At 32.0% G+C, this 64,479-nt stretch overlaps 3 protein-coding genes and 2 long non-coding RNA genes across 5 annotated transcripts; 2 read left to right on the top strand and 3 right to left on the bottom strand.

The window, feature by feature from the left end:
* The first annotated feature begins 4,894 nt into the window (after positions 1-4,894).
* On the top strand, positions 4,895-6,960 carry LOC139495882 (uncharacterized). Its single transcript, XR_011657491.1, has 2 exons — positions 4,895-5,071; positions 6,785-6,960. It is a non-coding gene; the product is annotated as an uncharacterized lncRNA (long non-coding RNA).
* Positions 6,961-38,562: 31,602 nt separating this feature from the next.
* On the bottom strand, positions 38,563-40,764 carry LOC139495880 (uncharacterized). Its single transcript, XM_071284287.1, has 3 exons — positions 40,001-40,764; positions 39,176-39,426; positions 38,563-38,778 (listed from the first exon to the last, which is right to left on the bottom strand). The coding sequence occupies exons 1-3, from the start codon at positions 40,506-40,508 to the stop codon at positions 38,584-38,586; spliced, it is 954 nt and encodes a 317-aa protein (XP_071140388.1). The 5' UTR covers positions 40,509-40,764; the 3' UTR covers positions 38,563-38,583.
* Positions 40,765-44,375: 3,611 nt separating this feature from the next.
* Positions 44,376-47,634, bottom strand: LOC139495881 (uncharacterized). The gene is made up of 3 exons (XM_071284288.1): positions 47,498-47,634; positions 46,377-46,628; positions 44,376-44,872 (listed from the first exon to the last, which is right to left on the bottom strand). Exons 1-3 carry the CDS (start codon positions 47,529-47,531, stop codon positions 44,661-44,663), a joined length of 498 nt encoding a protein of 165 aa, XP_071140389.1. The 5' UTR covers positions 47,532-47,634; the 3' UTR covers positions 44,376-44,660.
* A 1,923-nt stretch (positions 47,635-49,557) lies between these two features.
* On the bottom strand, positions 49,558-51,984 carry LOC139495879 (uncharacterized). The gene is made up of 3 exons (XR_011657490.1): positions 51,905-51,984; positions 50,580-50,845; positions 49,558-49,822 (listed from the first exon to the last, which is right to left on the bottom strand). It is a non-coding gene; the product is annotated as an uncharacterized lncRNA (long non-coding RNA).
* Positions 51,985-62,255: 10,271 nt separating this feature from the next.
* On the top strand, positions 62,256-63,368 carry LOC139494415 (uncharacterized). Its single transcript, XM_071282579.1, has 2 exons — positions 62,256-62,621; positions 62,955-63,368. The coding sequence occupies exons 1-2, from the start codon at positions 62,256-62,258 to the stop codon at positions 63,366-63,368; spliced, it is 780 nt and encodes a 259-aa protein (XP_071138680.1).
* Positions 63,369-64,479: the final 1,111 nt, after the last annotated feature.

The following is a 64,479-nucleotide window of genomic DNA, read 5'->3' as shown; positions in this document are numbered from 1 at the left end:
GACAAATATGATGTACAGCATCAAATAACATATATTGATGACTCCTATTTTTAGACAGACATGCATACTAAGCCGGGATTTAAAATCCTAGAGAACGTCTAACCTGGTACAGTGGTGCGATAGAACATACTCCAATAAAGAGTAGCAAACATTATGATAATCGCTATTTTGTGCATTTTCCCTTTGATCTTTTTTTGTGATAATTTTTCAGATCATGCTACTTGCTTGAGAGAAAAAAAATTATCACTAGAAACTAAGGAGATATGTGGCGTTGCTGATTATATTGACATGAATTTGACAACGTCGTCATAGGTAAAATAGCAATAAACAGAGTATCATTGGTCATCTCAACTCGATTGCTTACTCGCTTTCGTCTTACCGGCTCAAACGAGACAATCAATATCGTTGAGATGATCAACGATAATCTATAAATAAAGACACAAAAATGTTAATAACAACACACGACTTAATTACATACTCTTTACTTCGAGCGACATATATAGAATTTGGCGGGGTTATATTCACCCCAAGCCTTTGACAGTATTGTTATACAAAATCAATATGTACAGAACAATAAACAAATCAAAGACGTTCCATAGATTCGAACGACAAGTATTTATTTAAATACAGACTCCTGACTTGGAACAGCCACATATGGATTACTTGAATTACCAACGCATGAAACCTATAATGTTTAAGTAACTTAACTGAATGTTTCTAAAAATATCATAGAAAAAAACGTTACGTTTTCCTTTCTACTGCCGGGATAAAATATCATGTAAATCGATCGTTGTTTGCGAAAAGTCCAGTTAAAAGAATGATGAACGAAATCATATCTGCGATGCGTATATACATACGACCGTTAAGAGAAAACAAGATGTTTTTATAACTTTTTGATCCTTGCTTAACGTCAAACAATGAAAAAGACAAATCGTTTTAAGGATGTTGTAAAGCATGCGTTAAAACTTATATGAACCTTTTTGTAAACATAAACAGAAGTAATTTCAACACTCTTGTTCGTGCAAGTATAAATTCTACGTTATTAATGTATACTCTAAACATGCTAAATGTGAAAATAGAAAAAAAATGTGTAGTCAAAATTGAATGATTATTTCTGAATAAAAAAACCCCAAACAATATCAATCATTGTCTAACAAATGTTACTAAATGTGAGTGATACTGTTCAAATGAAAATTCAGTAAAGTAGTAAAAATAACAAATAAATGTTCATATATGCTTATTTTATCGGGTGTTTTTCTATGTTGTGATGTTATGCTATTGTTTCAGAATAAGGGAGGAGGTTTGGTACCATTAAAACGTTTAATCCCGCTGCAAATGTTTGCACCTGTCCTAAGTCAGGAATCTGATGTACAGTAGTTGTCGTTTGTTTTGTAATTTATACGTATTTCTCGTTTCTTGTTTTTTTTTTATATAGATTAGACCGTTGGGTTTCCCGTTTGAATGGTTTTACACTAGTAATTTTGAGGCCCTTTAAAGCTTGTTGTTTGGTGTGAGCCAAGGCTCCGTTTTGAAGGCCGTACATTGACCTATATGGTTTACTTTTTTAAATTGTTATTTGGATGGAGAGTTGTCTCATTGGCACTCACACCACATCTTCCTATATCTATTAAACTGTCCATTAACTTTTTATTTCAACTTGAGGTTCATGTCCACAGATGATTTTTTTATGGTCATGCACAACTTGTTTTGAGTGTCCCTCTCCGTGTCCAGGTTTGTTGAAAGATTTGATAAATAAACGTACGACATAAAATTATGATTAATTTTAAAATTTAAAGAACACCATTTACCGAAAGCATATTTTATTTTGTGTTTTGATTTTGCTTCAAAAGTGAATGGGGTGCTATTCTTTTGTCGATCTGTGTGACTGTTACATGTATGTGGTATGTCCGTTCGTCCATCTACTGTCAGTTAAACATTTACGGTGGGCTAGATCAATAAGTTTGATAAACATGATCTTTTTTTTTAACTTTTTGAATTACATTTTGACGATTAACAACAAATTGGAATGTTATTTTGCCTAATCATCACATTACATTGCAATTTAGTACATATGTCCATAATGCTGTTTGGAAACACATGTCCAATTTCAACCCAGTTTCACGGTTTTCCATCAAGTCGTTATCTTTAGTGCACTTGTTTATCAATATGTGTTTTATAGTGCACTTAATATAGAATGGTGAAGTTTGCTACGTTACTATAGAGCTAGCTCAAAGTACGTTGATTTTGTTGAACGAGGAATACTGCTTTCTCAAAAGTTGCTAAAACAGGGCTATGATCAAATTAAGGTCGTCACTCAAGAAATTTTACGGTCGCCATCATTACCATGAACAAATAAATAACACGACGGGTGCCGTATACGGTGCAGAAATGCTTACCCTTATGGAGCACCTGATTTCACTCCAGGTTTTTTAGTGGAGTTCGTGTTGTTTCTTATTTATTATTTACAACTGTTGATGTAAATGTCCTTTTGTTTTGTGAGATTTTGTTTACTCCTTGGTTTTGATTGTTAATGTCTCTGACCGAATAGAGTTGTGATATAATTAGTTATCCTTACCTAGGTTTTTGTTTGTATGTGTTAGTTTAAGGTGTAATACCACCATTGATATTCCCATATTAGTTTTTGTTAAATTTTCGTTTTTTAAAACATTCTGTAGAATCTTTTCGTATTGTTTTCAACTAGATAAATATTTAAACAAGACTAACACAAGCTAGAGACTCCTGACTTGGTACAAGCGCAAATGCGGCGGGGTTAAACCCCATTTTTAATATCTCAACCCTTCCCTGTACCTCTAGCCAATGTAGAAAAATCAAACACACATCATTACGTAAAATTTGGTTTGTCTTTTTATGAAATTGTGTGTTTATCGAAAATATTTCACTAAATTTGTGTAAAATTGATTTGTTTCGTATGCAGACTCGGGGCAATTTAAAGAGCGAAATAGTGTACAAAATAATGTGTTTTGCATTGAACTACATGTAGACAACTATGTATCTTTTAATGTATTGTCTAATTGTTGTAAATATACACCTACATTCAACACCTCTAATTCGTAACGATGAAACTGAGATTCGCTTCGGTTTAAAATAGTACTAATGACATGATGAAAGGTATACCCGTTTTACTTATTGTTTCATTAAAAAATTGTGGTTGTAGCACCATTATGTAAAATAAGACAATATTCAATTGAAACGTCCCGGTCAAAGGGTGGGAGTATAAATTAAAAATTGAAAAAATAATAAACATGATAGGTCACCGAGCATAACGCTATGTTGTTGTGAAAAAATGAAACATTTTCAGAGTAACCTCCCCTTGAAATGTAAATTGAAAAACCATTCAAATTCAAGCAAAAATATCTACGCTTGAAAATCTTATAAATTTGTTCTTTTGATTGAAATAAAATTTTGCAATCCTAACGGAAATGGTCAAAAATCTCGTAAGTAAAAAAAAGAAAAAGAAAACATTTTAATGTACAGATAATAATTGAATATGCGTCTATGACAGCAATAATACATATTAACAATTGAATAAACATGATAAAATAATTACAATGTAACAAATGTTTTGTTGTCTAAGGTAAAGATTAGTTATACTTATTTTCATCTTGTTACATGCTGTGTCTTGGTAATTTTCGGAATGACACAGTCCTTTATAGTTGAGAGAGTAAATATTTAGATTTGTATATTTCAAACAAGTGTGTGCAGTTCTTTGAAAACAAAAGAACACGCGGTATAATATTTTCTTTATTACTCATTCTATGATGCATATTTATACTTTTTGGGTTTTGTTATTTAAAGGCTAAAAATGTTTCTTTTAAAAAAAGCTTATACAGGAACTGGACAAGGTGGAATTAACTGTCCCAAGCTTGATATGTCCAAGTGTCCAAATAATATGTGTGTGAATCCAATCAGTGGCTGTCCAACCTGTGACTGTTATAAAGGTAAACATCAAGTCAGATATTAGTGGTATATATATATAGATAAGAAAATGTGCCAACTCTTCGCCAATGACAAACTGACATAGACGTTATCAAATAAAGATCGGTATAAGGCCTTCGACAATGAACAGTCAGCTATAAAAGGCCCCTACATGATATATGTAAACACTTCAAAGGAGAATACTACTATATGTGTAGAAGAACAAATTGGGTGTGGTATTTAAACACATTAAAGGCTAACAAGTTGTTATTGTTAGCATTTATTAAACGACACATAGAGGTTGATTCCTGATACAAAATATTGAAGATTTATCACATTGATAGGTCTCTAATCTAAATACTACGTGTTAACGTAGTCGGTTAGATAAGTTCGGTAAACAGTGTGCCTGTGACTTAAAACGATATACATGTATATATATGCTCACTTAATAGCTTTTGGGGTGTAAACGAATCTATTATTATATTCCTCTAGTATCAACAATATTACTATAACTTATGGACGATATACAAGAATGTGTTTTTTTTTAATTACAAAAACCTGAAAGTGATTTTTGGTATGATTGGACTTCAGTATGCTTTGTTTCATCTTATGCTGGTTATACATAATTATTTCTTTAATTACTCTCCATAAAGCAAAACATTTTTATTGTGGTTCCTAATTATTGTAATAACTTGAACAACACGACGGGTGCCACATGAGGAGAAGGATCTGCTTACCCTTCCGGAGCACCCCAAGTTTTAGATGGGGTTCGTGTTGCTTAATTTTTAGTTTTATATGTTGTGTCATGTGTACTATTGTTTGTCTGTTTGTCTTTTTCATTTTCAGCCATGGCGTTGTCAGTTTATTTTCTATTTATGAGTTTGACTGTCCCTCTGGTATATTTCTTCTCTCTTTCAAAGCAATACATCTAGATTGTCATCTTCTGTTGCAGCAGGTATGGGGCCATCCACACAGGCTACAATATCAACACCACTAACAACACAGGCATCAACTACACCAACAAAGGCTCAACTGACAACAACACAATCTCCATTATACTCTACAAGTGCAACACATCAGGCAGTTACATCAAGTTCATCAACCACTTCGCAGCAGCCATCTTCTTCAAGGCATCGTATGTTTTCATCATATAAACGTTATATACGTCGTAATCTATATTCAGTACAACATGTGTATTCAGAATGAATAAACTATGATATTCGAATTTCAAGTATGCACTAAGAACAATTGTTGGATCAAATACGACCCCCTTTCGTATTTTGGTCGACAAAGAAGACATTTTCTGCTAAGGAGATATTACCAACCAATGAGTTCCTTTTAAAGGCTATAATAGATAGCAAGATTTACAAACAAATAGCATGGCTGAAACAAATAAAAGTATCGTCTCTATTAGATTTCTAGCTCTTTAACAGAAAGTATGTTCAATTGTTGGTAACCAAATGTTATATTTAACCATCATTTAAGATAAAGAAAAAAGTGAACAACGAAACTGATACTAGTAATCAATACAGGACCTATAAACATGGCAAATTACCAAACTGATTTATGCACCCTGATAAAATGTGTTGCACTTAATTCATGATTTGTAGCTGTGTTAGTGTTTGACTTTCTTTCTGAAAGTTAATATCAACAGAAACTGTAAACAGCACAAATACTAAGCGAAATAAGAAATCAACATGAGGCATTAGGCTGAATGTAGGGGTATACGGTTTACAGAACTAAACAACATAAAGCATAATAAATAAATAATTCTTAACGATTGTGTCAGAAAGGGATGCTTGTACAAATTGTTACTAAATGACAAACTTCTTTTAAGTAGATATAGGAAGATGTGGTATGGGTGCCAATGAGACAACTCCTCATCTTAGTAACAATTTAAAAAAGTGAATCATTATAGGTGAAGGTACAGCCTACGACTTGGAGCCTTGACTCACACCGAACAGCAAGCTATAAAGGGCCCCAAAATATGCTTTTGAAAAGAAGAAACTGTTTTCGTAATATCAAGTTTCTTGTTGGTATTATGTTGCAAGTATGCAAAACAAGCTACAACTTCATGGTGCCACACCTTACTTTTAACTTTTTATCCAGTAGTAATGCACACTTTAATATTACCTGCAAAAGTAGAGATTAAAACAAAAATGCACTATTTTATCACATCATTACCACGAACAATCGGGAAAAAGAAAAATTGCAGCTATTACAAGCAGTCCAAAAGTTCTAGAACAATGGTTGACAACTTAATATTTAACAGAATCAACTGTTATGCAAAACACAAACTTTAAAGAATAGACTTAATAGAAAAAATGGATTGACACTTCACGTGCAACAACTGCTACAAGACAAATTTTAACATTGGTTTGTGTTTGTCATATATGATGTTACAATTTTCATAGTGTAAGTCGTTTTACAGAATTTGTTATTCATATCCACATTTTATGTGCAATCTGTAGTCTAAAATGGAAGAAATATGCATATTGTACTGTCAAATGTTAGTGAAGAATAATTGAAGTAACGCGTTTTCTGATTGGCTGCCGTTGTTTCGTTTATCAGCTCATAGACATAATTTTGTCATGTGACCGTGACTTCATCAACGTTTTTCATAGTTTACTCCTGTTTAAAATGGAAATTAGAATTAAATTATAAGAATTGACTGTACTAGCTTTTCTTGTCTATTCACAATAACATAAAAGTTTGGTGCACACTTTAAAATAACCCGTTACGCGGGTTATTCAGTGTGCACCGCATTTTTATGTAATTTTTTCATAGACAGAAAAAAATATTACAGTCATTGTTTAAATAAATAATTTCATTTGTTTTTAACTTTTAGAAACAACGAAACTTACAACAAGAACGTATAACGCACATATCGTTATCTTTACTCGCCCTGCAAAGCAAAATCATACGAAGATTGTAATGAATGTATCCTCAACAACCAGCTCTCCAATATTTCTTCAAAAATGGCATACTATCCGTCGATGAAAACAAATAAAAGTCATGAAAAAGTGTTTGTTTTATTTATACCATACTACATGAATTGTTATTTTTTTCAGATCTAAATATAAAATATCGTTAAAGGTTTTAAAACTTTGCATTGGTAATGTTAATGATGATATTTTTTTTAATCTTTTGTGAGTAAACTCATCATAGATACCAGGAATAAAATTCAATATTTACGCCAGACGTACGTTTCGTCTACAAAAGACTCATCAGTGACGCTCGAATCAAAAATGTTAAAAAAAAGGCCAAATAAAGTACGAAGTTCAAGACCATTGAGGACCAAAAATAGATTTCAAACTCTTTTTTGTTTTTTTAAAACTACTCATATCTTTTCATGGCTCATTGTGTTTTAAAGATATGTATTATTGTGAGAACTCTTATCAGACATCTAAATGCTTTTTGTTGTCTTCTTTATCGCTGTTGTCTTTATGGCGTAATAAAGTAATTATTTTATTTATAATACAGTAACATGTATGTTTTCTTTACATAAACAAAAACGCCGATATCTACACTCTCTGTAACATTTGAAAATGAAACCAACAAACGATTACCTCCCATACCAATTAAAACACAGAGAAAGCAAGTAAAATACACAACATACATTAGAATACTTTCTTGACCATGAAACAAGACTATCTGATATGAGAATCCGATAGCAAAATGTAAATTTTAACAACAGGATTTAAGGGATACCTCAATGGACACAATAGATATAAACAAAGCTTTACCCACAGATAAAAACCTCTAAAACAAATTTAGTTGAAAATATATGCCAGATGAGAACCAAGAGAAACCATATTGATATTCCCGAGTCACCCTAGGGATTAAATAGATAGTGAGAACAGCAATTTAATTGCTCACGCAGATGAATTATTTGTAACCCTGCGCAAGAGAACATTTTCAAAAACATTTTTATTTGATCTTTAAAACCTTTTTATAAATATATGTTATTGAAAATTGAGACATTTTTTAATTATAATACTTGTTTACCAAAGTTTAAAAGACATTTTTTAATTGATTTGTATTGATTATGGTATGAACGTGAAATATTGGATAAACATCGCATTCAAGGCAATTTTCATGGAAAGTACATCACGATAAGAAATAAGCATGTTCAGATATTTTACCAACGCCGACTTTCAAATGGTTTAAACATTTAAAAAAGTGAATTTAATTTTCAAAAATTAAGAAATTACAAATCTAATATAAACCTTTGATAAGTGTTCTTTTGGGAACATGAACAATGCACTTTCCATTGTAATTTGTATTTCAAAGTGTCCGTTAAGAAGATTTTAAACACGACCGAGAACAGTGATAAAAACCTTTGTAATGATTCTATAAAACTCTATTACGTATTTTTGCTTCGCATTATTTCTAGAAATTAACATCGACAATAGTAGTTATATCAGAACCAAAATTAAAGACAAATGAGACTATTTAAAATTTGAAATTATAAATGTTCTTCACATTAGCAGAATACCACGCCACCCGTGTATGGAGTATATAGTCCTCATACGAAATTCGAGAGGTTGCTACGCATACTTTGTAAAACCTCATAGGTGTCAGACTAAATATTCGTTTAGGATTTCGTAAAAGAATGTCTCTTCCTTTCGCCTAAATATTTTTTCAGGTTGTATCAAGACCTAAAAAGTAAAATAACAAAAATACCGTTCTCGAGGAAAATTTAAAACGGAAACTCAAAGTATAATCAAATGGCAAAATCAAAAGATCAAACACATCAAACGAATGTATAACATTTGTCATATTCCTGACTTTGAACAGGCATTTTCTTATGTAGAAAATGGTGGATTCATTTGGTTTCATAGTTAGCTTATCCTCTAACTTGTATGATGGGTACCATACAGGGGTACATCAGCCAACTGTATCTTATTATCTTAATCAGTATAAACACACACCTGTATGTCAACAAAGAAACACAAAAGGCATACATACAACACAAAAACGCACCAAAGGAAGACAAGAGTACAAATACTTACCATAGCTAAAATACCGATCCTCTTTAATTGGATATTACCGAAATTAGATAAATTGATTGATTGTTGGTTTCTTAACGTCTAACGGCAAGTATTTCATGCATGTGCAGGACGAGAACAAGTTAACAATAAATACAATAGGTAGGTCTTGTCATTATAAAGGCCATCTGTGTTGATTGTCGGGGAAATTTCGACTGCCACTTGAAAATGAGGATTGGATAGGGACAGATATTTTGCCTCACAATAGGCCACCTACGGACCACTCAAAGAGTTGTTTCAAGTGTTCTTAATGTGCAAAGAGCGTGGCACTCTCTTTACACGAGGCATCGGATTTAACGTCCCTATTCTGACGTGAAGTGACTGCGAAATTGATACATCACGCACAGCTAAACGGACGCTCCACTTTGGCAAGCGTTTTACTGCCGGTCTGGGGAATGCCATGTGACCATATTTTGTTTCCCCAATCACCCTTGGATGGACCGAATTACATAGCAGCAAAAGATCGACAAATAAGGTAATGGACTGTCGCTTTCATTTGGGATTTTTTGGGCTTCGGAACTCTTCAACAGAAGTCACATGCAAATAATTAACATATGTATTCAGGATCTTTCCGAGATCGTCACAACAGAGATATAATTTAATTAAATATATCGAGCAAAATTTAAAAAAATAGGTTTTTACACAAATGAGAAATAGGATTACCACTTTTGATTGTTTTTTTTTATAATTTTAATTTACGGTCGATGGAAGTGATATATAATAAAAGGTTCATACATGGGTGAATTTATGAATGAAAAAATTCTTAAGATATGTCATTTCATTATTTTAGGATGTAGGAACAGTGGTCATTGGTTAGAACTATATAACAACACTTGGGTAACTGGCGAATCATTCACGAATACTTACGATATTCCTACCGATCATATAGAGGTGAACACAAATGATACGTTCGGTCGCTTGCGCATATATAGGCAGTACAATATATTTGAAAATCAACGCTGTAGTAATAAAAAGTGTTTGTCTGTGAAATACAAGTTATTTAAATAAAAACATGTGTATTTGATTGAATTTTATCTCAACCATAATTTTAAACTTGATTACATAACGTGATTTTTTAATCTTCTCATTTTATGAACATGTTTGTGTTTGTTCAGCAATGGAGTTACAATTAATAGGTGATAAACAATGACTGATTATGTTTTTAAAATTAAATGATGCCAAAATAATGAGGTTCATGTTTTATTCAAGTTCTCACTTCGGGTGTGTTACCTTAACAGTGTATTTATATTAAATATATACTGTTTGTCATTTGAAAATGTGAATTAATACTAGTAAGATAAATATAGTTGCTCAAATTTTTTTTTATCTAAATCCAGCCGTTATTATGACAATGTACCATACTTCAAAGAAACAGCTAAAAATGCATTGAATTGGAATTTCATTACCGAAATCTTTTAAATCAGAAAGAACAAGTGAATCTGAAAGCTACAATGTACGTTTCATTGATCCTAAAATCTCAATCGATGGACAAATGTTATTTCAATATTCAGAACACTTATAATTATATTATAAGTTTTCATATTCTCGTTGCGTGGAAGGCCCATTTGTGGCATCCAGCTGATATCTGTTCTTTGGTCGGGTAGTTGTCTCCTTGACATATTCCTTATTTCCATTTTCCATTTTATATATTTTTTCTGATGCAATTTTTTTTTGTGAACGCATAAATTGGTATCCCATGAACATATATGAATCCATAGTAGGAACAATAGAAACTAAAGACATATACATGAATAATGTTTATATTCAATGACAGTATATGCAGTAAATGCACATGGTACAAAATGCCCCAAAATACAAATACAAAAACTATTAAAAATTATTAAAAATCAAAGCTTTTATTACTGATCTTCGTGTGCATACTACTAGCTATCTGGGGATCATAAGAAATGATCAAATCATGCATACATAAAAATAAAATTGAGAAAGGAAATGGTGAATATGTCAAAGCGACAACCACCCGACCATAGAGCAAACAACAGCCGAAGGCAACCAATGGGTCTTCAATGTAGCGAGAATTCCCGCACCCGTAGGTGTCCTTCAGCTGGCCCCTAAAATATGCATAATAGTACAGTGATAATGGACGTCATACTAAACTCCGAATTATACACAAGAAACTAAAAATTAAAATCATACAAGACTAACAAAGGCCAGAGGCTCCTGACTTGGGACAGGCGCAAAATTGCGGCGGGGTTAAACATGTTTATGAGATCTCAACCCTCCCCCTATACCTCTAGCCAATGAAGAAAAGTAAAAGAATAACAATACGCACATTAAAATTCAGTTCAAGAGAAGTCCGAGTCTGATGTCAAAAGATGTAACAAAAGAAAATAAATAAAATGACAATAATACATAAATAACAACAGACTACTAGCAGTTAACTGACATGCCAGCTCCAGACCTCAATTAAACTGATTGAAAGATTATGTCTTCATCATATGAATATCAGGTACAATCCCTCCCGTTAGGGGTTTAGTATCATACTATCATAAAATATATGAGAAGAACATAACCCGTGTCATGCCAACAACTGTTTTTTTAGAAATAAATGTGTTTAGTTCCGATGCAAAGACCCTATCAGTGAATCAATGTTAAAGCCAAAATATGCAATCTTTAATGACCTGACAACAGTATCGTAACTATATCCCCTTTTAATAAGTCTATTTAAAGGTTTTGTTAGTTTCTGAGGAGAATACTGACATTTTTGTGCTTTATAAAGAATATTTCCATAAAATTTTGGATGTGAAATACCTGAACGTATAAGATGTCTGCATGTTGAGTTATATTTACGAATTATTTCCTTATACCGGTGATAAAATTTAGTAAATGTTTTGACCAGTTTGTGATATCGAAAACCCTGGTGTAATAATTTTTCAGTAATACATAAATTTCTCTCGCTAAAATCTAATACATTGTTACATACACGAGCGAATCGTACAAGTTGAGATATATAAACACCATAAGATGGTGACAAGGGAACGTCACCATCTAAAAATGGATAATTAACAATAGGAAATGAAAAATCATCTCTTTTATCATAAATTTTTGTATTAAGCTTCCCGTTTATGATATAGATATCAAGATCGAGGAAAGGGCAGTGGTCATTGTTATCATTAGCTTTATTTAAAGTAAGTTCTACAGGATAAATTTCTTTAGTATACATACTGAAGTCGTCATTATTTAGAGCCAATATATCATCCAAATATCTAAAAGTATTGTTAAATTTTTGTATCAAATGTTGTTTTGATGGGTCTTTGCTAATTTTAGTCATAAATTGTAACTCATAACAGTACAAAAACAGGTCCGCAATAAGTGGTGCACAGTTAGTCCCCATTGGAATTCCAATAACTTGACGATATACGGAATCTCCAAAGCGAACAAAAATGTTATCAAGTAAAAATTCAAGTGCATAAATAGTATCAAAGCATGTCCAATTGACATAGTTCTTTTGTTTATTGCTACTAAAAAATGATCTAAAAGAGTTTGAACATATGTACTCGCATTCCGACTTTTTAAATGCCCAGTTAATTAGGGATGTGAATTTTTTCTTAATAAGAATATGAGGCAAAGTGGTATATAGGGTAGAAAAATCAAAACTTTGAACAGATTCAAAATCACCAATATATGCATGCAATTTATCAAGTACTTCCAACGAGTTTTTGACACTCCAAAAGTAATTAATTCCACTATTTTCAAAGGCCTTATTTGAACAATTTATTATCAGGTTTTTTATTGTACCAAGTGTACTAGTAAGTAAAACAGACAATTTAGTAGTTGAACAATGGCTGGAAGATGAAATAAATCTATATTTGTAAGGTTTTTTGTGCAGCTTCGGAAGCCAGTACATAGTTGGGACTTTCATTGTGTTTGGTTCTGCTTGTAAAGAAGTAGCTAAAAGTTTATGTTTGTTACAGATGTCGTTTTCTGAAAATGAAGTCAGTTGGAATGTTGGTGAATTCGTGATTTCAGAACAGCCCATAGTACTAGTGTCGACTCTTAACAAGTATATCATAATTGTTTTCTTCTATACAGGTTTAACATATAGAAGGTTTGTTCTCAACCTGTTTAAGCGGATCTATTGATAAACATGAAACGCATACAATGTACATGTATATGTTTATTTTTCATATGCTTCATGTTAAATAAAAGGGTTGAGACCACTCAAAACATGTTTAAACCAGTCGCATATTTACACAAGTCCCAATTCATGAGCCTTTTGTCAAGTTTTGACACATATTTCCCCATTTCCATTCTCAATTATTTGTTAGCTTATCTTATATTGTATGTGCGAGCGCATTACTACACTTTACCTGCTACATAAAATATACATGATGTTATCCTCAATTTTCGAAGACTGAGCGCCAGATCTCGCATTTTGGAATTCAGAGGTGATGCCACCAGAACGGCCATTGTTGTTTCTATTGAAAAAAACCCAAGGTAATATCTGAAAATCAGGCTTTAATCATAGTCAGTTGATTACACTGAAATGCGGTCTTGGTTAAAATACAAAGTTTTTGATGTTTCAAACTGTTTCTCTTTTAAAATTATATCTGACGATGAGAGTAAGGCACGTTCGATCTTAAAAAAGTTAATGCAATCTTCAAAAGAAGCCATTTTGAAATGTTATCGTTCCACTAGCAGCAAACCGTTATCTTCCAGCGAAGAAATGTTAGGCGTAGACATCTAATAGAAGGAGAGTGGCGGAATCGTCAGATGATTGTCGATTGGGCAATGCACTGCCGCCTCCATTTTGCCTTTGGAACTTTTCAAAAGAAATAACATCCAAACTGTAGATTGGTTATATTCGCAAATAAGGAGGTTGTTATACTGTTCTAACTATTACATTCACAATCATACGTGATTGTGACAACCACAAGAAATAGAAAAACAGAAAAGACAAACAATAAAAGGTCATAAAAGAAACACTTAACAGAAACTCTACTAGTTGGAATCAGATGTTACAGAATTGTAATCAGATCCTGCTCAACAAATACTATATGTTAAACCAGTCGTGATACTTCAGACCTTTAATTAATTGTCCTTTTCAAGTCGAGCGTTACTAATAGGTCTTTTATCGACGAAAAACGCGAATCCTGGTATAAAAGGTAAATGAACATTGTTTTGCAACTGTTAGATAAAACAAGAAACGAAGAATAGGGTAGGATGACAAAACAGGTCAATTTATATATATTTAGAAAAATGTGTTTTATCCATGCATTATCTTTACTGGTGATTCAATGGATCAATCGGTCTGGGAATATATATAATATTATTTGAAAAAGTAGACGTGAACTCTAAGGAAGTGCATACGTTTACTAAGTAAATGTTATCTATTGAATACTAGTATAAAAGTCTTTTTTTACCTAATGTATTTACTGATAATGGAGAAAAAATGAAACACTTTCCGTTTGTGATATTGCTGAATCTATAATGCATTTATTTTACAATAGAACAATCAATGCAATTTTGTTTTTTTACTTTACTCAATAAGTGGTAATTTAATGAGGTTAGAACATTGTCCCTCAAATGTTTTAGATATGGATTTAGTACTTTTTTCATTAAAACAAATAATTTTTGTTCAAATAGAGAACCTCGTCATTCAACAGTCATATGATTTAATCTGTCATAGGCGATGCGCAAATAAAAAATGAAAATCAATGCTAATTCTACACGCAATAAATTTGTCAATTTTAAAGCGAGACAAGCTAAGGGCTTAATTTAACAGTCTCCAAAATGATAATAAAAAAGATTATAGTTTGGGTGACCACAATCATTCTACATGGAAGCGCATTAAGAAATTTTGAAGTTACGTTCGTACCAGCGGCAACAGAAAATTATCTAGAAAACACCATTTACAATGTGATAACACCGTCTCTACTCTCTGATTGTGCTGTACAATGTCTGCAAGATGCGATCAATATATGTTCAAGATTTTTATGGGAGTCAGGCACAGAGAGATGCATGTTAAAATCAGATAATGTTACTCCTGATATTTCTACACAAATCATCGTTAAAAGACGATCCACGCTGTATTTCCAGAACCATCATGGTGAGAAAATTTTTGTGTTATTGAGTCGATTTCTGTTTTAAACTAAGCATTCACATATTTCATCGGACTTATAAGTTGAATGAAAATATCTTGTCTGATCCTTTGGCAAGATGGAGGGACTTGAATGGTGTACGTAAGTTTAAACAAGTTTACAAATGGTTAAATTATATTACTGACCAAGAGAGTAGGCGTTTCTTGATAAGCATTCAACATCCGCTATGTGAATCCTTACTCAGTCATAATGTCGGTTTAGCGAATAAGGCACAATCGGTTAAAAAACAGACCAGACAATTGTTTGTTTAAGCCAGGTCCACGCCTTCCACAAGCATGTTGGCAGAAAAAGGAAAAATATTTATTCAATCGATGTTGAATCTTATTCTCTTTCACATTCGTTACTTGTGGAGTTCATAATTAGGGGTACTTTAGGACCATTTGTATTCTTATATGTGCAAATGTGTCTATTAATATCATTTTTGATTAGTTATCATGATTTAATGAAGATGATAGCACTGTTTTATGTTCGCATTGGAACCCACAGGTAATATCTCAAATTATTTGTAAGGGACACAAGTCTTGCATTCAATGGTTTATTGGTCACACTTTACCGCTGTACTTTGCAAAAGATGTTGTATTTTGTTTGGTTCTTAAAGAAAACTTGATAAAGATGCCTTGTTTGGTCAAATGCAATAAACAATTGACTATGATAAAACATATCCACAAGAAACCAATGCAATATAATTTACTTTAGGTCACCGTACACCAAATGGTCCTGATTTGTAAAATAGTTGAGCCTAAAAAAAGGCAGATTTTGTTTGTTAGAAAATTATTGTCTAAAGTATTAGTTTTACCAAATGTTAATACAAGTCAGAAGATCATGGTTGATTGAATTAATATCTGGTCCAGTTCAACGTCATTTGATAATGTACACTAAGTAGTATTTCTGTTTGTGTAAAAATTTAATAATACATTACAAGTATTTTAAAATCCGCTTGTCGATTTGATTAAAGATTTTGAAAACAGAACTTCAGTAAAATACTCTAACTATACACTATCAAATGTGTTCTTCAGTGTGTTTAAAACGCCAATTCTTTAACACATTATAGTGAATGGGTTATGCCACGGATTCTGATTTGGAGTATATATACGACTTTGACTAGTTGAACTATAACTTTAAAAAAATCGAAAAACTAAATTTTGCAAAAAATCAAAAAATAAATATTAAACTATTTTGAAAGAATTCACTCAGTAATAATTCAATAATAAAAGAGATCAATGCATAATTTTTTTTCAGTTATAATTCTACGAGCCAAAGTTGTATGCAAAATAATACTAAAATCTGAGACATACCCGATTTACTGTCCCTTGACCTTTAATTATATTACAATTTATGTTTACCTTTTACCAAATACACGGCTTTTTAGATAAGATCAAAGATTGTATTTTTGGGGGTTTTAAACCACTTAAAAAGGGAAACAGATTTTACATATTATTATAATATCATTAACCAAAGATACCAGTCTAACTCTTATAAACATAAACGCTATATGGTTCATCTACGAAAGTTTGATTAGTTTCGTTCAAATGAAAAAATAACGGCCAATTACAGACGAAATTTGAGGAGTATGTAAGATAAACAAAGTTAAGATGACAAACCATAGTTTTTCGTTCTGAAACATTAAATTTATGAATTTTGATCCAACTTCATGCCAACAAATAACCGCTGACTACCGGACTGTCGAAACAATATGGTGGTTTGTTTGATTGACTGGTATTTTAGATTACTTTCAGCAGCCAATGATGTTTCATAACAAATTATTTAATAATCTTCCGAACGTAATGTACATGGAGCTCAATGGAAAATTTTGTAAGGATTATATGTGAAATTTAGATTTAGCGTCAACGTTGATATTATTATTTTTATGGTTTTTAAAGGTTTTCATCCATTATTCTCTGTAGTTATTTAATTAATTCAAATTGTCTTTCCATCTTTAAAACATAAAAAGGAGATGCAAGATAACAAATTTATATTCGATCTCAAGTTAAAAATAAACCACCAACAACATACCGTATAGCGGGTTATTTCCGCGAGGTGTAAATTTTCGCTTGTTTTTCGCGGATATAACTAAATCGCCAAAATAAATTCCGCCAATTTAAAAGTGCATATACAAAGTTATTGATAAAAGTTTTAAAGCCGCCAAAATATTTCGTATACCTTATTCAATGAAAACATTGAAATTTAACACCCACGAAAATAACCCGCTATACGGTAATTAAAAAGAAAAAAGTTCAACAGACAAACAACGACACATAAAACAAAACATAGAAAACTAAAGCCTGAGCAACACATGCAAAACGAAACCAACCATACACTGGAGGTGATATCAGGCACTCTGGAATAATAAACAGATCCTGCCCAACATATGACACTCGTCGTGTTGTTTATGTTAGTAAAAGATCGGTAATACGTATTTTTTCCGGTAGATCACATTCGATGAAAAGGGGACGGAATTAGGAATATATCTGCTATCGTCTGAGAGATGGATAATTCATTACATTCAACCAACTCGTGGTGCCTTTCATAAGATTTACGAAGGGATAATTTCACCTTCAAAACTAGGGACTCTTGGTTTAATAGATTCCTTCTATACAGCAACCCGCTATCAAAGAAATAATGATAGTCTACAAATATGGTGTTACAGACCTTCTAAAATTCAAACTGACCATTATTCCGTGCGTTCATCGTGTATCGTGCGTGTTGCGTGCGTGCATCGTGCGTGTATCGTGCACGTACCAATCGTGCATTCATCATTCATCATTCCGTGTATTTTCCGTGTAACGTGCGTGCATCGTGTATTCTTAATCGTGTATCGTGCGTGTATCGTGCGTGTATCGTGCGTGTATCGTGCGCTCATCAATCATTCATTCTTAACCGTGTATCGTGCGTGTATCAATCATTCATTCTTAACCGTGTATCGTGCGTTCGTCAATCGTGTATAATTGTGTATATCAGATAACGTGCATTTGTCAAACGTTCATCTCTAATTGTGTAACGTTCATACATTGCGGTTTTTATATGATAGTCGGTTATAGAGCTCACCAAAGCTTCTATTTTTTCTCACGGTTAAAGTATATGTATATATATATATATATATATATATGTATGTTCCGACTTTAGATAAAATTTACAGTCATACTTACTTTCTTGTGAACACTTAATTAACTTCATCGTACATAACATTCATACAGATTCATGACTTTTTGTGTAAATATTTTATCATCTGTAAATATTTCGTGGTTATTCAGTGAATCTTGACTGGGACTGACACATTTTGATATAATGATACATGTTGTACGTACAAACAATAACATGATATTGACATTTCTACGACAGAAGAGTTAAAATTGGAACTTCTATTCAGCTGAGTGAAAATGGACTTAAAAATATACTGTTGGCCAACTGTTATTTACGGAAGCGTATAAGCGCCACACATGTTTTTTTTCTTCCTATGTTTGCGTTACAACGCAAACCTTTGCGTTATAACGCAAACCTTTGCGTTCAACGCAAACCTTTTGCGTTATAACGCAAACCTTTGCGTTATAACGCAAATATCTTCATTAAGTTTTGTATATATGTCCGTCTGTCATTCATTTCAGATGTGATTTACTAGTAGATAAAAAAAAAAGAAACATACATACAAGGCCAAATCATTATAATAAATATGCATAGGAATAATGGAATAATTGAAGTGCAATTATACATTAATTAAGACTGATTTGTGCATCAGAAAAGTATATAATTTAACAAGAAAATAGATAAAGTTTAGTATATAGTCATATTAAAATTGAAAGATTAAAAATAATGTCAAACAATTGTGAAACCTCCAAGTCAAATAGACATTTTTAATGATCTTTCTGCTTTAAAATGAATTATTAATAAGGAAACATTTTTTTTAAATCTCAGAATTTGATTAAGATTCTTTGATAGAAAGTCATTGAATTTTAATTTCAATATAATGAAGTATTTTTAAGATGCTTGGGTAGCAATTTGAATAGAGAGAACATAATTTTATTAATAAAACATCTTCATTCTATACATTTATTGCCAAAGGGTAGCTTGTTTAAATGTAACCTACTTTACACAGTTCTCAAACGAGAGCTTACTTTGGAAGTATATTTATATTCGGTTATAGCTATATTAGCAGGGTTGATTTTTTTCTTAGGTATAACCTAAATTTACTCAATTTTCTTTGTAATATATATACTAGTAGTAACTTGGATATCGTTTTTGGGGACCTTTATAGTTTGTTGTTTAGTGTGAGCCAATGCTCCGTGTTGAAGACCGTAATTCGGCCTATGATGGTTTACTTTTACGAATAGTGACTTAGATGGAGAGTTTTCTTATTGTCACTCATACCACATCTTCTTATATTATTCTGCTCATTATTAGTCATTGATATGATCTAATTATTCAAGCAGTTTACTTTGCAATTACTACAAAGGTGATAAATTCTATTATATACAGCCTCCTCCATTAATAACTACTGTTTCCTTTGAATCTTGAATAAGAAATAAGATAAAACAAATGTTTGCGTTAAACGCAAAGGTTTGCGTTATAACGCAAAAGGTTCGCGTTAAACGCAAAGGTTTGCGTTATAACACAAAAAGGTTTGCGTTATAACGCAAGGGTTTTCGTTATAACGCAAAGGTTTGCGTTTAACGCAAACATAGGAAGAAAAATAAAAAAAAAATGTGTGGCGCTAATACGCTTCCGTAGTTATTTGTTAAAAATATTATGTCAATTAAAAACAAATGTGCTTTTGCAAAATTTAAATGTGGGGTAGCTCCACTAAAAAAAATAGAAACTGGAAAGTATGAAAGAAAAAAAGTCCACGAGATGACATGTGTTGTAGCTCTACTATTGAAGATGAACTTCATGTCATTCTATGTAGTTTTAAGACAAATATTATACATTTTAATGAGCATTTTAACCTATAATTATCAGATAGCGAAAATTTTATATTTTTATTTAATAACGGCAATGTTGCTGCTATAGTCGCCAAAAACACCAACAATATTTTATCGAAAAGAAACTATACAAATCCTTGGTTTTAAATCCTAGGTTAGATGATAATTCTTCGCTTATTTGGCAAATTCATATGCTACTAGGATATTTTCAAATATTTAAGTTTTGATAAATACCATTATAAATATCATTTTTGTCTTAGTTTCTGATGGTCACATGCACGTTATGTTATTCCGTTGAGAAAAAACAATATACAAGATTGTCGGGTAAATGTGGATTGCGGATTAAAATGTTAAATGTCAAACTTGAATTAACAAATTAAACTGAGGCGAATTAACATGAATATGTATATTCTCTTCAACAGTGTTTGAATTCTCTGTTCTGAATTTCATTTAAACAAAGCTAAAATGTTTTGTGGAAAATTGAATAAAAATAAACATTATATGTATTTGAAGGCATTATTTTAATAAAACAAATATAAGATCACGCAAATATATCCTGTATTATTTTAAATTAAGGACTTTTAAAACTTGAAATTGGATTTACAAGTTTAAGATATAATCTTGGGTTTTTTTTGTTCTTTTTGCTTTTTTTTTTTTTTATATAAAATCGTTAAATATATGGTATTATCATAACAAGTCTTTATTTGAATGGAATAAACATGGAACACTTTCACGGATTAATTTTTCATTGTGTTCATGGTTGCCTATCAATGACACCGTTTTTAATGTTTGCCTAAAAGATTATTATCCGGAAAAATAATTCACAATAGTACGTTGTTACTGACTAGGTTGGTCCTCTCCGTAAAACATTCAGTATGCCTTCGGAATATACAAATATTAAGGTATGGTCAAGAATTTCAATAACGGCCGGGAAACAGACTAGTTGTTAACCTTCTATGATTATCAAAGAATGACGGATGTTTTTTTTTCGGTACGTCTAAACACTGGTAAGGAGTCCTTAGTGCACGAAGGCTTTGACTATACAATGCCACTAAGGACTAGAAGGTTTGCTGTTTATGTATTATTTTTATATATCATGTTAGAGATTGATATTTAATGCATAAATTTCAAATTTTCAGAAAAATAATCATAATTAAACGAGATGTTCGACATTATTGAGACACGTGCCGGTTTTTCTTTGATATGCCGAAAATCAATGAACCGATTGACACGTGCCAAATAACATAGCAACTGATTAAACAATGACGATCTTTTTTTATTTTAAGTAATTTAAAACAATTGTATCGAAAAGATTTATGCTTCAAATATTTATAATTAAATGTGTTGATAAAAAGGAAAAATAATTTTGCTGTTGTTTTATTTCTTTCCCAACAAAATTGTTTGCAATAGGAGCACGACCGACTTTGATGTGCGCCAACTTATAAATAAGAGTGTGGTCAGTTTGTTAAAATGTTTATGTTAGATATACGAAGACAAAAGGAATATATATATTTATAAGTTTTTGGTTTTTATTTGAATTCCGACAAAGATACGTGTATATACAAATTGTTTCACTAAAAATTTGAGTTAAATCCGAAAACCATCATAAGAAACAACTATGTTAAGTTTCATGAAATGGGTAAGCGGTTTTCAAGTTACAGTGCGACATGCGGACGGACGGACGCCAGACATTGGTATACCATAAAACGTCCCGTCAAAATATTGACGGGTGATAAAAAAAAAGCGTAGTGCGCCCGTATGTCAGAAAGAAATATGATTTCAATTGTATGTTTTTTTTTGTCGAGTCTTCGACTTTAGTCGAAAAAGCGAGACTAAGCGATCCTACATTCCGTCGGCGTCAGTGGCGTCTACAAACATTCACTCTGTGGTTAAAGTTTTTGAAATTTTAATGAACGTTTCTTAAACTATCCTTGATTTCTATTAAACTTGGACAGAAGCTTCTTTATAATCATAAGATAGTATCAAGAATTTTTTAAACATTTATCAGATTCATAAACTGTCCTGGGTTTTTACCAAACTTGGACAGAAGCTTTTTTCAATCAAAAGCTAGTATCAACAGGAATATTTTATTGATTTATATTTCCTCATTTTTGTTGAGCATGCGATTAACAGAAAGAATAGGCGAGACACTGGGTTTCGCGGAACCTTTACGATTTTTTTTAACAAATTGTCTGTTTAACATATTGTATGAGATAATTTATGAAATAATGACTGTGGTATGTTCATTACTCACTGTTGAAGGCCGTGGAGTGACTTATGGTGAACACTTCTGTGTCATTTTATTTCTTGCGATGAGTTGTCCCATCCCTAATCATACCACATCTTTTTCTTGTTATCAAAACTTCAACACGTATGTTCAAAAACTTAAAGAAAGATTGTACGCATATGTATTAAAACCTTATAACCAGCTTCAACATGTTCATGTGTGGACAAGTATCATTTGCAAATCTATAAAACACGTATTCAAAATGGCGATTAACTGGAAACAATAAAGTATTATAATACCAGAATTTGAAAACGCTCCACGAACAAGTCAAGCTGACGACGGACGACGACGAAGTGATACCAATATACGAACGCAAAATGTGTATGCGGTCTTTTAAAAACCGAAATTAGATAAATTACTCTGTTGACAAATTTACTATTTACTTGAAATATTTACAAAATACATTTGAGAAAATACTTCTTCGTTCTGAAATTTGTTTCCAACAACTATTCATTTATCAGTATCCAACTTTACCGATCTTGTCGATTAAACGTTAAAGACATCAGATAGGGGTGCGTCTAAACACTGCTAAGGAGTCCTTAGTGCACTAAGGACTTATAACATGCCACTAAGGACTGGATGGGGTGCTGTTACATGTAGTTTCTTTTCATATTATGGTAGAGAATGACATTTAATGCATAAATTTTAATTTTTGTTGAAAAATGATCATAGAGAAATAAGATATTCAACATTATTTAGACACGTGCCCGTATTTCTTTGATGTGCCGAAAATCAATGAACCGTTTGACACGTGTCAAATTACATAACTAATTACACAGGAATCATGCTATTTGTTGTGTTTAATAGACAAGATTGGTAAAGTTGGATACTAATAAATGAATTGTTGTTGAAATACTATTAATGTGGGGTTTTTTTTTCAGAATGAAGAAGTATTTTTTCTCATGTGTATTTTGTAATTATTTTTTGTAAATATACATATATTATACAGATATTTACATTACATTTCATAGCACTGAATATAAGACATTTCAGTTAAATGTTCAAAATCGCGGCTGTGTTCGGGCAACCCTAGGTCTTTTTGTCTGGCATGGTTTCTTGGCAAGTCTTTGGGGGTAATGGCATGGTAAAGTCGTACAGAGTACTTGTCACATTTTTTTTCTTTTTCTGCAGTCAATCTTGACTTGTCCCTGTCTTTCATAAGTTTATGAAAAAGACGATCTTTTTGGTCAGCTGATTTTGTAAGCCAGCATTGATACAATAATTGGTGGCGCTTATAGTATCCAAACAGCAGGTAATTGCCTTGGCTGTACAGTGCTCGTCTTAAGTCGGCAAACTCCAGCTTCACTAGTTCGTGGAGAATTTTAACAAGTTCTGGTATGCTTTTTGGTTTCCAGTTAATCGCCGTTTTGAACACATGATTTATTGATTCACAATTGTTATTTGTCCATAAATCAACATGCTGAAGCTGATTACGTGGTTTTAATACATATTCGTACAATCGCTTTTTAAGTTTTTGAAAGTACGTGTCGAAATTCGGGTAAGAGACAGATATGTTTGCTGCTTTTTCGTTGAACTCATCATGATCTTGGGCTGTGATAAGTCCAGTAGCACCGAAAATTGAATTTAATACTTCGTAGCGTTCTTTGTCGTTGGAACCAAAATGACACAGAAATTTATAACTATAAGTTACCCTACGACCTTCAACAGTGAGTAATGCACATACGAGTAAAGCACATACCACATAGTCGTTATTTCAAAAATTATTTCTTACATTATGTTAAACAAATAATTTTGTAATAAAAAAGAATACAAATTGGATTCCCTTCTAACAAACAAGATCTTCTTAAAGAAAACTGAATTAAAGAAATATTATTTGAAAATATTTCTGTTTGTCTTTTTATTTTTTTTTATTTTCAAATCATGTGGTTAGGGCATATTTTCATGGCATTTGTACAAAGCATTCTCATTTTCTGTCAACATTATATCTTTAACTCTAAATTAACAAATGCAGGAAATTATTCGTAAATAATGTACTAAACACTGTGGAACATTTTGAAAAACGTTTATTGCTTTCATATTTATAAATTTGAAATAAAACCTAATCTGACTAAAATTCGTTAAATGATTATTTTGAACTTCTTTTACTTTTAGAAAAAAAAATGTCAAACAATTTCAAATAAATAAGTACCGTATGAAGCCTTTGTAAACTGATATCAAACTGGTTGAAAACTGGTGGTTTTGATAAACCCCAAGGACGCCACATGATTTTTTTTTTCAATTCAATCGTTATTCGTACTAGAACGTATAAAGCAGTATTAGAAAGTGGAAAAATAAAAATCATGATTTATAGTTTTTTTTCGAAATTTACTCATGTTTTAGTGAAGCCATTTGTATATACACGCATCTTTGTCGGAACTAAAATAAAAACAAAAAAGTTACAAATATATATATTCATTTTGTCTTCATGTCTCTGACATAAACATTTTACCAAGCTGACCACACTCTTACTTGGCGCACATCAAGGATAAAACCTATGGCAAATAACTTTGTCGGGAAATGAATGAAACAAAAGCAAAATTATTTGTCCTTTTAATAATTTTAATTAAAAAACAACACATTTTATTATGATAATCAAGTATTAATCTTTCGATACAATTGTTAATTACTTAAATTAAAGAATATGATTGTTTAATCAGTTGTTATATTATTTGGCACGTGTCAATCGGTTCATTGATTTTCGGTATATCAAAGAAAAATAGGCACGTGCCTAGAAAATGTTGAATATCTTTTTTTATTTATGATTATTTTTCTATAAAATTTGAAATTTATGCATTAAAAATCAATCTCTAATATAATATGTAAAAATAACACGTATAACAGTAGTCCTTCTAGTCCTTAGTGGCATTGTATAGTCCTTAGTGCACTAAGGAGTCCTTAGCAGTGTTTAGACGTACCGATCAGATAGGAGGATTCCCGTGTAATCAGTTATGTAATTTGACACGTGTAAGACGGTTCATTGATTTTCGGCATATCAAAGAAAAACAGGCACGTGTCTTGATAATGTTGAATATCTTGTTTATTTATTGTTATTTTTCTATAAAATTTTAAAATTTATGCATCAAATATCGATATATACCATAATATGAAAAGAAATTACATGTAACATAATCCCATCTAGTCCTTAGTGGCATGTTATAAGTTCTTAGTGCACTAAGGACTCCTTTAGACGCACCCGTGGTTTTTTTTTACCATGGGGTGTTTTTTGTTCTGTTACTGAGGAGATTTTTTTGTCCTTTATGAATCCATTTGACAAAGACTCCATTAAGGATAAATTTTGTTTCATAGAAAAATCGGTAGTTTTTATCCATTTTTTGTTCATTTTTATCGGATATAATAGATTGAAAAATACAAACAATTAATTGAAGTTTCGTATGCATCTATCAAGACCAAGCACTTTTTGACTAGTATAAAGATCTATAAAGGGTTGCCTTTGTTTTATAGCTCAAAACGGTATTAATACATTGGGTTGAATAATGAAATAGTAGCTCAGCACACTTCGGCGCAGACCAGTAGACTTTGGCGCAATGGAGTGCGATGGTTTATAAAACGCGGGATACCTTAATTAAAGTCTACATATGTGCAATTATTATGAGCAGTATATTTGTTTCAATGTCCGTATATAAAGCATTTACTACAGTGTTATTGCCTATGGGTGTTAAAGTTCAACTTGCTGCGTTCTTATTGAGAGATCGTCCTATTTGATGTTTTGCAAGTATAAATTATTCTTGCTTCTACATGTATCGTTACTTAATTTGTTCCTCTAATGAGATCCTCATTTACCATTATATAATCGTAAGAATAGTTTGTGGACCCGTATGTATTTAGGGAATGATACTCAATCGTACGTATAAAACCAAATCTTTGTGTATTTCCCGTTTGACAGTCCTACATGTATATTGAATTTTACTCACAACTCAGTAAGTTGATACCAGCGCGGGGTACATGTATGCTTATGTACCTCTTATTCTAGATGTCAGGTAACTTTCTTGAGTTTATGTTCATATGTTGGATTGCTGTCTGATTGACGAATACCCGTCATTTTATATATTTAGATTTTTTAAAATTTGTTTTTTAGGGATGCACCCAGTTGCACCTTTTCATTTAAGATATATTTCCGTGACGTAACCTCGAAATATAAGTCACATCACTAAAAACAACAAGGGAAATGAAACTTCTTCTCGCATGTTGCACTTTGTGTAATAGTTAGTTCTCTTCGACAAAATACTGCCTTGAACTCAATTTTGGTATAAATATAAAGAAGTCACAATTTGGTTCTGAAATGGATATTTTTGTAAACACCAAAAGCTAGGTAGCATATCCCTTAATTGATATAGGCTCTTAAATTCGGCAATGTTTAGAGACATGTACAGTGCTAGGGCTGTTAGCAAGTCAAGGTCGCTAAATTCTCATTATCCGTTTAGAGATTTTCTAAAAATACAATGGCTTTTGCCTTATTCGAAACTAAAACATTAGCAAATATAACTGGTGGCCTTCGGCTGTCAATTGTTCTTTACGGGTTTTTATCTCTTTGACATATTCTCGATTTTCATTCTTAGTTTTAAAATAACTAAAAATACTATTTACAATTGTCAGTACAAAATACATTTAAGGAGTCAGTGCGTTGATACATGTTATATTCTACTGAATTTACTATATCCGTTATTATTACGTAATATATATATTATATAAGTCCTGTGTCCAGGTGGAAATAACGGGCCGTAATAACAATATGCGATTTGTATGTCAGGTGAAAGTGACAACGGGTGGTATGTATACCAAAATGTTCATCGTCTTCCATTATACATGAGGGTGTGAATGGGGGTTTATAGAAGAAAATAGACAAAAAATAAAGAATACAAAAAATAATCAGACAAATAGAAAAGAAAATGATGAGGTACTAGAATATATGGAATAAAGAATGATCGACAAAAGGTAAAACGAATTATAAAACAAATTGCCTAAAATTATAGAATACAGAAATAATGACTCCCCATTCAGACCTCATGATCTGACATTTAAAGCTTTAGGACATTTATGGGCATGCGATACAGTTTTAGACCGACAGTGATATTTTACAAAATCAATTTGTACATGTGTATATGCGCTGAAAGATATATCTTCATGTGCTTAATTTAAAAGACAAATGGGTTTGAATTATTCGACATTTACTTAATATTTCGGTTTCTTTGACATTTCTGTCCTTTGAGCAGACACCCTTAACATTTTATGTTTCAAAATATAAAGATATGCAGATTTCGGTAAAAAGATAAGGAATATCTTTGTTACAAAATTGGGTTCTTACTACATTTGTGTAACAATTCTTTGTTAATAATTGATTTTTGTTAAAAGAAATTGATTTAGAAAAAACAGTATTTTTGTTGAATATTTATCTAGTTAAAAAAAGTCGTTAATTTCTTCATAATAGTTGGAACAAAAATCTCCATACGGTATCAAGCCAAATTTCTAAAAAGAAGGAACATATGCTCTTAAGCTAATGGTTAAATCCCGAAAAAAATGTTAAATGCTAAAAGTTTTTAGAAGAAAGAGTTTAATGCTATTTTAGATTAATTCTGCGAATTGTTTTTGTCTGCAAAAACATCAAACAGAGAGATAAAGAGAATCACAACTAATTGAATAAAATGGAGGATTGAAATGGAGAATGTGTCAAAGAGACAACAATCTAACCAAAGAGCAGAAAATGGTGCATCTAAACACGACTTAGAACTCCTAAGTGCACTAATATGTTATTAGTATGCTACTAAGGACTAAAAGAGTGATGTGCAATGTAAACCAATTTCTTATCTAGATCAAGATTGATATTTTAATGCATATATTCAAATTTAATCAATAAAAGATCACAAATAATAATTGAACAATGCCTGTGCCGGTTTTCGTTCATTTTTCCGAAAATCGCTGAACTATAAGACACGTGTCAAATTACATAACTGATAACACTATTACCTTAAAAAATGAAAAAAATAATTATTTGGAGAAGAAAATAACCCAGACATTTAGACATATTTACCATAAAAATATGTTTTTGAATTTTAAAAAAATCATTTAATATGCATCGGTTTATGATTTAATGAAAAAATATAGAAAATTGTTAAGCTGTTTTTTTTTTAAAATGAAAATACATAGATCATTCATTTATTGCAATCAATTATATCAAACATGTAGTTGAAATAATTTCTAGAACCAGTCACTCTCTGTAGATATAATGGGTCGGACATTGTATGCATAAAAATAAAATTTAGATTTTTAACTGTATGAAATAAAATTAGTAAGGGTCTCGCGGAACCGTGACAATGTCTCGCCTTCGTTTGCCGTAAACTTGAACTCTCAGGCTGAACAAAATCAAGACACTATATTTTGATTGTTAGGAGCTTCTGCCCAAGTTCACAAATATTTCCGGTGCCTATAAAATAGCCTACTTTAATTAAGTTATTTGAATCTGAGCTGGCAAAATAGCATATTATCTATTATGATGGTATCGGCAAAACAGCTACAAGTATTGCCTTTAATGAAAATGCATATCAATTTTAAATACTATTCTAAATAAAATAGCTTTGAGAATCGTGTAAAAAGCTTTCGTTGTTCAGTCGTCAATGAATCATTCAACGTGCGTGTATCGTGCGTGCGTGTATCGTGTATTTATCATTCATCGTGCATCGTGCGTGTATCGTGCGTTCATCATTCATCATTCATTTTACGTTAATCCTCCGTGTAACGCTCATCGCTCATCGTGCGTGTATCGTGTATCGTGCGTGTACCGTGCGTGTATCGTGCATTCACCGTGCGTGTATCGTGCGTGCGTGTATCGTGCGTGTGGTCAGTTTGAATTTTAGAAGGTCTGTAAATTGAAGAACAACGTCAGTTCTATGATTTGCTGTTCGTGTCATTGGCGGTATGATTATACCGTATAAAATTTTCATCTCGTTGGTTTTTACTTTCAGTGCGTTGGTTTTTACAACTCCTGAAGGGGTCAACACACCATTTTGGTCACGTTGACTAATTTGTAGATCTTTGCTGAACATTATGGCTGTTTACAGTTTATTTCTATCTATAATAATATTCAAGATAATAACCAAAAACGGCAAAATGTCCTTAAAATTACCAATTCATTGGCAGCAACCTAACCAGGGCTTGTCCGAATCTTCTGAAAATTGCAGAGCAGATAGATCTTTACCTGATAAACAATTTCACCCTCATGTCAGATTTGCTCTAAATGATTGGTTGCAGAAATATAAGCCACCATCTTTATTTTACCCATATGTTCTATTTTTAGCCATGGCGACAATTTTGGTTGATTGGCCCGGTCACTGGACACATTTTAAAACTATATACCCCAATGATGATTGTGGCCAAGTTTAGTTAAATTTGGCCTAGTAGTTTCAGGAAAATATTTTTGTAAACGGCGACGGACGCCAAGTGATGAGAAAAAATCACTTGACCCTACGGGCTAGGTGAGCTAAACAGAAGTTGTGGTTGTATTGCCAATGAGACAACTCTCCACAGGAGGCCAACTGACAAAGAAATTAACAACTATAGGTCACTGTACAGCATGTTCAGTATCAAATTGTGAAATCAAGTATTAAGTTGTGAAATCTAGTATTAAGTTGTGAAATCTAGGACTAAGTTTTGTAAGTATTTGTTTATTTTGTTTCCTAAAACATTATTTTGCCTCGCATTGTCAGTCAAATTTTTCCACAGTTTACATGTTATGTGTTGTTGTTTTATTTCAAACAATTGCATTAAACTATCAAAGTTTCAGACAGTCAACTGTACATGTGTCGACAGTTTATTTTTTTATAATAACACATTTATTTACCTAGTAATTGCTTTTGATTCATTGCTTTCACAATGGTAAGATTAATTGTTTGATACTCCGGGCTGTCCAAACACGTCAAATTGAAGGAGTACATCGTTTTGTGTTCTTTTTCCTAGATAACCCTGCTCTTGGCTGTGAGTCATGAGTTCATCTGAAGTGTTGAAATCTGAAATATCATTTACGATAAAAACAAAATTGTTTATGTATTTACTATAGTAAAGTATAATGAGTTTGAAAATATAAAATTTGTCATAAATTTTACATTATTTAATTTTAATTTTAATTTTTTAGATACAACCTCTGTCTGACTGACAAAATGTCAGACATAAAAACAATCGGTTAAACAGAAACTTTTAGATTAAGTTTCAAATATAGTAGAAAAGATCAAATTTCTATTTCGGTCAGACAAACTCTAAAACAGTTCGGAACAGACTGGTATCTAATTACATTTATCTACATTCAATGATTCACGACATTCTAACCTGTGTAAATGTACACGACTCATGACTGCATGTATAACCTATAGATGCAATCACAGGGGCCTGTCTGAAAGGGGGTCAGCCGGATCACTTGAACTTGGTTACCACAATACAGTAATACTGAAGATAACAGTTGACAAAATATAAGATAAAAAGCAAGACTTATATATCATTTCTTTTTTTAATTCAGATTTATGAACCCTTCTGTAGACCTGTGTATCAATATTATTTCAATTAAACCATACAAACACTATTTGTAAATAAACTTTATCACCATTGTAATAAACGTGAACTAGGTAGACACGTTAACTAGGTAGATACTTAATAGATCAGTCAACATTATACTTTACTGTAGTAAACACATAAAAAAATGACACCCTTTTCCCGAGGGTAACTGCACGTAAGCAGAATAACTGTTAACCAATAGGGAATATTATTCAACACCGTAAAAATTACCTCATATATCAAACGGGCAACTGACCCTAGGCAAAATAACTGCATAGGCTGAAGTTTGCAAAAATAACTAAAATTAAAGCAAATTATCAGTTCAGTTCAGTACATTTTTAATACTACAGTAACAGTCTTCATAAAAATTAACACCCAACATTATCTAATCTTACAGACTTCAATAATTCTTTTCTTGATTTAATAATTTTGGATATAAACTTTTGACAGAAAAGAGGGACGAAGGATATTAAAGGGACATTCAAACTCATACATCGAAAATAAACTGACAACGCCATGGCTAAAAATGAAAAAGACAAACAGGCAAACAATAGTACACATGAATTAACATAGAAAACTAAAGAATAAACAACACGAACCCCACCAAAAACTAGGGGTGATATCAGGTGCTCCGGAAGGGTAAGCAGACCCTGCTCCACATGTGGCACCCATCGTGTTGCTTATGTGATAATAAATCCGGTAAATAGTCTAATTCGGTAGGTCACATTCATGAAAGGGAAGGGGATTGTAGTTACTACGTAAGGAACATAATTGAATATTGTTTGGGTTTAATACAATAACAACACAAGATGATGACACTGACATATCTGACAATGTAAGTAAAGCTGTATCGAAACACTCAATATTGTATGAAAATAGTTATTTAAAACTCGTCTGACCAATTAGACAATTCCCTTTGGTACATGTTACAACACCACATCACTAAACTAATAACAGGGACGTGTATATATAAAAACAAAAGAAATATTGTTTTGACATTAATTTTGATTATCAAAAATCTTTTACCTGAAATCATCGTCATCTTGATTTTCGACAACCTGTGGACTAGCTGCTTCTGTATGTATTCTTTTTGTCCTATTAATCAACATTTGCAGACGGGCTGCGGACGATTCAGCCATATTTATACTTCACCGCCAATCTCTAGAAAAATCTGAAGGCTTTCCGAATAGTTAGATGACGAATACATATTTTTAGAAAATACTTTGTCAAATCATTTTGATTGGCAGACAATAGTACAAAAGTTACGGTATGGAATTAAAAACCGTTTGAATTACGAGTCAACGCGCTGAAAGTGAAGACCAACGCGTTGATAGTGAAAACCAAGGCATTGAAAGTAAAACACGAATTGAAAATTTCATATGGTACGTTCATACCGCCAGTGACACGAACGGCCACTCATACAGGTCCGACATATATGTAGATATTTAAAGATTTATGTAAAAGAGGTTAAACTTATATTATGATTATGACATTATTTAATTTGATACGCCAGACGCGAATAGTTAGATGACGAATACATATTTTTAGAAAATACTTTGTCACAATCATTTTGATTGGCAGACAAAAGTACAAAAGTTACGGTATGGAATTAAAAACCGTTTGAATTACGAGTCAACGCGTTGAAAGTGAAGACCAACGCGTTGATAGTGAAAACCAAGGCATTGAAAGTAAAACACGAGTTGAAAATTTCATATGGTACGTTCATACCGCCAGTGACACGAACGGCCACTCATACAGTTCCGACATATATGTAGATATGTAAAGATTTATGTAAAACAGGTTAAACTTATATTATGATTATGACATTATTTAATTTGATACGCCAGACGCGCGTTTCGTCTACATACGACTCATCAGTGACGCTCAGATTAAAAAAAATATTTAGCCAAAAATTTATAATTTTAGAAAATTAAATATGTACGATTTACTTTATAAATAAATCAGGTAATATCAGATTGGTATAAAAGTAAAAAATATTTTTTTAAGATAAAGAAAAATGGCACAAAATTAAAGAATACAGCAATGAAGAAAACCAAGTTCTTATCGAATAAACTATTAAGGTTTATTGATCTTTGTGTATGGAATTGCTACATATCAGCTATTTTTCCATATTTCTATCTTCAGGTTGCATCGTCGGATATGATTATGACAGAAACACGCAAACATGTCTAAAGATGGTCCATTATTATTTGAACTGGAATGCTGCACGGAAAAAAATGCCAGGCAGATGGCGCCGATTTGATTTCCATTTCATCCCAAGAGAAATGGCGCTTTGTTGTCAATTATTGTGGAGACAGTATGGTTCTTTTTAATCCTTCATTTTTACATTCGTATTTATCGAAACAGCGTTTGGTTGTATGTTTTGTATATAATAAATAAAAGTTTGTTAAAACTGAACTTAAGTAACGACAGTAACAAATTTCTAACATGAAGAGTAATTGATTTAAATTGTTTATTATAAGGGCCTTGTTTTTAAAACCTGAAGTGTCGGAACGATTAAAAAAACACCAAAAACGGTCATATTCCTGACTTCAGTTTATGTATTTTTCTATACGTGTTATGTCAATACTATTAGTCAATGTGTTGATATTTCTTCTATCTCAGCCGTTGGTAACATTATCGAACATCTTTGCACCGAGTAATCAACAAATAGCATGTGATTGACCTTACTGTTCTTGTTCATTTTTGTTTTTGTTTTTCGTAATCAAGAAATTTGACAACGTCAGTACGATGAGTCAATTCATATTCTGACGTTTGACCAAAGTATTGAACTTTATTATTAGCTATATGCTAATTTAATTTCTAATTATACAACCATAATGTTGTTATGCACACACATTTACATTTATACAAAAAGGCTAACAGATGGATGCAGTCTTGATATTTACTTGTTCCTTGATAACCAGTCATTAGTACTGTTCAGAGTTAACCTGTGACAGAATCTGACCAGTCCTAGGACCACAATATAATTAACTTAAAAATAGGACTTGGTCTTGTGTCTTCAGAAACGGGTCCGCTACTGATATAATAAGTTAACTTCGAACCTAGTCCTGCCATTAGTTAACAACTCCGATCGAACCAGACCTTATCGCAAGTTCATTGTTGGATAGTTCTGCTCAACGCTCCGCTAACTTGAACCAGGCCGCTCTACATCGGTTTTTAAAAAAAAAAATTTTAATGTTTGTGCTTTTTTGTATAAACTTACAAAACTAAAGTCAATTAATACCTCTGTGATATAAACATGATTATATGCATGTATTTGTAAATGAAATAAAATCTTGGCTTGTCATACAAATATATTCGTGATCTGCCTTTCCATCAATTAAAAACAATATTTATTACACTGCTAACGAGCATTGAATATATATTTTGATACAAATTCTTTAATTTTATAAACCAGATGTGCACTTTTTATGTAGATTTGTATACCTGCATAGTAAAGCATCAAATATTATGTCCGCATAAATTAATAGAGCCAGCATGTCATCTTTTTGTTAAATATATTTACAAGTTACTAAATTTCAGTAGTTAGTTTTGTTAGTTGATTTTGCCATGTGATTATGGACTTTCCGAATTGATTTTCCTCAAAGTTCAGTATTTTTGTGATTTTACTTTTTGATACATCAGGCTGACTTGTATAGTAAAAGAGGGACAATAATTTCGAGACTGTATCAACCAAAACTTACCATATTTGCACTTTATTATGTAAATCTATATAGCCGCATTGTTATTCAGTAAATTTGTTTGTCAGAATGTATTGTATAATGCTGACTTGTACAACAAAATTATTTGACCGCATTAACCTTAACCGACCATACTTGCACTTAATATCTATATATCCACATAGTAAATCAGCAATATTTTTTGTCTGGATGTATTGTATAATACAAATGACAGCACTATTGGAACAAAATGACTACACAATTTTTGTATGCATCAATTTAGATTACCAGCATGTCCTCCTACTGTGTAATATGTGACACGTAACTCATTTCAGTAGTTTTGATACATCAGACTGACTTTTATAGCAAAATTATTTAAGAATTGAATTCTCTTTTTTGTAAATTTATTGGGGTGTAAAAGCGTTGACCGAAGTACATTTTGTATGAAGCGCGGAAGCGCTTCATACTAAAAATGGGCGCTCGGTCAACGCTTTTACAACCCTATAAAGTTACAAAAAAAAAGCATTCAATACTTATAATTACATTTTTACCTATAGGATCATGAAAACACGCCTTTTATCAAGTTCTTATTTCATTTACCTGTGCACTTTATTGTGGGACCTCGTGTCATCATGAATCAAAAGTTTTATTGTGTGATACAACTGCTTAAGGAATAACACGTGATGTACAGTTAGCCAATCAGAATAACGTATTATAGTGTAACATACATTTAATGTAATTATTAAACCGTATAAACCAAAACTGACGATGTTTGCACTTTAATTGTTAAATCTATTTAGCCACAATATAAATCAGCATTGTTTTAGGTCAGGATTGAATGCATAACATAAATGACAGCTATATTGGAACACAATAACTACAGAATTTGGACCAAACAATAAAGAGGGCCAACATGCCCTCTGTTTGTTCAATATACATGATATATTAATACGTAACATGCAGATCTGTCAAGAGGTCTGCAGCAGTCATAAAAAAAAAGGAGATCGTAGGTCTGGTCCCACAACAGCGAAGTTTACTTGCTTGTCTGTTTCAAATTTCTCAAATTAACTTTGAAAGCAGGAAACAAGTCTGGTCCGAGTTAACTTTTGTAGAGGTTAGGTCTGCACTTACCTGTAAACTGATTTTGAATAATACCTTATGGAAGATGGAAGTGACATGTAATTAAGGATGTATAGATGACAAGTTTCTAAAGATATATAATTTTTATTATTTTAGGATGTATGAACAGGGGTCACTGGATAGGACTGTACAACGACACTTGGGTCACTGGTGAGTCATTCACGAATACTTACGATATTCCTAACGATCGTATAAAGGTGAACACAAATGATATGTGCGGTCGCATGCGCATGAATTTAGAGTTCATATTGGAAAGTCAAGGTTGCTACAAAGAGAACCATTTGTTTGTGAGATACAACTTACTTAAACAAACATGTGTGTTATTTTAAACATTATTTTAAACTTTTAAATGTATTTTTGAAAGTGTTCATTCACCATGTTCAATAAAAATGATTTTGTTTAACAAAAAGGTCTACAACTTTCCTGTTGAGCAAATGCGGTATGGGCTTAGCTCATTGTTGAAAGTCGTTCGGTGACCTATAGTTGTTAATTTCTGTGTCTCTTGTGAAGAGGTGTCTCATTACCAATCACACATCGTCTTCTCTTTTGTTTGTTTGTTATATCAAATCAATAACTAACACATTTCATTCTATTGCATAAGTAAGCAAATGGATTTTTCATTCTTATCGGTATGACTCGCAGACATGATTCCTTATTTCATAATTTATATCGATTTTAATTCAATAAATTCGTGATTGACAAAAAAAACTATATAATTCTTTGAAGATTTGGGTCTGTAATGACAGGCATCTCCAATCACTCTCCACTCCTCACACGGAATTTGTACAGAAAATCCGTTACTTTTCAAATAATAATTTTTTTTTAAATGCCGTCAACATGGTCAACCACACACTATATTAGATATGCATTAAAAAAAAAATTTCATCAAACTAATATTCTCGTGATTTCTTTAATACGTGTATTTTCTTGTGTTAAAACAGTAAAAAGGGAAGCCTCATTTGGCAGAGTGGTACAAACACCCCTACTTCCACCAACTATAAAAATAGACCGTCGTTAAATAGCATAATAGGCAGAACATCGAATTGAACATCAATTTATTAAAAAAATTAATGAATCATTGAAATAATTTACTGTTTATACTAGTATATCTTATCTACATGTTGTGTATTTTAATGTTATGTATACAATGTATGTTATTTATATTTGGACTCGGAACGGCGAATTTTATCTTTTTATATATGCTACTATTTTGGGGTCTCCGATTTGTATATTTCAAATGTAAAAAAAACAACTTTCAATCAATTTAGATAAGAGAGGCCTCTCTTTTCAATTTGTCGTCAATGATCTCTCGGGGTCAGCACGAACATGAATCTGTCATATTTGTGATTATTTTTATCATCAGCCTTTGATTTGTATTTTCTAAATTATCTTTTGTAAGATTTAGATTCCCACTAAGATACTTAAGGTGGTATGGGTGTCTTTCGTCATTTTGGATTGTAAAAAAACAGAGAATCTAAGGTATAGATTTTCAATCAAGTATGATGCAGGAATGAAGATTACTCATGTGAATCTATATAAAAATTGAGAAACGCGAAACACATATGAACCACATCAACAAATGACTACCATTATACAGCAGGGTCTCTAAATTGTCCAAAGACTGCTTAAAATTTATTGATAAACATTATTTGTTATTCATTATTACCATTAACAAGACATGTAATCATTACCAAGATTACAGAGCTAAACAGTGGTACAAGCATCAAAGAAACAATATAAAGTTTAGAAAACATTAAGTGTGTCTTTGAAATATAAAATTATAATATTGCGTCTTCATACACATGTACTTTATTTGACCTTTTTATATTTGATGAGTTTTATAGACAAAACATGCGTCTGGCGTACAATGTTTAAAGATTGGTATCTGAGATGACTTTATTGTAAACAAAATAGTTGTTTGTGGTACGGACTATATAAAGTACTCTTTGGTGGACACACATTTCCGGGATCTGTTTTTTTTTTACTGGCAAATATTCTTTGCTTGTCTCTTAAAGTGTGTATGCCCATTTGTTGACCAATCACCAATCTGTCTCGTTCAGTCGATCCAGCTACAAAACAAAAATGTTTAAATATGATAATAGTATTATGTCGTCAAACACGCGAAGCCATGAATGTGGTTTTTAAATTTGATAGATGCTTTTGTGCTTTTTTTCAAACATTTGTTTGCTTTGAGAGTGTGACACAGTGATGACTGCTGTACCCATGTTTCGAATATTTTACCTATTAATTATGTTTTGTTCACGCATCGTTGTAAATTTTATGGAATTTTATGCGACTGTCATACAAGTGAGAGGTTTAGTGCCATAAAACCAGGTTCAATCCATTATTTTCTACACTTGAAATATCTGTACCAAGTCAGGAATAATACAATTGTTGGCCATTCGTTTGATGTGTTTTATTATTTGATTTTGTCATTTGATTGGGGACTTTCCGTTCTGAATTTTCCTCTGAGTTAAGTTTTTTTTGTGATTTAACCTTTTAGATTAATTTAAAGTTTTTCAGTTTGATTTTAGTTAATAACAGTTTTGTTTTACACACTCTTCCATTATCATTGTAAAAAAATAAATGTTTAACAACTAATAGTTCCTGGTTAAACTAGAACGAAAACAGAGAAGTCAGATTGACATTATGAATGATTATAACGTGCGTCAAGTTGTAACATACTAACTGAAAGGAGGACTTAAACATTGAAATCATATCAACCACTGAATAACTCAATGGAACATGCAAATAAGATACAAGAGTGCATGAACATTTTATTGTATGTTAAATGTGAAACTTTCATTCAATATTGGTTAACAAAATCATGCTAAGCCAGACCATGTTTAATATATCATATATATCAAAAGTGCCAGGTAAGAAAATATTTTGGGAATACTATATTAAAAGCAAACCTTCAGGTGTGATAACAGATCCACAACAGTAATCGTACTTGGTTAGCAGTCGCTCGAATGCTCTGGATTCTCGTACAGATAGAGACTTTTTGCTGTAGACACTACGAGGTTTATGACATTCATAGCATCTTACAATTTTTCTCACATTCTGGGCTACAAGTCCTTGATTTCTGACTCCCTGGAAATAGTTAAAGAAAGGTTTAGAATATATGCATCTGACATCTTTTGAGACATTATGATTTATAACTATCAATGGAAATGTGAAACATGATAAATGTCTTATATCAATGAGTGTCAGGGGTACTTTAATTATTTCCAAGTTTGACAATGAGTAGCACATAAGTCATTAATAAATGCATATATTGTTTATTATGTTACAATATAAATGAAAAGTGTAAACAAACACATTAAACTTTCATTTGAATGAAGAGCTAAAACTCTAAAAGAATATAAAGCTAAACACTACAGCTCTCAGAGCTCTGCACTGAAGTATAATCCGACATCATTTATGCCAGGGGCAAACAGTTATTGAAATACCTGTCACTGAGACAAGATCTAAATTAAATTTGGTATACCTGGATTTCCTCAGCAACCGCTTTAGCTGTCTGTGTTTGGGACGATGGTCTATCCACCTCAGTCGTTTCTGTGTTGATGACATAATCAAATGGCTTATAGTGAGCTGGATCGTTGCTCATCATTGGGTCTGGAAGCCATGGCAATTCTGTGTCTGACATCTTGGCTACACAACATGTTCGATTATCACACTTCTTAATTTGAAACCAGTAGTGACGTTCTCTACAGTGAGTCCTAAGAAACTCATGGTAATCTACAAAAAAGATCATTGGTTGTCAGAGCGTTTATAGGGAAAGGAAAATTCACTAATTTGAAAACTATTATAAAAATCATCACGTTTGTCGTATAATATAGTGTTTAAATGTCCTCTTGTGTCTAATATGGATACAAGAATGCAATGTTTAAATCAAACAAAGGATAAATATGTCAAAGATGTTTTTTAATCTACAATGCCAGGATGGCTCAGAAAATTATTTTTAAAGTTCATTAACAATTCAACCAAAGTTTGTACAAAATGAAGAGTAATTTCCCCTTTTCAATGAATTTTCAGTGCTTACTTATGAATTTATTTCTCTTTAATCTTTCAATACAGTTAAATAAAAAACAACTTTCAAATTTGACAAACGATTAATTTCAGTGTTTATATGAAATGGATGAACAATTTTTGAAAAACAAAATTTTCCTTGTGCCATTGCACCACTGCCTGTTTTTTTTTTATTAAAGGACACCCTCTTTTAATAATAGTATTTTTATTTATATTCAATTCATTCTGCCGACCCAGATATTTTATGTTGGGAGTTCAATTTTAAATAAAAATATAGGTGTACCTAGTTTTGACTTCACATTCTGCTGTGTGTACTTTCCGAGTTCAAGATTGCCATCGACACATGTTAAGACCTGCCGCTCAAATGCATTGATATCCACCTCTTGAGCTGCATTATGGACAGTAAAGGGAACTTCTTTAAGTTTCAGTCTGGATGTTCTTTCCCCTAAAACTGTTTTCAGTGGTTTTACAGACTCCATCCATGCCTCTTTAAGATTTGGGTATTTTGTTGATTTAGTACGAATGTCATTCATTGAATTTGCAGATCGCAAAACTTGTTCCATGGCACTTGTTGACTCTTCTCTCATCAGAGATATATTCTGGATTGCAAGATTTAAAATGGACATAATCCTTTCTGCTGGATTGGTCCATGAATTTCCTGGGGCAGTGCGACCAGCTATTAATGTGTCAACCCCTAACTTTTTGAAAAGTACAATTAAAGCTAACTTCACCGAATGATAAGTTATACGATGATCAGGGCCCCCATCAGAAAATATCATCAACACTGGCATAGTTGGCTTCTCCTGTAGGATATCTTTGATTTCTACAGAATGTCTCCATGGGGTGCTTGGTTCGAATACTGAGTCTTTATATGTCACATGGACTTTACCTCTGTAGAAGGAGCCATCTTGATTTTCAGGGAGGTTAACTTCTAGACACACCGAGGGGATCAAGGAACCTTTGCTCCCCAGGTCATGATCCAACGCTGACAGTACAGAAGTAGTCGGAACAATTAACTTTTACCCCGTACACCAGTTGACATAGCTACTAGTAATAGTTGTCTTTAAAAAAAAACCTGTATAAACACGATAACAATAAAGCCGGAAGTAGTGGTGGCTAGGCCATTATTCCGAATTGATCTAATCTGGACATCTTCATATACCAAGGCCAAAGTCTGAATACTTCACAATTTTTTTTAATATTCTGGTCTAATCATTTGGCCAAATGATATAAAGGATTTAAGATATTTAGAAAGCTTTTAGAGGAAATGTACTAATCTCTTTATCACAAAACAAAAGGAGTAGACAAACTTTTTTATGACATTATTGCCATGCTTGTTATACAGTCTGTTTTCATTCTTGTGAATATACATTTGTAATTGTGATTATTGTGCTATATGCATTGATTGTTATATGAATTGATCATTTAAATGTGTGAAGGCCTTGTATGAGATTAACAATTGTATGTTAAATGAGTTAAAAAAAAAGAATTTGTTATTATTATTATTATAATCGAGCATATAATGGTCGGTGCTTTTCTCAATGTAATGTGATTATAGAATAAAGTGTATGCTTAGACGGTAGTTTATTAAATCATTCAAAAAGTTGGTGCACCTTTCACATGTTTCATCACTTAAATCACACAGGCTAGATGTGTCAGTTTAGTTTCGAATAATGAGTTGAATGTCCCTTTGGTATCTTCTACCTCTTATGTTCTTTCCTTTAAGCTTAACTATTTAGATTTACTTTAGTTTGAAAGTCTTTCTGGCATCTATCGCCCATATTGTGTTCGGTTTTTATTATTTTGAATTACTCATCTGATAATTAATTTAGCAAAAGGAAATTTAAACCATGATAAATTATTATCCGTAAAATAACACCAAATTGACTATTTAGAATTACTTATCTGATATTTTTCAAATAATAAGGCACAACATATCATAGTCAGTAAGTTCATTTTTAAATGCCGTTAAAACATACGAACAATTGACCCGCATGTACTGACATCGGTGACACTTTTTATCTGTTTCTATTGTACATTGTCAACTATAAACTTCGGAGAAAATGGTGGACAATGAAATCTTTAGTCATTTAAATTAAGGATACACATGTTTTGTTAAACTCCAATTTGATTTCTTGTAGACTAAAACTATTCGACATGTAATTTTAGAAAATATAGAATGTGAAATAAATTCATTTCTGCCAATAAAGCTTCGCAATGTCTTTAAATGGATTTCATTGTATTGCACGCACAAAGAAAAACCATTACCAAATATCAAAAAGTTCCGTTATGAAGTTAGTGAAACAGCCAGACACACAGGCATACACAAGTATAATATAAATCAGATCTTTAGGGTTAACAGTTTGTCATACACTGGACCATTATAGATCTTTTAATTGAGAATGGGAAAGGTACTGAATATATCCCAGAAAAAGAGGTAGGGTAATTTTCTCCTGACTTTTTTTCCATTTGATAAGATAAGTTAATCATGTTTTTAAAAAGTCCGATTGCTGCTTATTATAGTTCATGAATATACGTCACATCATCTATTTTCATACCTTGAACAGGTATTTCTACAATAAACAAGGTCAAGACTATTTATTTTTTGTTTTTATCAATACTAATTTTGTTTGTTAATGCCCCTTAAAAGTGTTCAAATATGATTCATTGAGTTATCAACTAAAAGATCGTTCAGTTAGCGTGTTAATGTTGGTAAGGAATTGTAGTGTACATGTATTATATAGCTTTATTTAACTTAAAACTAACAAAAAAAAATATTATTAAAACAAAACACATTTAATTTAATTTATGGACGCGGTAACGATGTCAGAACTAGTACACAGTTTTTTGTTTTGAAATATTCTGCTATGGCATTTTTTCGTTATGTGTATATTACACAAACGACGGTATGTCTTCATTGCTATACATGATCAATTCTCGTGGTATTGGTTAATATGAACAAGCACCTACTTAAGTTTGACAGCAAATTTTCCTTGCATATATATGATAAATGTAAACACAGGAATATGAACAAAGGTGAAGAGTATATATAGGAATAGAAATTAGGTAAAGAGTATGGGTAGTAATAGGAACGCACGTAATAAGCAACACTTTTCTTTTTTTCTTTAATGAAATGATATATAGTCAAAATGATGCAGAATGACTCTTTGAATTAAACAAACATCCAAAATAGATAAAAGGAACCATTAAATTTTAACATTTCAACACAAAAAATGCAAAAAATCTGCGTGAGATGTAACCCTTTCGTAAAAACAATCTATCATTTAATGTATAGTACTAAGTGCTACTGATAGAGCAACGGCGGAGACAAATTTGTTATAAATCACCTGTATACAATGTAGGTAGAATTAAGTGATGTACTACTATTTGTTAAAAAAGTTTTTTTATGTATTGTATTGATTGATTGATTGTTGGTTGCTTAACGTCCAGTGACAAATATTTCATGCATATTCAGGACGAGTACAAGTTCACAATAAAAACAATAGGTAGGTTGATACATTAGAGGCCATCTGGGATGATGGTCGGGGAAATTTGGACTGCCACTGGAAAATGAGGGTATATTGGATAGGGACAGAAATTTTGCCTTGCAACAGGCCACCTACGGACCACTCAAAGAGTTGTTGCAAGGGTTCTTAACATGCAAAGAGCGTGGCACTCTCTTTACACGAGGCATCGGAGTTAACGTCCCCCTTCTGACCGGACGTGACTGCGAACTTTATACATCCCGCACAGCCAAACGGACGCCCCACTTCGGCAAGCGTTTTACTGCCGGTCGGGAGAAGACCAAGTGACCATATTTCTATACCCCAGTCACCCTTGGGGTTTTATGTATTTTAAAAACACTGACTACGTCCATTCCATTTCTTAGGAAACAAGTTGTATTAATTACAATAAATTTAAATAACAACAAAAACCATAACTTTGTTTTGGTTTGAAATTTTCTGTGTTCCCTGCTTTCCCCCACCTCAAAACACAGTTAATTTCTCATACTTGTCTTTCATCTTTTTTTTTATTTTGGGGGGGGGGGGGGGGGGTGAATCAAATTTTTGTCAGACATATCATAATATATATATCGAGATAATGATTTTAAAAAAAAATCTTGTTTGTATGGTAAATTTTATAGTTTGCTATAATTCTAGAAACAATATCTCACTGTACAAACATAACTTAGTAAACATTTTAGAAAGATGTTCAGTTCAAGTGAGCAGTTTTAAGATGGCACACATTCATTGTCTTTTTGTATATTATATCCAAAAGATAGAAGTTCAAATTTGTCTTTTGTACCATTTTTTTGTTACGGATATCGCTATTACTCCAACAATGAAGTTGATGAAATTGACAAAAATGAAAGTTGGTATATTACAATGATTCTGTAATGCTATACTAGTCAAAAGAACACCTTACCAATGTTCGATACTTCACAATTATAATAATATTGTAAAAAGATATTCATTAATTGTTATTGTGTATTCAAAACCAATATAATTACAAAAAAAAATCCATGTAGTTTAGAAATAAGAAATCTGGTTTGCAATATAAATGTTGTCCTTTAAACACCATGTTTGTTCTAACAGCCCACAAATAATGCAGCAATTGTGTTCGCAAACATGAATCTTTGAATGAAAAAACACTATCAATAAGATGTTTCCTAATTGGTTATTAATCTTTAATCAGTCAATGTAAGAGATGAAACAAGTCAAGTGAACTTAAGTAGCTCAAGTAAATGCCTTCAATAAAGGCGAACAAACTATCTTATTAAAAAAAAAATTCTCTTTGATATATTTACTCAAACATAAAAAAAAATATATTAAAAATTAAAATTTATCACATTGTAATGAACCGATGGAGATTTCTGTTAGTATTGTCGTTATCATGCTGATCCATTCCACAATTATGTTCACCGTTTGTAGTCCTGTTGACCATCAGCTCTGGTACGCAGGCGCATTAGGAGTGATTTGGTGTGAGTACATGTTCCATGTTCCTGTTTGTGGCGGATATATATATCCAGTTGTTGTGTTTGTTTGCTGGTAATTGTACCGTCCTTGACTTTCATAATGTCTATGACCAGTTGCTGAAGGATACTGCGTGGCTGTTGTAGTTGGTGGTATAAGTCTGCCTCGTTCATTTGAACCTCCTATAACAAAATATAAAATCATAATTACGTTTACCTTACTTTTAATTTGATATATATTGGGAACAGATGACGTAAAAACCAATCACATTCTTGTTAAGTATTTGTCTTCTTAAATTAATACATTTTGTCATTTGAAATGAAGCTACTTGTTTTCGCAGAAGATTTGAAGAGGTTCAATCTGGATCTTATTACCAACTAACCTTTTTGCTGCCCGAAAGGGCTAAACTTACAATTGTATAAATACAAAGTCAATACAAAACTGATAGCAGATGTATAAAACTGCAAATTTTTAACATAAAAAAATTAGAATGAACCATAAGCGTTTGAAAATTGGGCATCACCAAGTACTGGAGTCGAAATAAAATGCATCATCCTATGTCATTAATAGAATAATATATTTAAAAAATATGAGGTTGTTTACAAAGACCTGCTAACCTGAACAAGTATTAAACAAGAACTGAGAGATGTGTAATGCATAGGAGGCACAGAAAAAAACGTAGTCAATAAATCTTCACTTAAAGTTTGCATATGAAAAAGTATCGTTATATGGTTATGTCTTTATAATTTATTATTTTATTATAAGAGAGGGGCGAAAGATACCAAAGGGATAGTCAAACTCATAAATCTAAAACAAACTGACAACGCCATGGCTAAAAATGAAAAAAGACAAACAGAAAAAACTATAGTAAACATGACACAACATAGAAAACTAAAGAATCAATAACACGAACCCCACCAAATACTGGGGGTGATCTCAGGTGCTCCGGAAGGGTAATCAGATCCTGCTCCACGTGTGGCACCCGTCGTGTTGCTTATGTGATTACAAATCCGGTAAATAGTCTAATTCGGTAGGTCACATTCATGAAAGGGAAGGGGATTGTAGTTACGACGTAAGGAACATATCCGATATCATTGGTGAAACAGTTATTCCATATTATCTGTTCAGTACAAAAATTGTTGGAACTATTTTGAATTCTTCAAAACACAAAAAATCTGTGTGATAAATGTGATAAGGAGAATGCAAAACAACGACATGCGGATTCAACAAAAGCATATTTATACCCCGAAAAAATTCTGGTTTTGATAAAGTACTAGCCTTAACAAATACAGTTGATTTATTCGTATGAAGATACCTGTTTTGTTTAGCTATATCTACATTTGGTTATTGCAGGCAATTTCAAAACCAGGTTAAGATGATCAACGATTGAACCTTATTCCCAAAGTGTGTTTAGAACGTGCGTGCAATTTGGGTACTCTTACTTTATATCATTAACATTTAAATATTTTGCAACAATTTACTAAATTGACAAGGACAGACAAAACAAAAGAAATAAAATATATGCTGGCAAATATTAATTCAAAGTAAAATAAATAGATCTAGACATAATACCCACTCAAAGCTGAACTCAGGACAGGTGCTTCGAGATTATAAAAAACATAAAGTCTAAAAGTAAACATACGAATAGAACCAACAATTATGGAATTTTTAAAAATGTTCACTTACTGATAACAAATGAATCACTCCGATGCCGTCTTCTACATAGGGCAACGACTATGATGATAAGCACAAAAAATGCAGCAGCACCCATAAATATTCCTATAATCGCTCCTGCATCTTTACAGCAATGTTTTAAACCATATAAATTAGTTGAACCACAGCAACCAGTGAGGCAGAACTCATATATCGAGTAATCATAGTAGAATATCATGGATGATACTCTGTGTTTATAATAGCATGATCCTGCATTACTTCTAGCTGCAGTGTTAAAAAAAAATCAATTCCCTCAACAATATGTAATGAGAATAAGTAAATAATATCACAAACAAAAAAAGACTCTGATGAAAATTCAAAACGGAAAGTCCCCAATTAAATGGGAAAATCATAAGCTCAAACACATTAAACGAATGTATAACAAATGTCATATGTTCTTGTGTAGAAAGTGGCTGATTAAACTTGGTTGTATAGCTTATATTCTAGGGTAGATTGTAAGAAATTGTTATAATTCATGTCATTTTGCCTAAAACATTTTGATGAAAAAGAACAGTTTCTGTTATCCATGTACAGCATATCAAAGACAAATGATTTCATCGTAAACATATGTATAAGGTATTTATATTGAATATCGCCTATGCCTACGTGGTTACAGCCGGTCAAATATACGAGGGAAGTAATAAGTAATAGACGTAAACGGTATATTCAAAAGAGGCTGAAGATTCCCAGAGAAAAATGAAAAAGATCTGACATTGACATGGCAGATAATTGCAGATAAGACAATTAACCTAAATATCTCTTGTGAGTTGCAACATAAACTCTTCTCTAAAAAAAGATATGTTTACACCGTACAGTAAGACAGAGCGTATTTTGAATTGACGCCTGTAAAACGACAATCCGTCAATTGAATAATTGAAATCAACACAAATTTATTATATTTCTAGTTTTGTTTTTACAAGTTTTGGAGAACGAAAATATTTATCAGCGTTCAGTTCAAACATACAAATGTTAGATTTAAGAAATGTTTCTGTGTATTACTGTTCGAGCTTATTCTGTTTGATATGCTTTAAAACAACCCATTTAAAATTATTGCGTTAAGGTCAGTAAGTACACAATACGTATGATAAACTTACCGAAGATTGACCATAGTAATACAAGTATCCTCATATTTCTATTTGTATGAACGGGTACGTCTCATATATTTTGAATTTCGTTTTTAGTTTAGTTCCTGGTTACACGGAAAGGCGTAAGGTTTCACTTCCTTATATGACTAATAATGTGTTCTATTGATAATTATGAAATGGAAAATTATTGATACATGTTGAATTGTTATTTATTATAACTTCCGTGATATGAAGGTCGTAAAATCAACAACAATTATTTCAAAACATGTTTTATTATTCTGTTTATTTAACTACTTTGTACTCACAAAGACAATGATTTGTTCGTTAAGGTGAATTTGAATTTTATAACAGGCCTTATACATGGAGCGAACATATGCTTAGGCGGGAAAACTCGCAATTATGTATCAGATGAGGTCGGCGTCAAACAAACTTGTCCGCTAGTGAGGGTCTTTGAACTCACAGCCTAGTGATCACTTAAAGTAGACTAATTAGACAAAATTACACCCAGCCATCTGGGATGATGGTCCGGGAAATTTGAACTGCCACTAGAAAATGAGGGTATATTGGATAGGGACAAAAATTTTGCCTTGCAACAGGACACCTACGGACCCCTCAAAGAGTTGTTGCAAGGGTTCTTAACGTGCAAAGGGCGTGGCACTCTCTTTACACGAGGCATCAAATTTTACGTCCCCCTTCTGACCGGACGTGACTGTGAACTTGATACATCCCGCACAGCCAATCGAACGCCCCACTTCGGCATGCGTTTTACTGCCGGTCGGGAGAAGACCAAGTGACCATATTCGATAGTTTGCAATACGAACCAAACGAGGTTTAAAGGATTAAATTTGTTTTCGGAAGGGATAGCAGAAACAATGACGAAAGCTAGCGTCCGATCATGATCATCGATATTGGATCATTTACAAACTTGTACCTACACGAACAACTGGAAGTGTGAAATAGGTAAACCATGACATGTTCATTTTTCTGGAGCATTTTATATTACCATCGGGTTTTGTTTGAGTTCTTGTTGCTGATTGATTAGAAGTCTTTGGCTATGTAATGTTTTACTGAAACTGTTATAAATGAAACAACTATCCACCAAAGTATAAATAAAGCGAAAGTCCCTACATAATAATTTTAAAACAATTCAATTGAGAAAACTATCGGAATAATTTATAACAAAATATTAACGAAAAACAAATATGACAGACATGAACTAACGACAACCACTGAGCTATGGGCTCCTAATGTTTTTTTGATTTTTGTTTTTTTATTATCGCATTAGAAATAAGCAAAGGTGTTAAGGTCAATGAACAATGAAGCAACTATCCCCCAAAGCGGTAATGACGTTGACAAGATGATCATACAGCGCACAGACTTCATGAATGCTAAAGTAGTTATACCTATCAATTCCCAAGCTTTAAAAATGACGACTTGAAAAATATGACATAATTTAAACGAGGATAATCACGTTCTTATTGATCTCGGTTTGATTTTCAAGAAACAGTTATAACAGTCATAAGCAAACGACAACCATTGAAATATAGGTTTATGACACATTTAGTGTAGATCGTTAAATTACCTCAAATTATTATATATCCAAAAAAAAATATTTAGTCTAATCCACAAGGAAATCATTTAATTTTCAATAAAACATTAAAGGTGAAATGAAATTCATAAAAGTAAAGAATGGTTAATAAAATAAAAAAATGTAAAAGACGCATATTTCAGAGACACCACCCAAAGCAAAGATCATGAAACAGTTTATTCATACAAGTTCATCGAACTGGAAACCACACTAAATTCAGAAACACACTAAAACATAAAAACAAAAACAAAAATACACACGCTTAAAAGATGCTGGATGTTCATAATTTGGGGCAACCCCCTTAAATAACCCTAGCCAATGTTGAAAACAAAACACCCAACAATACGCACTATAAAAGCTCAGCCGAATGCATACTAATGCATGGTCACTGAATACGATTGTTTCAATATAAGTAAATAAAGTTTATATTAATTAACTGTATTTCATATTTAGATAATTATATATCTATAGCGAGAAAAAAAAGCTGAAAGTATAGCATAATAGAACAATAAAACAACAAACAATTCTGTAGAAAGTCGTTGTTGTATTATAATAACAGTTGAAAACTAATCAATGTAAGGTCTTCTTTGTAGACGCATTCGCAATATATTGTGACGGGCTCTCATTACCAGTTCCAATTTATGTGTCCTGTGTTATTTCGTGACTTTGATACTGCTTGAGACCATCAGATGACAGATTCGACGGTGAACCTGGTCTCACTAATCTGTCTCGTTCAGACGACACATCTGAAATAAAACTAATTTGTATTAATTAACATTAATAAAGGCAACAGTAGTATACCGCTGTTTAAAACTCGTAAATCGATAGAAAAAAAAACAACAAATCCGGGTTACAAACTAAAACGGAGAAAATGCATCAAATATCAGAGGAGAACAACGACACAACATTAAAATGTAACAGAAAAATAAAATGCATAACCCTTTATTGATTTTTTAATTTATATGTGTGTTTGTGTTTATTGTTTTATTCCCATTTGTTATCTTCATAAAAATACAATATAGTAATTCATGAAAAAAAGCTCGAAAATGTAAAAAACACAGGAAAATGTCGTCTGAACGTTTTTGTAACTCTACAATTTGATCATTACATGCTGCTAACAAAGCCAAAGCCCTGTGTTCTAGACCGTACTTTAACCTATAATGGCTAACTTTTACATATTGTGACTAGGATGGAAAGTTGTCTCATTGGTAATGATACCATATACACTTATATCCATAAACAAGCCTTAATAAGAAAATATTCACGCTAAAAAATATACTTTTATGTGTGTCATAATGCAATACTATGAAAAAATGTTTGGTAACGTTTACAGATCAAATTCACATATATGTATGAACAAAATACGAAACAAAAGTATATCTTGCACAAAAAGGAAAACAACACATTACGTGTGTTAGAAAAGATTTTCTGGATTTATCCCCATTAGGAACGTTGAAAGCTGAAAATTTGAAAGCATAGAATGTAAAGGAACCAAAATCATACCATTAACAAGTAAAAGTCTACGTCGTTTTTGTCTATACACGAAACCAGCAGTGACTACCAGTCCAACGAAGAGCACCAAAGCAATCAGAATTCCAATTGTAGCTCCAGTAGAGTCACAGCACTGATTAATACCACCACGTTTATAGGCGCCACAACATCCAGCAAGACAGTACTCATAATGCGTCGTTGTGTTTGTATAAATTCAAACGGATTTGGAGTGAACACGTTCATATGTTCATAGTAGCATGATCCTGCATATACTTCAGCTTCAAAGAAAAAAAGCGTCTTTTGTAACACCCAATCAATGACAATAAATTACAAATAGGCGAATTCCATTTATTAATAATCTTGCAAATCTATTTATATATATGTACTGTTTACGACACTCATAGTTATAAAATAAAAGCGGAAATAAAAAATGTATATCCAAATAGGTATTTTATGTAAAGACACTAAAAAGGAGTAAGTACTTGAATAACACGTTCATTAACTTTCGCTTCGGGAGATATGAAAATTTGTTCACGATCAAAAATTCATATTTCCCTGTGGCGATGCCCTCATGTAGTATAAATTTTCTTAGCTGAACACCATGGGAAGAATAAACTAAATGTATAATACTTTCATATCTATATGAAATTCCGTTCTGTCTACTTGGAACATGTTATCTTTGATTTTAACGAACTTAGTGATATTTCTATTCTAAAAAAAAAATAGGGAAAAAGCGGAACTGTCTAGGATCTGTCCTTGTCTTGTAAAAACATGATATCAAGCTGATAATTTAAAACTTGCAATTTTGCTAATAAAAAATTCTAATTTCATATATTTGATGTCTGAATCATTAATAAAAATGGCAGAAAACTTATAAAAGTATCAAGACAGAATTATCATGCAAACGTATGTTCATACGCTGAAGGACTAATCTTTCCAATAATTTTTATCAAAATTAGATTCATTGGCAATATACAGTATATCTACATTATATGTTCTCTATGCCAAATGTTAAGAAAGCTAGGAAACCGGCAAATACCTTGTTCTGGATAAGTTTTTAATGAAAGAGGAGTAACCTTTTCTTAACTAATTTAATATCGATAAAGCTGTCAGATCTGTCTTTCCAGTTGTATATCAATATTACTGTAAACGCATTTCAAAGAATAGAACATTGTTTTATAAGTAATGATTTTAATGCACAGTTTGAAAACACTACATCATTCATTAGGAAGTTCTAGTCCAAATTAGTTATATATGATTTGTATTCAATTACTATACATGAACAAAATATTTGTGATACAAATACAAATTTCATTAAAACAGTATTTAAAACTTACTGATTAACGACAATAATATCCCTTTAATCATCTTTCTCGAGTTTTCTATTTTAAACTGGTAACTCTATTAAATGTTCTCGTTGCCCTCGCGAGTAACAATCAAGGCGGAAACTTGTTTCGTGTTTCCTGCCATCTAAATAGTATAATAGAAAAATGCTATTTAATGGGAAACGATGTCATTGCAATGAATAGTTTGAATTTAAAAATATGTGAAGTGCGACCTGAACCGAATACAATACTTATATATTTTGGTAAAGGGTAATAGTTGAAAGTTTGTTTAATTTCAATTTGATCAGATATATATTGAGCTAGTATATAACATTGTAACGTGTGCATACACAATCTTTTATCAATTAACATTGCATAGACAATGACAAGATGACTGAAATTGGAATCACGGTCTTCGAAATTTCTTTCAAAACAATATATTTTGCACACACAAAGAAGTGAATGCATTATTTTACATCTATTTCATGATGTCTCATTCTTTATTGATATTAACAATACCGGTACCAATTTGTTCTGCACCAGATGCGCATTTCGACAATACATGTCTCTTCAGTGATGCTCGTTGCCAAAATATTTGAAATCCAAAGCTTATATAAAAGATAAAGAGCTATAATCCAAAAGTTAAAAAAAAATCAAAAAAGTATAGCCAAACCCGTGATAAGTATCCCGATATATTCTCTTTTTTCTTTTAACCATTTTGGTTCTTTTATATTAATTGCCTGATGAGTATAACTGCATATAAGTTTTATTTTGATTGATTTGCAATACGCTTGTTTCCAATCGTTATCTGTCCGACAAGGAGTTTGGTTTCAGGAGACATTTTTTGACGTCATTTGTGCGTTTGTTTGGCATAAAATCTATGTCAATTCATTGAGCTGAGTGATGAATATGCTCATGTGGATAATTGTTTAATTACTGTTTATTAAATGATACAATTAATATGTTTTATTATACAAGGTTTGATTATGTACATATGCATAAAGACCGGTATTTAAAAAGGGTCAAGCAGTCAAAATTGCCCCAACACTGCAAAGGTACAAGGATCCAGTTACAAAGTAACCCATAAAACGTTACATCGACTATCTTTAAATTTTTTTTCCCCAAAATATTGATATTTGAAATAAGTGTTGATAATTAAATCACAAAAATACTGAACTCCCAGGAAAATTTAAAACGGAAAGTCCCTAACCAAATGGCGAAATCAAATGATAAAACACATCAAACGAATGAACAACAACTACCAAATTGTTGCTTTGGTAAAAATACACACAAAGTGTGTTAACACACTGTTTTCTTCGCTATCTCGGACATTTGAAAATGAACCAAACACAAACATTACCTTCCATGTAAACACAATAAAATAAACAATAACACTGTCTTTACAAAGAAATAAGACATGATAAGGCTGATATGTGAATTTTCCTACTAAAATACAAATGCTAACGATGAGCTTTTTCATTCCTTTTTGGACAAAATATATAAAAAGCCTAACCCACAAATAAAGACCTCTAAATACATAAAATAAAAAGTGTTTAATGTCATATGAGAACCGATAGTATCCGTATTCTTATTCTTCAGTCAATCTTGTAGGGTAAATGTAAGAGTCAGTAAGAACTGCGTTCCATTTTCTCCTGGAGATGAATTTAATTCTTGTTAACCATGTTAACCTTGTCCAAAAGAACACCTGACAATATATATATTTTTGGTTCGATGTTAAAATCTTTTACATAGATAAGTTCTTAGATATTTGAAGCATCATGTATTTTTTTTTAAAGCAGTTTGATTTTATTTAGCAAGGCTAGAATCCCTGGTGATTTAGGTAATTTGCATTGATTATCATACTATCAAGTCAATTGACCATAACTCTTCCATTTCATTTACATAAAGCCACAAATTATGGTGCAATTCTTGTCAACATGAGTGATTTAATACTTTAACTGCTTTTTCTTAATAATTTAAAGCAAAATCATGGTAAAAACGATAATCAGAGCACTAAAAGATTTCACGGAAAGCTCTTTTAAACAAATGAAAAAAAAGACAGTTCGATTCAAAATCCTAATGCTCCAATTTGAAAATGCTTATTGCATGTTTTGTCTTTAACCTGTATTCTTGAGTATATCGGGCACGTGCTTTTATATGTACCCTTATAATCATAATGAAATACAAGCACATAAATGTGCTGGATCCGCATATTTAAGCATTTTTAATGTTGTTGGAAATCTTACATGCTACTCATGACAACACATCACAAAAAAATCACAAAAATTTGAACATCCACACAAGATTAACAAGGAATTCTTGCAAAAATTGCAAGAACTGACTTTTAAAGTGTTAAAAGCTTGGCGGCCATCTTAATTTTTCCATTAAACTTAAGGTATGAAATAAAAAAATCATAAGCTGGAATAGTTTTAACTTTGTATTTGTTTGGCTTTTTAACTATTTTGATCTGAGCGTCACTGATGAGTCTTATGTAGACGAAACGCGCGTCTGGCGTATAAAATTATAATCCTGGTATTTTTGATAACTATTAACCACCCACCTGGACGATTTTTCAAATTTTGCATGTTTTTTATGGGAAACAAGCTCATAAGTCGTGCATCAACTACACTGTTGATCCACTTGATTGATCTGTCTGGATATAGATATACCTTTATTTAAATAAAAGATGTGCACTCCAAGGACCAATAAATGTTATCTATTGAATACTAGGATTACAGTTAGTTTATTTCCTACCTGTTGTAATCAGTTTTAAATTTTAATGGATAACAAATTAAATAATCTCCGTTTATTATTATATTATGCCTTTATGTTACATTGAACAATCAATACAATTTAGTTTTCTCCGTTGCTTACTAAGTGATGTTTTAATGGGTTTAGAATTTATTGCATTGTCCCTAAATTGCTGTAAATATGGACTGAACACTTTTACCATAAAGCAAAACAGTATCGTTCAAATAGAGAACCTCGTCATTTAACTGTCATATGATTTAATTTTGCGCAAATAAAAAATGAAAATCAATGCTATTTCTACACGTAATTAATATTACTTGCCAATTTTCAAAGCAAGAAAAATGTTAGGCTTTAGTTAACGGTCTCCATAATGATAGTACTAAAGATTATAGTTTTGGTAAATGTAATTCTTTTACATGGAAGCGCATTAAATGTTGAATTTACGTTTGTACCAGCGGCAACAGAAAATCATCTAGAACAAACCATGTACAATGTGATAACACCGTCCCTACTCTCTGATTGCGCTGTACAATGTCTGCAAGATTTCATGAATATATGTTCAAGATTTTTATGGGAGTCAGTTACAGAGAGATGTATGTTACAATCAGATAATGTTACTTCTGATCTTTCTTCACAAATCAACGATAAAGGAAGATCCACGCTGTATTTCTATAACCATCATGGTGAGAAAATATTTTATTTATTATTGAGTCGATTTATGATTTGAACAAATTGTTGCAATTTAACATACTTAATTTCATTATCGTATGTCATTTGAATTTCTACCCTGATCCTTTTAGCGTATGGTGTACGTGTAGTTAAAACAAAATTTTCAAATATTCAGATATTATTACTGACCAAGAATACACAAAGTAAGATAACAAACAAAAAGGGAATCGCGTGGTCTTGAAAACGATCTAGAACGACTACGTCAAGAGAATATGCGTCTTTTGAAAAATACAAAGCATCCCTATGTGAATACCTACTCAATCAAAATGTCGGTTTAGGTAATACGACACAATCGGTATTTTTACAAAAAAGACAGGCTCTTTAGTATTACAGATCAACGCCTGCCACAAGCATGTTTGTCAGAAAGAAGGCCAAATATTTATGCAATCGATGTAAAAAAAAATTTCTAACACTTTCGTTACTTGTGGAGTTCTCAAATGGGGTAATTTTGGACTACTTGTAGTCGTTTATGTGCAAGTATGTCTATTATCAACAATTTTGACAAAATATCATAATTGAATGAAGATGGTATCTCTACATTATTTTTCGCATTGGAACCAAAAGGTAATATCTGGAAAAAAAAAGAAGGAACATAAGTCTTGCAGTCAATATATGTTTTTTTGAAAACACATTACCGCTGCACTTTGCAAAAGTAGTGGTTTTTTATTGCGTTCTCAACGACAAATTGCTAAACGAGTAGGTCTGGTAAAGGTCGATTTTGGCCTCAAAGATTTTGGACACTTTTTGAATACTTAAGTGTCTATTTCATTTGATTCAATAAGTTTTTGTATTGTCAAAAACAGCCCATATCTATGTATCAGAAGCATATTACTTTGTACTAAATAACTTAAAGTTTACATTTTTACAATTTTGTAAAACTGCCACATTTTGGGGCCAAAAAGGGGTCTTACTGGACCTATTCCTTTGACTTTAATGTTAGTTTAATAAAAAAAAAGTTGTATGATTGCCAATGAGACAAATCTTTACAGAGACAAAATGAAATAGAAATTAAAAACTGTAGGGGTTACTTCACCGTATGATCCTGGTTTTTAAAATGGTCGAGACTTAATAAAGGTGGTTTTCGGTAAATGATTATAAAAAAGGGAAATAAATTTCTGAGTTTCATGATCGATGTTAATCATTAAATTTTTCCTTAAGTTCAATTTAATTTGAAAACGCACGTTTAGTTGTATCCCTCTTCTTTTAAATAGATAAACAGAACTTTGGTACTTTACAATAATTGAAAAAAATATAAAATGTTATTTTTTGGATGCATTAGAATACTTAAAGTTAAAATAAAGTCAAACGGCATATTATGCTTTTACATTTGATATGAATGTTTGAATAAAACATATATATATATATGTTACTTAAATTCCTTGCCACATGCCAGGTATATGAACTCGTCCCACGATTGTTATAATCATTTACTTTTAAACCAACTATAAGGAAAGAACATATTTGTTCCTTACGTCGTAACTACAATCCGCTTCCCTTTCATTAATGTGACCTACCGAATTATACTATTTACCGGATTTGTTATCTCATAAGAACACGACGGGTGCCACATGTGGGGCAGAATCTGCTTACCCTTCCGGAGCACCTGAGATCAACCCTAGTTTTTGGTGAGGTTCATGTTGTTTATTCCTTAGTTTTCTATGTTGTGTCATGTGTACTATTGTTTGTTTGTTTGTCCTTTTCATTTTTAGCGGTAGCGTTGTCAGTTTATTTTTGATTTATGAGTTTGACTGTCCCTCTGGTATTTTTCGTCCATCTTTTTGTACATTCAAATTTTATACTATTAATGTCATCACAACAACTGAACAAATATGGTTGTATCAACACCTTACAAACTACTTTGAGTTCAAACTGACCTTTGCAGTTTGAAAAGTTTTAAGGCATGTTTTCAACTAAATAAGATATAAATGGATTTTGTTTGTTTTATGAAGAGATTTGGATTGACATTTTTTTGTGCAGAAATACCCGTTAAAGTCCGGAAAAAGATTCTCTCTTTCTGAAACACAAACTGAAAGCGCTTGTCGAAATAGTTACTGGTCGATTTTTTTGTCTGGAATCGTGACATTTTTCCATATTTCTATCTTTAGGTTGCACCATCGGATATGACTATGACAGACAGACGCACACATGTATAAAGATGGTCCATGATTATATGAACTGGAATACTGCACGGGAAACTTGCCAGGCAGATGGCGCCGATTTGATTTCCATTTCTTCACTAGAGAAATGGCATTTTGTTGTCAATTATTGTGGAGACAGTATGTTTTTTAAGTCTACATTTTTTACTATATTATTTATCAAATCCGCTCCTCTTTTTCAAACACGGTTATATATGTATTCGCGATAATTAATAAGACTGCTATGTTTTCATGGTAAAGTATTGTATATAATGTAATATTTCCCGTTATTGTCGTTTTTTAATAGCACAATTATCATGTAGGTTAAGGATCGGCACAGCAGAGACAACCTTGAAATACTAAATACTAAATATATCGAGCAAAAATTAAAAAACGATTCTTACACAAATGAGAAATAGGATAACCACTATTGATTGGTTTTTAATCTTACCTTACGGTCGATGGAAGTGGTATAGCATGAAGGGTTCATCCATAGATGAATTTATGAATGAATAAAATCTAAAAATATGTCATTTTATTGTTTTAGGATGTAAGAACAATGGTCATTGGATAGGACTATACAACAACACTTGGTTAACTGGCGAATCATTCACAAATACTTACGATATTCCTAATGATCGTATAAGGTTGGACACAAACGATACGTGCGGTCGCTTGCGCACATATTCGCAGTACAAAATATTTGGAAGTCGAAGCTGTAGTACCAGCAAACCATTTGTCTGTGAGATACAAGTTATTTAAACAAAAACGTGTGAATTTGATTGAATGTTATCTTAAAACATAATTCTAAACTTGCTGACATAACATGTGATTTGGGATTTTGGCAATTACACTGAACCTCCTAATCTTTATTTACATATTCATGTTTATTCAGTAATGGAGTTGATTGATTATTGGTTGCTTAACGTCCAGTGGCAAATATGTCATGCATATTCAGGACAAATACAATAGGTAGGTTGTTATAATAGAGGCCATCTAGGAGGATGGTCGGGGAAATTTGGACTGCCAATGGAAAATGAGGGTATATTGGAGAGGGACAGCAATTTTGCCTTGCAACAGGCCACCTACGGATCCCTCAAAGAGTTGTTGCAAGGGTTCTTAACGTGCAAATAGCGTGACACTCTCTTTACACGAAGAATCGGATGTAACATCCCCCTTCTGATAGGACGTGACTGCGACCTTGATACATTCCACACAGCCAAACGGACGCCCCACTTCGGCAAGCGTTTTGCTGCTGGTCAGGAGAAGACCGAGTGACCACATTTCTATACCCCCAGTCACCCTTGGGGTATCAAAATACAGAGGTTCATGTAATATTCAAGTTCTAACTTCAGGTGTGTCACCTTTACAATTTATTTTTCTTAAACATGTACAGTTCTTCATTTGAAAATGTGCATTTGTAAAATAAAAACATTTGCTCAATAGATTTTTTTCATCTATATCCTTAAAAAAACCAGCTAGTAATTCATTTAATTGGAATTTCATTAATAAATCTTTTAAAACAGAAAGCACAAGTGAATATGTGAGCTACAATGTACGTCATCTACATACTTGGATCATAAACTCTCAATCGTTGATGAAATATTATTTTTATATTAAGAACCCTGATAATTATGTTATATGCAATCATATTCTCGCTGCGTTGAAGACCCCTTTGTGGCCTCTGGCTGATATCTGCTTTGATCGGGTAGTTGTCTCCTTGACAAACTCCTAACTTTAATTCTCAATTTTATATTCCTTTTCTTTTGGAATATTGTATTGTGAATACATGAATTGATATACCATGACCATATATAAATACATAGCTAGAAGAAGCAATAGAAATTCACACAAAATGCATTTAAAAAATACAAATGATTAAAAAAATCTTTTAATACTAGCTATTTGGGAATCATCAACAATGACCAAATAATTGCCCGTGAACACTGTTATTTCGTAGTGCATTTCCTTAAGACAATAAATTCAAATTAAAAAAAATTGCAACTGCTTTTTCTCAAAAAGATTTTTACAGTGTAGTGTACTACTAGTGGGACAAATAATATCAAAATTTTAGAAACTCTTACCAGCTCTAATTCAAAATATTGATAATTCTGTGACAAAGGGGTCTAAAATTCAGTTTGAAAGCTTCAGACGTACTTAATTTTGACCTTTTTTAACTGGACCAAATCACTACTTAACATAAAGAATCAACATCTAAATTTTTTAAACATCTAATTTCATCCCACTACTTGACAATTCATGCATTAAATATTAAGAAATAATTTTGAACTATTATGCATACAAATGTGTGTAACTTATTATGTTCATGTGCAAATAAGAAAAAAAAAAGAAATTTATGTATATATTTTTTTCAAAACCTATGCATTTGTTATACAGATAATTATGTTTGAAAATCTTAATGGTCAACTTCTTTCTTTCTGAAATTACTGATATGGTATAATTGCATACAAGTTCAGAACAGCTCATAGTACTTACTCTTCACAAATATATTAGTATGTATAGAAGGTTTGTTCTCATCTTGTGTTAGCGGCTCTATTGATAAACATTAAAAGCATACAATGTATATGTTTATTCCACATAAGACACATGTATGGGGAAGAGAGCTATGACCTCACAAAAATGTTTAAACCATTCGATTATTTACAACTGTCCCGAGTAATGAGCCTTTCGTCAAGTTTTGACACATGTCTCCCAATTTCCATTCTTAATAATTTGTTATATTATCTTATATTGTATGTGCAAGCGCTACACTACACTATACCTGCTATATAAAAGATGCATGCTTTTATTCGCCTTTTTAGAAGACTGAGCACTAGATCTTGCATTTATTAAATCAGAGGTGATGCCACTAAAACGGTCATTTATTCTTTCTCCTTTGAAAACAAATGATGAGGTAAAGTCAAAATATCAGGCTTTTATCATAGCCAGTCGGTAACATTGAAATGCGGTCTTTGTCGAAATACAAAGTCTATGATGTTTCAAATTGTTTCTTTTCTAAAATTATATCTGACGATGAGAGTAAGGAACTTTCAATCTTAAAAAAAAGTTAAAACAATCTTCAAAAGAAGCCATTTTGAAATGGTATCCTGCCACTAGCAGTAAACCGTTCATCTTCTAATGAAGAAATGTAAAGCGTATACACCTATACCGTATTACAGGCGAGAAATAAAAGGAGAGTAGCGTATGTGTCCAATGATTGGCGATTAGGTGATTGACAACCGCCTCCATTTGGGATTTTTTTTTTGGCTTTGGCAATTTTCAAAAGAAATAACATCCAAACTGTAGATTGGTTATATTCGCAAATTAGGATGTTGTTATACTGTTTTAACTATTACATTCACAATCATATGTATAGAATAGAAAAATAGAAAAGACCAACAATAAAAGGTCATAAAAGAGAAACTTTACAGAAACTCTTCTAGTTGGCATCAGATGTTACAGAATTGTAAGCAGATCCTGCTCAACAAATAATATATGTTATACCAGTCGTGATACTTCAGAACTATAATTACTTTAATTGTCCTTTTCAAGTCGAGCGTTACATAGGTCTTTTATAGACGAAAAACGCGAATCCTGGTATTTTTGATATGTTTATTCAGTTAATAAGTATTTTCTAGTATTTAGGCATCATAACACATTGTAAAAGGAAAATGAACATTTTTATGTAACTGTTAGATGAAACAAGAAACGAAGAAATCGAGGAAAAGGGTAAGATGACAAAACATGTCAATTTATATATATTTTAGAAAAGTTATGAAAATCAAATGTGTGTTATCCATGTATTATCTTCACTGGGGAATCAATGGATGAATCGATCGGTCTGGGAATATATATGATAGTATTTGAAAAATGGTCGTGAACTCTAAGGAAGTGCATACGTTTACTGAGTAAATGTTTTCTATTGAATACTAGCATATCAGTTAGGCTTTTTACTGATAATGGAGAAAAAATGGAACACTTTCCGTTTGCGATATTGCTAAATCTATTATGCATTTATATCACAATATAACAATCAATGTAATTTCGTTTTTTACTTTACTCAATAAGTGGTGATTTAATGAGCTTAGAATATATTTCATTGTCACTCAATTGTTTTAGATATGGATTTAGTACTTTCATTAAAACAAATATTTTTTGTTCAAATATAGAACCTCGTCATTCAACTGTTATATGATTTAATCTTGCATAGGCGATGCTCAAATAAAAAATGAAAATCAATGCTAATTCTACACGCAATAAATTTGTCAATTATAAAGCGAGACAGGCTAAATGCTTAAATTAACAGTCTCCAAAATGATAATTAAAAAAGTTATAGTTTGGGTCACTACAATCATTTTACATGGAAGCGCATTAAGAAATTTTGAAGTTACTTTCGTACCAGCGGCAACAGAACATTATATACAAAACACCATTTACAATTTGATAACACCGTCTCTACTCTCTGATTGTGCTGTACAATGTGTACAAGATGCGATCAATATATGTTCAAGATTTTTATGGGAGTCTGACACAGAGAGATGCATGTTACAATCAGATAATGTTACTTCTGATATTCCTACACAAATCATCGTTAAGGGGCGGGCCTTGGTTAAATGTCCACGGACTTTTCAGAGCTCCCGAAAAAGAAAACTGATTTCATAGAAGAACTGTCTTATCAACGTATTTATTGCGACAAGTAATTGATAAATAATCTACCTAAAAGTATTTATCTTGAAGTAATGGTAAAGATGAGTAAAGAAGAGTCCTATAATGAAAACTCGGCAAGTGACCAAACAACAACAAAAATGGCGTCGTATGCGGACGCCTCAAAAACTGAAAATAATAAGAGTAAAGCTCAAAACAGTGACTATGGGTTTTCTGCAGGCAAACCCGTATTTATATTAGAGACTGATCTTTTCGGAACTATAAAGCCAAAACCTGTAGACCTTTTAAATCATGCAGAGTTGTACAGTGATATTGGCCATGTAGTTGAAGAAAGCCATTTGAAAGGTCTTCAAACGGTTAATGGAATGTGGCGGATTTATCTTGATAGTGAGTCAGATAGGGAACATTTGATAGCTAATGGTCTCACTATCAGGAAAAAACACATCCATGTATATGATATAAACCCAAAATTTGTAGTTAAAGAACACATCAACTACTTACGCATCCGGATAAAAAATGTACCCTTATCTGCTGACGACAACCAAATTGGTAGATTTCTTGAGACCAGACATAATCTCATAATTCACAACTTCAATCGTGAAAGACTACGTATCAACGGATTTCTTACTAACTGCCAAACCGGAGACCGGTTATTTATGGTAAGCCCAGTACCTGGTATACAGCTACCTAGATTCATTAGTATATGAAAATACAAAGCGCTACTCATCCACAAAGACCAAATTGTAGTAAATCCTTATGCTAAATGTAACAAGTGTTTACAGACGGGACACAAACAGGAGTCCTGTGACAATGACTTGGTGTGCAACTCCTGTGGCAAATCAGGTCATAAAGCCAAAGAATGTCAACAACCGATGGACGATCCAACAGCAGATCAAGATCAGAATCATTGTGATTCGAGTGTTACTGATAGTGTACCTGAAACTGATAACGTTGATAACGCTCAAGATGAAACTAAAGATAAGCAACCTACGAGTGAAAGTAGTGATGATTCAAATGATGAAAGCGAAGATGATGAACAACAATTGGTAGTCCCCAAAGAACCTAAACAAAATACTGCCAACAATGAGCAGACAAACAAAAAAGAAAAAAAGACAAATAAAAAAAATAAAAAAAAAATAAATCAAACAAACAAAATCAGCCCAAGTCAGCTTCTGGACCCATGGATCACTATATGAACTTTAAAGATCCGAAAACTTCAAGCCAATCAACGGGGAAAAGGCAAGCAACAACACCGACTGATAAACTAAGTAGTCGAGCCGACAAAACAGAAGACAAATCCCTTATTAGTGTCCTAGTTAACTTTAATGTACAGTAGTGTAATTTTCAATGCACAGTTTTTGTGCTTGTGTATATATGTTAGTTATATTTTTATCTTATCTGAAAAATGTGAAAAAAATAATTTATTGTGTGATACAATAATATTAGATTGTATACACTCTGTAAGGAAAAATATACTAAATGTTGATATGAAATATTTTATTTATATGATTATCATGAAAACAAATGAACATGATCAAATAGTTGATCCATTGAAAGTTATTATCATCGTTTTATTAACCATGAATCAATTCAAAACACCTGTAAATCCCAATCTGAATGGTGTCAGTTTGATTGGTAAATTGACTAACTGTAGCTGCGTTCCACATCACTTAGTTGATGAAATCAGTTCCTTGAAATATGAAATCCATGTTAAAAAAATATGTCCATTCCTCACATACATGTACATGCATGTACTAGGAATCACGTTAAAACTGCTCAAGATCTGCCATATACATTATCTCACTTAGTTCACCTGGACACAATAAGTATCAATTTCAAAGATTGGCATATTAAAAACACCACTATTGCTTTAGGTATCCAAAAAATGAAAATTAGTTCCTTCTCTATAGTTCACGTATGTTTTGTACAAGCTACTTCCACATCCATGGTAATTGCCACTCTAAAATACCTGAAAAGAATTGAAACATATGTAAATAAAAGTTATTTGTTTGTTATTTTACAACATAGTTTATATCAAATGCACACATCAATAAACAACTATTTAAGTAAGTCAATCAATGTAGTCATTAATGTAAAAATGTATCGTCTGTCAATGTATCTGCAACTATTTTTAAATGTTCAAAAATATTTTCTCTTTTTAATTTGCATTATCGTCATACATGTGACATGCCCAACTAAAAACAGTATAACTATAGTTATATTTATATGCATACTGACCCGATTCCAAAAATCCCTAAATTTCGGGGTTTTCACCGTATCTAAAAATAGATTACTCAATAAAACAAT

This window comes from Mytilus edulis, chromosome 11 (assembly GCF_963676685.1).
Source record: "Mytilus edulis chromosome 11, xbMytEdul2.2, whole genome shotgun sequence".
NCBI lineage: Eukaryota > Metazoa > Mollusca > Bivalvia > Mytilida > Mytilidae > Mytilus > Mytilus edulis.
This window is presented reverse-complemented; position numbering and strand designations above follow the sequence as displayed.

Coding starts and splice junctions, on each gene's coding strand:
- LOC139495880 (XM_071284287.1), bottom strand. CDS start 40,508: ATGCCAGTGTTGATGATATTTTCTGATGGGGGCCCTGATCATCGTATA. Junction 39,427..40,000: donor GAATGTGAAGTCAAAACTAG/GTACACCTATAT, acceptor TCTTTTTTGTAG/ATTACCATGAGTTTCTTAGG. Junction 38,779..39,175: donor CGGTTGCTGAGGAAATCCAG/GTATACCAAATT, acceptor AACTATTTCCAG/GGAGTCAGAAATCAAGGACT.
- LOC139495881 (XM_071284288.1), bottom strand. CDS start 47,531: ATGAGGATACTTGTATTACTATGGTCAATCTTCG. Junction 46,629..47,497: donor ATTACTATGGTCAATCTTCG/GTAAGTTTATCA, acceptor TTAACACTGCAG/CTAGAAGTAATGCAGGATCA. Junction 44,873..46,376: donor GAGTGATTCATTTGTTATCA/GTAAGTGAACAT, acceptor ATTTTGTTATAG/GAGGTTCAAATGAACGAGGC.
- LOC139494415 (XM_071282579.1), top strand. CDS start 62,256: ATGAGTAAAGAAGAGTCCTATAATGAAAACTCGGCAAGTGACCAAACA. Junction 62,622..62,954: donor TCAGGAAAAAACACATCCAT/GTATATGATATA, acceptor AAGTGTTTACAG/ACGGGACACAAACAGGAGTC.